The following is a 72,089-nucleotide window of genomic DNA, read 5'->3' as shown; positions in this document are numbered from 1 at the left end:
AATAGGTTTTCAGCAACCCATGCTTGCTGTAAAAGATTCGGTTTGTTTGTTTGTTTGTTGTTAATTGATCCACGCAATTGGGATTGATGACATGCATCAACCAAGTCAGCGAGCCTGACCACCCGATCCCGGTTGTCGTAAGAGGCGAATAACGTGATCAGGTGGTCAGGCTCGCTGACTTGGTAATTCATGTCATCGTATCCCATTTGCGTGAACCATAGCTAATGATGTCAATCACTGAATTGTCTGTTCCAGACTCGATTATTTACAGATCGCCGTCATATAGCTGAAATATTGCTTAGTGCAGCGTTAAACAACAAACAAACAAAGAAACAATGACTTGTTTTAAAGCGTGTCATCTCGTACTACGAAGGCGTGGTAGTTGCTCATAATATCAATCACCGGTTTGTCTGGTTAGGACCTGATTATTTACCGTCCACCGTCATACAGCTGGGATATTTCTGGGTTATTTGTTTATACGATTAACTCGAGTTTCGCGGAAACTGTTTTCGTAGCCTTATCTCGCATTCGACGTTATAATTGTAATAATAATTGAAAAACCGTACGGAGAAATACTAACATTAATTGTTAATTGACGCAGATTCGGCGTTGATATTGTAAATAGTTATATCTAAATACCTGACAATCAGAATATCGTGTTATCTGAATACGATCTTCAGAAATGTACACGATTGCATGATTCAGCACCTCCCCAGTTATCGTAAACAAACACTGTATAGCCAGACTACGATTTTCTGAATATGTTTGCTCACTTTATCCAACTAATTGCGTAACAATCTTTCATCAAATATGACACTTGCAGGTGGGGTATTTGAACAGCCAAATTACCTTCAAAACATGCCACGTTTAATAGCAAAGCGTGAGCAGACCGCACGGCCAGTGACGTCGCCATGATGAAACGAACAACACCGGTGTCAATTTCACCTGTGACATTTACAGTTCACTTGCAAATCGTTCAACAATCATTCTGCAGATAATCAGTGTCATGGGTCTGTACCTCAACGTGAACGCCCCTTTAAAACGAGGCCCATTTCGTTTGAAAGCGCCGACGCGGTATAACGAGGTATGTCACGCTGTCATTTCCCCATAAACGTGTATTGAAACATACATATTACATGTCAACGTGACCTTTCGCACGCATTTGCAGCATGTGTCTCATTTCCTGGAACAGTGCTTCGAGAAACAGGTGATATATAAGGGTGGCATCGCGTTATAACAGGGTGGGAAGGGCCACGCTTCATCAATATATGTTGCAATCGACAAGGACTGGCGTGACAGCTTTCATCCCGCGGAAAGCAGGTGATCGATTTGCACGGCTATTGACATATTTCATTCTTCAACTGTTACAGGTAGACTAAGGACACACAGACACACCGAGGCAGACAGGTAAATACTATATGTGATAAAATTTACATAATTTTAGATACCTATATTGATCTCATGTATTGCATGACTGTTCGGCCTCTCTGTTACCCTTGTTTCACATAGCATGCAAACTGACAGCGGTGTGAAAATGGTTCACGTGGTTGAATGGCATGGCTGTGCTTCCTCTGATTTCGACACGTGTTCTATTGTTATTGATTGCCATGGAAACAACAACTCGATTCACGTAGCTATTGTCTTGCAGGTTTTAATATAAAAGAATTGTTGTACCATCGTTATTTTAGAATTTCAAATAGGATTGTTTCCGAATCATACCAAAATATTACAACAGGTGTGGGAATATTTTTTATCTGGATTTTTTTTCTCATCAAACGAAAGGTATTTTTGTTGAACAATCATACTGACTCATCTGTTGGTCGTGAATGAGATAAGCACCCGGTATTGACTCCTGTCCTGGTATTCAACGGAGCACATCGGACAGTGTGTATTTATGGGAATGTGTTCTCTACACCTTGATGTCTTAACATTCTATTCATAGAATATTTCAAGGAATGTTTTTGTCATAATCCTTCTTCATTATTATACACCATGAGCCGCTTAGTTGAATTCCCATGTTTTCAGTAGAACGTGGTTTTATCTAACGTAGAATCGTTCCACCATTGCGAGCTGTGGGTTAATTAAATGCTATCGGAATACAGATCAGATGTTATTTGCATGTACATGTAGCTATTCCATGTGAACGTTCTCTAACCCCACGTAGATGCTTGAGATAGTCGCCCAGCTGACCTGCACGACACGACTCAGTCAGGTGTTAAGTATTCACCCAACAATGAGGAAACGAGATATCGTTGGTGGAGCTGGTCGCTGTCTTCATGAATTATTTTCACGTTTCCTGTTTACATAACATGTGATTCGTTTCATGAACAGGAAATTTGTGACTGCTTTGTAATGACGTTAGATGGTGTTGTCAGTTATGCAATGACGTTAGATGGTGTTGTTTAACTGTCGCAACTGTTGTTGCCATACGGTTGGTGCAGAGAGAGAGAGAGAGAGAGAGTCGATAATGGGCAAGTCTGCTGAAACAGAATACAAATAGGCACGTTTGTACAATGTTTGTACTGAAGCAGAAACTGGAGAGAGAGAGAGAGAGTTGATAATGGGCATGTCTGCTGGAACAGAGAATACAAATAGGCACGTTTGTACAATGTTTGTACTGAAGAAGAAACTGGAGAGAGAGAGAGAGTTGATAATGGGCATGTCTGCTGGAACAGAGAATACAAATAGGCACGTCTGTACAATGTTTGTACTCAAGCAGAAACTGGAGAGAGAGAGTTGATAATGGGCATGTCTGCTGGAACAGAGAATACAAATAGGCACGTTTGTACCATGTTTGTACTCAAGCAGAAACTGGAGAGAGAGGGGGGGGGGGGGGGGGAGGTTACACGCACTGCATGAATGTTGTGGGATGAACCCGGAAATGTGTATTCGACCGCATGGTCCCAGGACTTATCAGTCGTACATTCTCGACATTCATCGATTCCAGAATACATGTACATTACTTATTCATCCCACGACACGACTGCCTTGAAACAGCCAGACGGGGTTTCAGGTCAGAGTACTTTGAACCTGGGTGTGGTCTAACCGGGTCACCTTCAGGTCGTTGGACATCTAATAATGCTGACGAGACACAAATGTCCTGGTATATATCGCCTACAGTCAGTACAGGACTGACGATATCGTGTGATTACACTTCCTGAAGTTTCAGTTTTTGTCATTTTCAAATTTTGATTTGTTTCTAATTTTCCAGAAATATCATATATGGATAAAATTTGATTTCTAATTAACCAATTAACATACAGAATGGGTTATCCTTTACTCCAAACATGGCGTTAGGGACCAGGGACTTAGAGAGAGAATGACGGGTGGGATCGAGAGGGGACGAGTAAGTGATTGAGAGATGGGGCGAGAGTCTTGGAAGGAAGGAAGAGGTTATAGCTGTGGGTACAGATAAGTGATGGAGAGATGAAGCGAGAGAGTCCTGGACGGAAAGAAGGAAGAAGGTTTAGCTGTGTGTAAGGATAAGTGGTCGAGGGATTTTAGAGAGAGGGAGAGCGTCCTGGAGAGTGTTTGAAATATGGATCGAGAGTCCAGGAAGGAAAGAAGGAAGGAGTTTTAGCTGCGGGAACAGATACGTGATACGAAGATTAAAAGTGAGAGTGAGAGAGAGTCCTTAAGGAATGAAAACGTTATGGATATGGGTACGGACAAGTGTTTGAAATATCGGCCGAGAGAGTCATGGAAGGAAAGAAGAAGATAAAACTGTGTACGGATAAGTGATTGAGAGATGCAGCGAGAGGGTCATGGAAGGAAGGAAGACGCTATAGATGTGGGTACGGAGAAGTGATTGAAAGATGCAGCGAGAGAGTCATGGAAGGAAGAAGTTACAGCTATTGATAAGTGATTGAGAGATGCAGCGAGAGAGTCATGGAAGGAAGGAAGACGCTATAGATGTGGGTACGGATAAGTGATTGAGTGATGCAGCGAGAGAGTCATGGAAGGAAGGAAGAAGCTATAGATGTGGGTATTGATAAGTGATTGAAAGATGCAGCGAGAGAGTCGTGGAAGGAAGAAGTTACAGCTATGGATAAGTGATTGAGAGATGCAGCGAGAGGGTCATGGAAGGAAGGAAGAAGCTATAGATGTGGGTACGGATAAGTGATTGAAAGATGCAGCGAGAGATTCGTGGAAGGAAGAAGAGGCTATAGATGTGGGTACGGATAAGTGATTGAGTGATGCAGCGAGAGATTCATGGAAGGAAGGAAGAAGCTATAGATGTGGGTACGGATAAGTGATTGAGTGATGCAGCGAGAGAGTCATGGAAGGAAGGAAGACGCTATAGATGTGGGTACGGATAAGTGATTGAGAGATGCAGCGAGAGAGTCATGGAAGGAAGGAAGAAGCTATAGATGTGGGTACGGATAAGTGATTGAGAGATGCAGCGAGAGAGTCGTGGAAGGAAGAAGTTACAGCTATGGATAAGTGATTGAGAGATGCAGCGAGAGGGTCATGGAAGGAAGGAAGAGGCTATAGATGTGGGTACGGAGAAGTGATTGAGAGATGCAGCGAGAGAGTCATGGAAGGAAGAGGCTATAGATGTGGGTACGGATAAGTGATTGAGAGATGCAGCGAGAGAGTCATGGAAGGAAGGAAGACGCTAAAGATGTGGGTACGGATAAGTGATTGAGTAATGCAGCGAGAGAGTCATGGAAGGAAGGAAGAAGCTATAGATGTGGGTACGGATAAGTGATTGAGAGATGCAGCGAGAGGGTCATGGAAGGAAGAGGCTATAGATGTGGGTACGGATAAGTGATTGAGGGATGCAGCGAGAGAGTCATGGAAGGAAGGAAGAAGCTATAGATGTGGGTACGGATAAGTGATTGAGAGATGCAGCGAGAGGGTCATGGAAGGAAGAGGCTATAGATGTGGGTACGGATAAGTGATTGAGGGATGCAGCGAGAGAGTCATGGAAGGAAGAAGCTATAGATGTGGGTACGGATAAGTGATTGAGAGATGCAGAGAGAGAGTCATGGAAGGAAGGAAGAAGCTACAGATGTGGGTACGGATAAGTGATTGAGAGATGCAGCGAGAGAGTCGTAGAAGGAAGAAGTTACAGCTATGGATAAGTGATTGAGAGATGCAGCGAGAGGGTCATGGAATGAAGGAAGAAGCTATAGATGTGGGTACGGATAAGTGATTGAGTGATGCAGCGAGAGGGTCATGGAAGGAAGGAAGAAGCTATAGATGTGGGTACGGATAAGTGATTGAGAGATGCAGCGAGAGGGTCATGGAAGGAAGGAAGAAGCTATAGATGTGGGTACGGATAAGTGATTGAGAGATGCAGCGAGAGAGTCATGGAAGGAAGGAAGACGCTATAGATGTGGGTACGGATAAGTGATTGAGAGATGCAGCGAGAGGGTCATGGAAGGAAGGAAGAAACTACAGATGTGGGTACGGATAAGTGATTGAGAGATGCAGCGAGAGGGTCATGGAAGGAAGAGGCTATAGATGTGGGTACGGATAAGTGATTGAGAGATGCAGCGAGAGGGTCATGGAAGGAAGGAAGACGCTATAGATGTGGGTACGGATAAGTGATTGAGAGATGCAGCGAGAGAGTCATGGAAGGAAGGAAGAAGCTATAGATGTGGGTACGGATAAGTGATTGAGAGATGCAGCGAGAGAGTCGTGGAAGGAAGAAGTTACAGCTATGGATAAGTGATTGAGAGATGCAGCGAGAGGGTCATGGAAGGAAGGAAGAGGCTATAGATGTGGGTACGGAGAAGTGATTGAGAGATGCAGCGAGAGAGTCATGGAAGGAAGAGGCTATAGATGTGGGTACGGATAAGTGATTGAGAGATGCAGCGAGAGAGTCATGGAAGGAAGGAAGAAGCTATAGATGTGGGTACGGATAAGTGATTGAGAGATGCAGCGAGAGAGTCATGGAAGGAAGAGGCTATAGATGTGGGTACGGATAAGTGATTGAGAGATGCAGCGAGAGAGTCATGGAAGGAAGGAAGAAGCTATAGATGTGGGTACGGATAAGTGATTGAGAGATGCAGCGAGAGAGTCGTAGAAGGAAGAAGTTACAGCTATGGATAAGTGATTGAGAGATGCAGCGAGAGGGTCATGGAATGAAGGAAGAAGCTATAGATGTGGGTACGGATAAGTGATTGAGTGATGCAGCGAGAGGGTCATGGAAGGAAGGAAGAAGCTATAGATGTGGGTACGGATAAGTGATTGAGAGATGCAGCGAGAGGGTCATGGAAGGAAGGAAGAAGCTATAGATGTGGGTACGGATAAGTGATTGAGAGATGCAGCGAGAGAGTCATGGAAGGAAGGAAGACGCTATAGATGTGGGTACGGATAAGTGATTGAGAGATGCAGCGAGAGGGTCATGGAAGGGAGGAAGAAACTATAGATGTGGGTACGGATAAGTGATTGAGAGATGCAGCGAGATGGTCATGGAAGGAAGAGGCTATAGATGTGGGTACGGATAAGTGATTGAGAGATGCAGAGAGAGAGTCAAGGAAGGAAGAAGCTATAGATGTGGGTACGGATAAGTGATTGAGAGATGCAGCGAGAGGGTCATGGAAGGAAGGAAGAAGCTATAGATGTGGGTACGGATAAGTGATTGAGAGATGCAGCGAGAGGGTCATGGAAGGAAGAAGCTATAGATGTGGGTACGGATAAGTGATTGAGAGATGCAGCGAGAGAGTCATGGAAGGAAGGAAGAAGCTATAGATGTGGGTACGGATAAGTGATTGAGAGATGCAGCGAGAGGGTCATGGAAGGAAGGAAGAAGCTATAGATGTGGGTACGGATAAGTGATTGAGAGATGCAGCGAGAGAGTCATGGAAGGAAGAAGTTACAGCTATGGATAAGTGATTGAGAGATGCAGCGAGAGGGTCATGGAAGGAAGGAAGAAGCTATAGATGTGGGTACGGATAAGTGATTGAGAGATGCAGCGAGAGAGTCGTGGAAGGAAGGAAGAAGCTATAGATGTGGGTACGGATAAGTGATTGAGAGATGCAGCGAGAGAGTCATGGAAGGAAGGAAGAAGCTATAGATGTGGGTACGGATAAGTGATTGAGAGATGCAGCGAGAGAGTCATGGAAGGAAGAAGCTAAAGATGTGGGTACGGATAAGTGATTGAGAGATGCAGCGAGAGGGTCATGGAAGGAAGGAAGAAGCTATAGATGTGGGTACGGATAAGTGATTGAGTGATGCAGCGAGAGAGAGATAGGTCGACAGTGAATGTGACAGTATGTTGTAGAAAAGGTATGTTATATTACAATATGTCTTGGGAAAAAGATAAATACCACGTCCAGGTAGCGCTGTGATGCAGCATGATTTTACACCAACAGACTTTTGTCCGTTACATCAGTGATAAATAAACCCGTCACGAGCGACAATGTCGTGTTACCATGGTTACAGGAATACTTTGCAGATCCCGCGTTGCATGCAACTGTTATATACATATTTGATGATCGTATTCTCTGCAGCCGAATCGTGCTCTATGTCATAGTGACAACGTGGCTTCTGTGTGAACAGTAACCTAATATAGGTCAATGTCAGGTTTGCTTCCACTCCACAAGCTCCACAAGGGTTTAAATTACAAGTTCATATTGCCTAGCTCATGGAGAAATCTCGAACATGCGTGAACAATCTTCTTGTTGGCAGATTATAATTTATCTAAACATTTCTGTCCCTGATATGCCAGATTAGTCAATCCAGTATTGTCTCATATGTCAGTGGAAGACCAGTAACTGCATGGGGTACAATATTTATGTTGATAATTTCCGTCTGTCGGTGAAGAGACACCCCGACATGTGTTAGATGTCCTTATAATTAATGCGGGAGTGCAATTAATGCGAAAAATGCGAGTAATCTGTGTTCGCATTCATTAAACTATACATACATGGCTCAATATTGATAAAACATTACTAGACGTGATGATTTACCATTTAAATTGTGTTTCCTGTTCTGCTAGGCAGATATTAAGATTGCCGCGTGTATTTGACTGAGCAAGTTTGGTTTTACGCCGCTTTTAGCAATATTCCAGCAATATCACGCCGGGGGACACTAGAAATGGGCTTCACACATTGTACACATGTCGGGATTCGAACCCGGGTCTTCGGCGTGACGAGCGAACGCTTTAACCACTAGGCTACCCGACCGTCCCTAAACTAAACTGGAAACAGCAATCAGCTGGGCACATTTTCTCCCAAATTCACCGGTGAATCAGTCTATAATCATATCAGGTGTAGGAATAAGGTCATCTGTTGGTATGCCTGAGCTATTATGTTGGTAAAAACGCCCAATACGCTGTGTTATATGTTATAATAAACAACAATAAGCATCATTTAGAATCTGTAGTATCAATGAAAACAGGATTAACTTCTGGATTTCATATTTTTTATTCTTTCAATGCGATGGTTGGTGGACTTGCTTTGTGCAACCGTAATACTTACCGTAAAAAAACGACAATGCTTCTCGTAAGAGGCGACTAACGAAAGAAAGAGTTCGATCCCCAGCAGTGTCATACCAAAAGACGTTAAAAGATGTAAATTTTTGTTACCCTGTCTGACGCTCGGAATCAAGGGGCTACAAGGACTGGTCGGCTCGGAGTTAGTATACTGTGTCTGAGTGGGGTATTCATGTTAAACTGCAGCATGGTATCTCTTTGGGATAGCACTATAAATCGGCATCAGCCTAAACTAGCACACACACACACACACACACACACACACACACACACACACCTGCATGCACGTCGCTATATAAGTGCAATAATCTTGGACGCGACGTTAAACCCCATTTCACCTCACCTCACCCACAAAATATCTTGTCTTTGTTGTTACTTACCAACTTCTAATTAATATGCAAGTATGGCAATGATTCCCTGGATCTTAGATATGTGGCTTTGAATATGGTCAGTAATGTGTTTGAGAGATTATTCAAATCCCTATTGTAACGGAATCACATTTATATCAGAGCGTGTCGGTGAAATGTATGGGGAAAGCATGTTGTGGACCGTAACTCAAATGCAAGAGTTACCTCCCTTTACATATGAACTTCGAAGTTTTTTTTATAATGGAAATTATAGTCGCGTGAAAAATAAACTGAATCCTTAACTCTTTTTTATTCCAAATTTGGAAACGTTTGAATCGGTGGGTCTGTTTACCATTAACACATTGGCTATTTTCGAAAAAAGTATTGAGATTGGGTAAACATTAAGACTTTAAAGCCGTAGCAGCTAAATTATTATTATGTTTGGCAGAAATACCTCGTTGTGTATTCTGTTATCCAGTGTGTGTACAAATGAATTAGCATCTAACATATTTAATAGTCTTATAAATGACTGTATTTCAGGCCTAAGGCCCTCTCTGAAACAAAACATATATAAGAAGCATCGGTGATGCAGATTGCTAATCCAGATAGTCATGAACCTGTCATGACACTCTTCGTGCATAATAGGCCCTGTTACCCCGTCCTTGTCTCCCGAGACATCTAATAGTGACCAGGTGGTTAAGATAGGGACCAGGGTGCCGTTATACAAAACAACCTTGGCGCTACGACTATCGCAAGTCTTTGTTAAGGTATGGGAGTTACGATCACCGTAGACCTAGGATAGCTTTGTAGAACGGCACCCAGGCTGGTCATTTGTCATTGGACCCGAGGGCGTGGTCGGTGCTCATGCTATCGCCCACCAGTTGCCTGGTCCGACTCTGTGATTTATCGGTAGCATGATGAAGCTTTAATGTTGACTGTGTCGTAAAACAACATTCACTCACCCCTATAACAGTTATTGGCCGCAGAAATGTCACCAAAGACGGTAATTTTGCTGTTATAGCGAAGTGCTTCTGTAAATAGTTTCACATGTGTATTGTTAAAATGTCACACCACTCCGCGTTATGCATGCATGCTGTGTTGATTGCAGTACTACTGTTAGGTATGCTAATTGCATGTGGGAACTTGTTTGAGTACATGTCAGTGCGTTGTAGAACAAGTACTAGTATTATCAGAATGTGCATTTGTGGTGTCTTGCTGTCAACTGATTACAGAGCTCCAGATAACGTTTTGAGCAATTGAGTTTTTACTCCAGGGTTTCTATTTTAATTGGGTTATCACATTTTTCATTGGGTAACCAATATTTTTTCACTCTATTGGATTTTCCCCAAAATTAGTGAACATTTTAAGATTTAAAAAAAATGAAATAAGGTGTTAGATGTATATAACTGTTCTAAATATATAGGCTTGACTCGGACAGTAAATATAGCAAATTGTGTTGCGGAAATTAACTCCTTTGTACGCATGCTGGAAAGGCTTTTAATGGGTATTTACGCGTGCTGTTTTTCTACATTTGAGTTTTTCATTTAATGAATGCGTTTCTGTACGCAAGTTAATTGAAAGTTTTGAACATTTTGGGGGGGTATTTTATGCAAATACGCTGCTTATCTGTAGCTCTGTGAGTATTTACCGATACCACCACTCAAAATGTAAATGTACCCGTGCAGATCCGGGGTAGAATAGGTCTTCACCAACCCATGCTGATCGTAAGAGGCGACTATGCGTGTCGTAAGAGGTGACTAACGGGATCGGGTGGTCAGGCTCGCTGATTTGGTTGGTGCATGTCATCGTATCCCAATTGAGTGGATCAATGCTCATGATATCAATCAGTGGATTGTCTGATCCAGATTGATTATTTACAGACCGCCTTCATATACTTGGGATATTGCCGAGTGCGGTGTTAAACAATAATATACAAACAAACAAAATGCAAATGTTGTCACAATAGTAAGTTTGTTTGAGGGTTCTAATTGTCAAAATTGAAAAGCTGGTGACGACCTTTTCCTCTAAGAGGATTATCTTCATCATACAAATAAAACTGCAATGTCAAGATGTCTCCCGAATTATTAGCTCACCTGGCTGAAAGTCAAGTGAGCTTATGTCGTGGCGCCCGTCGTGCTTCGTCAACACCTTCCACTCAGGATCCACAACACAATGCAAGTGAAAGTTTGCAGGCTTCACAAGGGATTCGAACCTGATCTACCACATCTGCCATCTTGAAAAATCGATTTATGACCATTACGGGGTTTTATTTGATCAAAATATGGTGGTAATTAATATCAGCACACGTTTTCCATAATTGCAATATCTTAAATTTTGATTTTGTTTCGGCCATGCATGCTCTTTATTCTCTCAATCGCCTCCGTGGTCTAGTGGTAGAGCATCCGCCTGGATAGCAAAAGGTCCGGGGTTCGATCCCTGTCCTCGTCATACCAGAAGACGTTAAAAGATGGTACTTGTTGTTACCCTGTCTGGCGCTCGGCATTAAGGGTCTGAAACAAGGACTGGTCGGCTCGGAGTCAGTATACTGTGTCTGAGTGGGGTAATCATGTTAAACTGCGGTATGGTATCTCAGTCGACTAGCACAGTAAATCGGCATCAGTCCGGGCTAGTACAAGCAGCCACACACACACACGTACATGCACGTCGCTATGTAAGTTCAATAATCTTCGACGCTACGTTAAACCCCATTTCACCTCACGTACCTTTGTCAACATTTGAAACTGATGTATACATATCCAGGTGAGCTACAGCTAGTTGGTATTACGTATATCATTATTGCGTCAGGTTGTATGTGCCCATTACCCATGTCTTGACACTTAAAATTCCTAAACTAGTGTAAGTTTGATTTTTTAGCTCACCTGGCTCAAAGTCAAGTGAGCTCATGTCGTGGCGCGTTGTCTGTCGTCACGGTTGTCCTTCCGTCCTTAACGTTTACATTTTCGTCATCTGCTCTGAAACTATCCCTATAGAGCTGAAAGTTGGTATGAAGGATACTAGATGTGATGTCTCAACTGTGATCACATAATTATGATCCAACTTTAAACATCGGGGCCACGGTAGTCCTGCACCATGACTGTGGAATATATTAATTTTATGAAAAAATAATAATCTAGAAACGCATACAAAAGCAAGTCATAGCCAGCTCTAGCTAAATCAGCATAGGGATTTTTTTATTTTATTTTTAGGGTCAAGAAGGATATTGTTGTAATATAAGATTTCAGAGATTAAATGTTAGTCTAGGGCCACGGCGGCCATCTTGAAAAGGTCATTTTTGCCCATTACTCGACCAATTCCGCATGTATCATTTATAAAATCTGATATGCAGCAGTAACACGGTATGGAATCGTTGAACGGCAGATTTGTTTTACGCCCCTATTTTGTACGGGTAACATACAAAATGGTGACAGTTTGCGACATGCATACATGTTAAATGAGCACAATTAGGCCAACAGGTATGTAATGTTTTTATCTTACACATGGCCTAACATATATACTTTAATGTATATCCATCGAGTCTGTGTCATTTAAAGGTCGAGTTGGGGGAAAAGACACTGAAATTCGACATCGTTATCTTTACAACAGAAATTGAGAATGATTTTGCTCATAATAACATATATTATCTAAATAAAATCAATCCTCATTGAAAACTGAAAGACTTATAGAAGTAAGAAAACTCAATTCGTCCTCACGAACTAGTCATGGGGACAGAAAAGGGTATACCCTTAAAAATGTTTTGAACGAATTACATCATTTACTTTTTAAGCGGTTGAACGAAATGTGGTCCGTTGGGTGCCCTTGGCGTTATCCCACTGTCATGGTGCCTTCTGCCAACAATCAAAATAAAGAGTGAGTTGGGTTTAACGCCGCTTTTAACAATATTCCAGTTATATCACGGTGCGCCAGCTTATTGTGGGAGGAAAGCCCGAAGTGATGCAGGTGAAACCCACAAGCACGGGTATGGTGCTGACAAACCTAGAAACATAATCGGGGCGAACCGGGATTCGAACCCACACTCATAGGTTTCTGGCGTGCCCAAGGGACGCAACTCTGCACAGCGAATCGCGGCGTCTTAGGCGACTGGGCCACCCGTGCCCCCACAAGATAAAGAAAGTTAGTTAAATCAGTCCAATGAACATCACAGAAACCATCTAAATGAAAAATGTAAATTGACTGTCATAGTGTGGTATTATCAACAGCATTGTTGAATTTATCTCATAATACAACACAGATAATTATCGGTATACCAATCGTATATGTACTGATTTTGGCGTGGCGGTACATTACTCATATATGCATCTAATGTGTTCAATTTAGTTGGTATATTCTGCTTTTTTTTCTACTACAACTATGACACGTTCTCTTGCGTGTTTGCTTCTTTTCTGTTGTAATTCTTCCAAAACTGTTTTCTGGTGTAATCTGTTCAGCGATTCCATACAGTGAGTGAAGGGTATTTTTGGCACATTTGATAAGACCGTTGAGGTCCTTTTTTTCTAGTGATACTGCATTTTAACATCTACTCCGAGTATGGATCTGAAACGTTATGAATAATCCCAGATCTGGTGTTACACACACACAATTCCAATCCGACTTTTGACCCGTAAAGGTCCGGGTTGGAATAGATCTTCAGCAACACATGCTTGCCGTACCAGGCGACTACGCCTGTAAGAGGCGACTAACCTGATCGGGTGGTCAGGCTCGCTGACTTGGTTGAACCATGTCATCGATCCCAATTGCGTTGATCGATGCTCATGATGTCAATCACTGGATTGTCTGGTCCAGACTCGATCAATTACAGACCGCCGTCAAATAGCTGGAATATTGTTGAGTGGGGCGTTAAACAACAAACAAAAAATCCGACTTTTAACATGTTCGTCATTATTTCGTCACAATTCAAAGAGCTACAGAGCCTTGTGGCTCTATTTCGTCACCTCGGAAGGGACGATTGTTACAATAATAATATAATAAAATCAATTCCAAAAAAATAATATCAAAGGATGCATAAATGTATTACATAATGTGTTCACGGCATGATGTCAAATAACGTGAAAATAAACAGAAATATGACAGTGGATATTCAGTGCTGAAATAATATATGAAACAATGGTTATATCAAACGTTAGGAGACCATTAAGGACAATTTTGAAATTAGCATATACCACGAACCGATTCTGTATGAAATTAACATACAAACCCGTTATAAGTTACATATAGTTTTCACGCATATAACCATCATGTATGTATTTGGATGTATAATAATAATATTTAGTGTTAAATATTCGAACCATTTTGTTTACTCGTGTTTGTGTGTCCTGCGACACGTTTTCATTGCTTATCGTCCCACGTTTTGCCATGAATATTTGCCTGGAGTCAGTTAGTTTGAAACTGACTATACATATTTGATTACACCTTCTTATCATTCATGACGAGGGTTTTGATCTCGGGCGAGTACCCTAGGGCATGTCATGTTCGTATTAATCACAGCACGTGTCCAGTATTGCCCGGGTCAGCATAATTAATTTCATTATTTAGAAATTAATAACCTTGTCAGTATGTGTTTTCTTGGACAACAAACGTCCTGCTTGAATAATATTATACCCGTATAATGTCAGTTCTCAACTGGGGATGTCACAATCACCATAGAAACGAAACACACATGCGCAATTGAGATTTTGGAGTTACAGAGAAGAAATATAGATCGCAACCGGGAACACATATCCTTGAGTGAAATCGATTTCAAACAACAATAGCAAGTACCCCGTCGATCCCCGATATAACGAGACACGCTCAAGCGGTTGTCGTTAACCAAGTCTGTGTGAGCGGTAGTCGGTGAAGGAGGTAACGGACAATGGAGGGATTAGCTGGTCAATTGTCCGATCTGCCGGACGCCGCGGGATGAACTCACCTCAAAACAACAGAAGAAATTAAATGAGAGCGAGACGCGGACAGAACTATGTTCTACACACGGTATCCTGTTAATGGCCTGTCACGCCCTGGGTGACCACGTGACACAGAGGAGGCGATTTCATTGGATGTTGACATTGTTAGGGAATGTGCTGTTCTATTTTCATTCACACCTGTATCGGGAAATAATACGTGGAATTCGCCATCAAAATGCTTCGTGGTGGCGATGTGAGTTGTGACATGGAGTTGTACCCTTTCTAAACCTACCCTGACATGGATAGCCGACTAGCTCTTGCTCGTTAACACCTGGATTATACACAACGAGACTCAGGTGTGCATGAAGCCACAGCGATCATGGACGAGTTATTTGCGACCAACACCGGGCCACCGGCGACTGCTGGCGATGGAGCGTTTGAGAGATTTCTTACGGCAGCTATCGCTGCTATTATTACCATAATGTTCTCATGGAGGCTGCTTGCAACGGAGGAGAATTTGGGGGGTGGGGAAGGTGCTGTGGGTGGGGCCCCTGTGCCGGTGGGGAGGGAAGTCCCAAAAGTTGTTATGAAGAAAGCGATTAAGATGGCAAAGGCAGCTGGATACACTGAAGAAAGTAAACAACTAGAGAAGGCAAGGGGACTGTGTGATGAAGGTAAGAAGGACGACATAGGCGGTAGCGACACAGGTATAAATACTGTGACGTCACCTGACCTACATAGCGAGTCGCTTATTACGTGCTGGGAGGAGAGGCCTAGATTAAATGACGACGAGGAGAGACTGTTAGAGTCGACCGAATTAAAGGGGCTTTCAACTGAGGCAGATATGAATCTGGGGGTTAACGGGTTCTCAAGGGGCAATCCAGAATATAGGGATATTCTTGACGACGACCGGTACCGTCCGTTCGACGGAGGGGTTGAGTTCGGTGACGACATCGAACCACGTGAATTGGATTCTGACGAGGAGATGTATTGTGGCACAATGTTGGAAACTATTATGGAGGAAGATTCGGATGACATGTGTAGTACCAGTACAGGAAGCGATGCTGACTCGTTAGGGAGGACGGGGGAGTTTGGGTACTTTGAGCTTAACGCCGAGGGGGACCACGAGGGGGATTATACTGAGGAGGGGGGTTGCACGGTGCACGTGGTTGACGATGGGTCCGAACTCAGTACTAATGTGATAACTATTTCCAGTGGTGCTTCATGGCCCGATAACGATGAATTCGATGACACTGTTTCGTATGAGGAGACAGCTGTTGATAGCTTCAGTGAGGGAGCAGACGACAGTTATGATGCGCAGAGGAAGACTGCGCAGCTTCCGGGTGATACAGCAGACGATAGCAATTCTGATGGCAGCGATGAGTCTGTGATAACTGTTGTTACAAGGCAACTATCTGAGGAGAAAGAAAGCCCTATAAATTCACAAGAATTCACTTTTACAAACACAGGCCAAATCGAAATTGTCCCCGTGAGGACACGCGCAACAAGTCAAGTTCTGAATGTCGCTCCCGTATCCGTTCAGTCAACTTTCCAGGCCTTACAACCCGATGAACCGTATCCGACAGACGATCAACACTCACCCGATATGGGGTCAGGCATTGACGAGGGCTTACAAAGTGAAAAACATGCAGAAACAACCGATATACCGTCCCCTTCACTAGACTCCGGGGTTTATTCGATTGAAACTCGGACAGACGACGACAAAGTGCGAGGGTCGCTCGAGGGTATTGATGAACTTGAGGAAAAGTTTGATATCAACAGTAATGTTGATACACGTGATAAAAGTGCCAAAGAATCAGAGAATGATAGTGCTTCCAGGAATGCAAGTCGTGTGTTGAACATTGAGACAGTGAACAGGGAGTCCGCGGGGTCAGACAGTTCCGTGGATGAAAGTGGGAGGAGATTGGACATTGTGTATGGTGATGCGAGCGGAGGTGATGATGTGCCTGATTATAAGGATGCTTATGTTTCGTCTGCTGTTGAGAAAACCCCAAAAGGATTTATTTTCTCTCGTTTTGAGCTGGAAACCACGGACTACGAGGAGAAGGCGTATACTACTGACAGAGCAACACACACGGTTGTGGCTAAACTTGTTGCAGAGGAGAGGTTTGTTCCCACGGAGCAGACTGATGCCAAGATTCGTAAACAGTTTTCGAATCTGGAAGACGGGGAGAAGATTGAGACATCACCTCAAACATTCGCAAAAGCTGGAACGTCAAAGGAAACAAATGTTGATGAAAGTTTTGGATCAGTTTCGGAGAGTCGACCTCTTATACTGAGACCTGGTTCACCCGAGAAGAAACGGACACATCTAGCTACCGAGCATAGGCAAGCAAACATTGATGCCCCTGTGGGCGTTGCCGAACGTCTACAGCGTCACCAACGTGAAACAGATATTGATGACCATGACGTTAGATATCAAGAAACAGCGAGTCATGATACCAACGGAGTCACAAAACATATGTTATCCATGACGGGGGCTGCTGTTCCACCCGAGAAGCTTCTGAGGATGGATAAGACGGATGGTTCTCGCTCCCATCGCATTGTGCCTGTGACGAAAGAATTGTCTGTTGCTGATCGGCTGATGAAGGTTGATGGAGGCATACTACGTGAGACTAACATTGGCGACACACCCAGCTTGACAAAACGTGTTTCATCCGTCAGCCAAGGGGAATCTCCCCCTGAGAAAGTACTGAAAATTGGCATCAGTAAATCTCTGGAGACTCTTATTGATGACAAGGAACCATCAACCACTCCTTCAGGCACAGACGGAGGCCAAGGTCAACTCGGAACAGAGAAAACGTTGACGTTTATCACCGAATCTCGGGATACAATAACAGATTGTAGGCATTCTTCAGAGTCGACAGTGCCTTCGAAGCAGAGCCAAGTAACATCTAATGTAGAAGACAGACCACAGACGCAGTCACGGGAAACTTTGATTGATGACCCCATCTCCTACACTGGACAAGGCATTGGTAACAGAAACAGTACTGTGAATGTGCAGCAAGTACACACTATTCATCGTTCCCGTGAAACACTTATTGATGACGTAGTCAGCCCAGTGTCTGAAGAACTGAACACAGACCAGTTACCCAAACGTTTTGTAAATACGTCTAAAGAGACACTTATTGATGATGCTCCGGTGGTAAAAGTCTCGACTTGGTCACAGGATCGAACAGAGCGGACAGACACACCCAGAAGAAGTTGGGAAACAATGGTCGATGACGTAGGAATTACGTCATCTGCACATGCTATCAAATCAGCCCAGATGGAGGTTAACTCTCCTGTATATAGATCGCGGGAAACGTTGATCGAAGGCGTACTTCCACCGCAAATCGAGGAGAGACTCGCTAAAGCTGAGTCTCGTGAATCATTAATTGATGAGATAGACATGGTTTTGTCTGGACGCACCGACTACCGAATGAAGACCGTCGCCGGAGTACAACACGACATGCCTTTAGATGATATCCCATCTACTCAGGAAGCCTGGAAACCATCCCAGGACAATGTGGGCATGGGTCTGTATACCCTTGATGGACGTCGCGAAACCCTCATTGATGATCCAGCTGTTCCAAGTGAAGGACTTAGAAAGGGTTCGTCTTTGAAAACGGGATCGTTTATACACATTTCTGGAGCACGTGAAACCTTGATCGATAATAAAAGTTTCTCATCAACTGAGCACATGTTAGGCCGTGCAGGGATAACAGACGAGACTGATGGGACATTAAATATTGGGACACCGGGAATATATGAAACTAACATTGATGATGTGTCTGAAATAGTGCTGCCTGAAAGAATTTTGAACATTGATCAGGAAAATGTGAAGCTCTTCAGGAATAGAGCTTCCTTAAATAGGGACGGTAGCAGTGAAGGATTGGATGAAAGTAATGGGAATGAACTTGATAAGAGCTTTGGTGATGTTACAAACAGAAGTGAGGACATGCTTGGTGAGGTGTCTCCTGAGAAGAAGAACGATGTCCCAGGACCAGACATCAATGCGGTTGAAGATGAAGATGAGGATGAATGGGTAGTGGATGAAGTTGTGCAAGACTTTACTATCATGACAGGACCGGAAGGTCAGAGGAGTTTCATTCCTGGAAAGATGGAACACAGGATTATTCACGTGTCTCCAGAACACAAACCAAGCATGCCTGAAACTTCACAATCATCTTCGGGCCAGTCAGCCGAAACCTCACCTCAACTTGTACAGACGCAGGAGTCTCAAAGGAGCAAGGAAACAGAAATATCAATGGAGCCCATACCAGCAGATAGGCCAACCCCAAAGCCGAGAAGGAGCCTCAGATCAGAAGATGGATTGACAGAACCACAAGCTGGCGCTGGTCATCCAACTCCAACAATTACAACCCAGGTTGGTCCTGATGGTAAACTACACTTAGATGCGATAGATGAAGTGTCCTGGAAGCCATTAAGTGATTCCATAAAGGCAGAGAAATCGCCTGCAGCTGTGAGAAAGTTGGTCACGGAAGATGTAATCATATCTGGCTCTCACCTCATTCCGCGCCCGAGACGACAGGTTTACAGCGAGGCTGACAAAAGTAACCCACTTGCTGCTATGAACTCTGGTGACATGGGTTCCTATGGCACCAGGTCGAATCTTGCCCATCTTAGCACAGACATTGAATCAGAGGTTGACATCGACTTTGAAATGTTTGCCGGTGGTGTTGATGATGCGGATGGCGTCGACGGTGCGATTAGGCCAGCGTCTGAATCTTCACCTAAGCACGAAGGGGAACAAGCAGATGCTGATGGCAACGAAAGCCCAGATGACTCAGGATTTCCAAGTCCGGATGTTTCAAGGAAGATATTAGAGCAGTTCAAAAGATCCAAGAGTGTTGAACATCTTAGACGGAAATCTTGGGGCATGGTTGAGGACGAGACAGTCTTCATGCCCACACAGCCTGTTAAGCCTGACTCTCCTGTCATGTCTTCACCCGTCCTCAGTCCGCCAATAATCCCAGATTCCCCTGTTGTCTCTCCGCCCTCAATGTCATTTCTTGTGTCCAAAAAAGGATCAAAGAGTGTACCTAACCTTGCTGGAATTGACGACTCCCCAACCATCAATGCACCCATGTCACACACGAGAGGATCAGCAGCGATCGTTGCATCTCCAACGGTTCAAATGACGCCCAAAGCTGGTGCTTCGCCACTTACAAAGAAACCATCTCGCTATACCAAGAAGTATTCAACAACTGCTTCATCGCCTGTGATCAAAGCAGCCGCCAAGGCCAAGGCAGAGTCCCAACAAACAACAAGACAGGTCACACACACTGACATAGATGATGTAGTGGATGGGGCAGCAGTATCAGAAACATCACAGCTTTCAACTGTAGGACCAAAGTCGGTTTCTGTTGAAAAGAAATATCCCGATGAGACAACATTTTCGGCTGGAGTCGAGTCATCGCCTGTGATATCCCCATCTCCTATGATTTCCCCATCTCCTGTTTCCTTGTTACCTGCATCACCTGTGATAAAGCAGGCACCAGCTATTGTTCAGTCTCCTACAGTTCAGCTACAAAAGACTGAAACTAGATCGCCGCTATTTCATCAGATCGACCGGTCTTCTCTTGTGACACTCTCAAAACCAGTCGAAGCAGCTCCTGTCATATCGGCGTCACCAAAGATAGAAAGCCCCGTGATTATCAGTTCTCCTTCAGTGAAGATGACCACAGACGTCAGATCATCTCCAGCTGTCCAAGCATCTCCTCTGATAGAGCAATCTCCCTCCATTCCAATGGCGCCAACAATTAAGGCATCGGAACGCTTAGATGCATCTCCGTTTATTGAAGAATCTCCTTCCATTCCAATGTCCCCAACTATCAAGGCTTCAGAATTTATAGATGCATCACCCAGTATTTCCTTCCCAACACATTCCTCAGCAATTCCACAATCTCCTACTCTAGCATCTCCTTTGATTCCCGATTCACCAGTAATTCCCACTTCACCAACCATTCTACAATCACCTTCCTTATCAGCACCGCCAACAATTCTTGCCTCGCCAACTGTCTCCATTCCAATCTCACCAACCGTTTCTATGACCGGTCCGCCATGTCTAGAAGACACGTCTTTCGAAGACCAATCGTCTTTTGGAAGCCAAAAGAGGTATAGATCTCTTAAAGAGATTAAGAGAAAATTCTCGAGCAAGAACTTCAAATCTATGCAAATGCCACCCACACCAAATATCGGACAGTTCGTAGTACCTCCCAGATCGGTGCTCACCGCAAGGAACAAGATCAATGCTTACAGAAAAAGGTTCCTCAGTGAAGGCAACCTCCTGGACGATTCTGAGAGCCAACTCAATGACCAGTTTAACGAGCACAAAGAATCTCTTACAACAAAATACAAGTCCCCCCGCCGCCCAGGACAGAAAACCCCAAGCAGTTACCGCAGTCAGGATAACTTGGAGAGGTTCACTCTAGCCTACCCGAACTTCTTCTGGGATGATTCAAGTGACGGCAGACCTAGCATCGATGAGCTTCACAAAAATTGCATTTTTACCCCAGAAGGCAGGAAAGATATTATGAACAAAACACTCTCAATCGAAAATTTGTCGTTAGACCTTGGCGCTCATTTGAGACGCTATGGCTCCGTGACATCCTTATATGAGACTGACATTGATACGGGCGAAACATCCGAAACAATACCCTTTCCCGAAACTGATCTAGACCTTTGGTTCTCTTTGCAGCATCCAATAGAACGCGCTGTCAGTATGACGGACCTACGCAGTGAGCGTTCCTATCGGACAGGGACGGGGACAGGGAAGGGGAGATTTGCACATCGTAATGTACCTAAGTCGAAGAGTCTCCAGACTCTTGAAACTAACCTTGATGACGAGGAAGATGAACTTAAGCGAGTACCGTCAGTGCATGAACTCCGTGTAACCAAATCCCTGTCTAAGTTAAATATACCCGACTGGTTTAAGAACTCTAGCTTATCTAAGAGTGGTAGTTGTATGTTAAGGCATGGCTCCACATCCACAATGTCGTCATGGGGATACAACCCCAGTCTGACATCATCTCCCTGTCCCTCTGTAACACCGACTGGGAATGTTGTTATCAAAACCCGTGTGTCCCCTTCCAGTAGTATGAGACTCTTTAAATCCCCCAAGTTTGCCTCAGTACCAACCTTACCCAAAACCCCGGAAGAGAGACAGCCTAAGGCACCTGTTAAACTTCCAAGTGAAAGATTAAGAAAAAGTGACAAACCGAAAGGTTTGGAGAAAATCCCAATAGTGCCTTTTGCTCAAATTAGGGCAATGTTTGAAGCTAAAGCAGCTAATGAACGAGCTAGAAAGAAGGACAGTGCAGTGCGCCAAGACTCAGTGTCGTCAAAACTTTCAGCAAAAGCTGCTAGTCCCGTGCCCGTAGTGACTGTGTCCCCTAGTGAAATTGTTATACTTGAAAGTAGCCCCAAGAGACCCAGGAGTCCCCCCGTTATTCCCCCAGAACAAGCTAGAATTTCATATGCACCAATGCCACAACAGGGACCTTCTACAAATGCAGGGGACACTTCTCAGCCATGGAGAAGGCCACTCAGCCCCAGTACTATAAGTCCTCAACGGCCGCTGAGTCCCACTGAAACTACTATTCCTCAGAGAACTACAAGCCCCTTAGGATCAGCTGGTTCTCATAGATCCACAAGTCCCGCAGTGTCCACAAGTCCTCAGAGACCCCTGAGTCCTGCAGAAAGCTCAAGTCCTAGATCAATTAGCCCTCTTGGGTCATTGAGCGGTCCAGAAGATGCGAACAGATCGTTCAGTCCTTCCGACAGGATGCGACCAATAAATCCAGATGGTCCTCATAATCGGTCGATGAGTTCCACAGGGTCTATGAGTCCTCCGAGGTCAATTAGTCCTGGGGGAATTCTCAGCCCGAGAGGATATAGTGCATATACCGGCCAAGAGCAGCCAGCCAGCCCAGAAAGCCCCCCGCAAAGTCCAGTCGAGAAGAGTGCGCCAAGGGGCATCATGGGACCCACAGTGAGATTCGTAGAGACAGAGAAAATAGAAGTTAAGGACAACAGGCCCGCAAAGCCCTCTGGTAAAAAGACAGACTTTTTCAAACGTTTGCAAGTGTTCCAACGGCCCGACAAAGATAAGAAAAACAACAAAGCAGAAGACCCACAGAAACAGGTACCAGCCTCCAAGCTCAAATCTGCGTTCGAACCCTTCTCACGGAACTCCAAATCTATAGAATCTGCCCCATCAATTCAAGCCCCTAACTCTCAAGCACCCCCCAAATCTCCCACACGCACCGAAGCCGAAACCAAGCTAGTGGAGGAAGCTCCCGTGTTACAAGCACCCAATTCAAAATCCATAGAGTCCGCCCCCACCCTAAAAGCACCTTCGCGTACGGCACCAGAACCCACAGGGAAATCAAGTGAAATTTTCTCAAACGATCGCAATTCTCATAGTCGGCAAGAGCCTCGCAATGGGGCTACTTCCCATGATCCCCCGGCTGGTCCAGTCAGGGTAGGTAATTCGGGGCAGAGCCTGACCACGCCTGTGCTAACGCCCACACCATTCTCTAGAACTTCTTCAACGTCTGAGGCACAGAAACGAAGCATGAAAGGTGAGGTCTTGTTTTCTATACATTTTCGTAGAACAGGTAAAGTCGTGGTCAGATGGTAAATCCTTCGTAAATTATACAATGGATCTTTATTTTATTTCATCATCTGTGCTATTATCTTTATGCTATTTATGCTTCTTACTGCTTACTCTTGCCTGACATTGGGAAACAGAATTGTAAGATATTGGTTAGGTTTTTGTCATAATATTATAACATGTACTGCAGGATTTGTGTTAATTCTGGTGTGAGTGGCAGATGCTATATACTGAGACACTTTGAGAATGCATTCTTCAGGGTTTTCTGTCCATTTGCGCTGTTGTTCTTGTTTATGGTTGAGAAAGCAAACGTTTAGTTGAAAGAACAAACCTATGTTATGGTTCGAATCCCGGCCGGTCCCGGTTAGCACCATACCCGTGTTCGAGGGTTTCACCAAAAGAGGTAAACGTCTGAGACCTGCATCACTTCGGGCATTCCTCCCACATTAAGCTTACACACCGTGATAAAACTGGAATATTGTTCAAAGCGACGTTAAACCGAACTCACTTACTCACTCACTCACTGGTCAATTGAAACATTTACAGTATGGGCGTCTTCCAACAATGCAGGCTCTAAGAATTGCTCACATAATTCAATCTGATTTTATATATACTGAAAATCTCATTTTTGCTGATTACTAAGACATGTCTGTATAGCATTGTAAAATTTGATATGTGCTCAAAGACATGTCCCTGCTATGACCTTTGACCTTCCCAGCCAAATGTAAACCTACTTTATCTGCAGTTTGTACATCTCTGAGACCGAAGTGCCGATTTATTGTAATGTTCCCTTTAAGCTGACTTGTAAATGTCAATTTAAATCTCACCTCAGACCAATAGTAATGTTTCAATGTCCAGATAACGATATTTGTTGCGAAGCACCTGCGCTGTTACCTTTCCTACCGTCCCCCCCATGTACTGTGAGTTAAATGTGAGTTGGATTTAACCCCGCTTCGGACAAGAGTCCAGTTATATCGCTGCGTGTCAGCTTAATGTGGGAGGAAAGCCCGAAGTGATGCAGGTCTCACACGTTTACCACTTCGGTGAAACCCACGAGCACGGGTATGGTGTTGACAAACCTAGAAACATCATCGGGGCCGACCGGGATTTGAACCCACGATTATTATATACTCACGGCTCTTTCAGAACAGATCAAGAAAGCTATAGACCCTATTTCTTTCTCAATTTCTTTTTATTTACTTTACGTTTTCAAAGTGTTTCAGTATATTGACTTTATATTCTCAGGCCACGGTCCACTCATATACACGATACCAGTCATAGTGAATTCAGGATATGATCTTCCAATTTGACCAAAATATGTTCCTCCGTTTCTAAAGAGTGGAAATAGATTGGTAGAAATACGAATCGCTTATTTTGCATTATGGCAGAACAATCATTCAAAGATACGTCTCCGTTATTGTAATTGCCTAAACACTTTCTGTGTAGAAATATCCATGACCAGAAATGCTTATTGTCCATGTTTGTTCAGCTGTTTTTGTTGTTGTCAATTATTGTGACTCGGTGTGAAAACATTCCTATTAATCAATACAGTTGTATAGTCAGTGAATGTCACGGACTGCTAATTATGCTAATTGCTTTATTTAGGGAGCGCATGATCGTTGTGCTGGTAACGGTTGAATGACTTGTGTCGCCAACAATCAGAATCAAACATTGCTCATGTTCCACACGATATTTGTTCCAACAACTAACAAAATGAATTCCTTTTTCGATGTGCACTCATTATTAGGTCCTAAGTGTTATCTATCTGTTGTTATAACCTTGGTGGGGCGGTCGGGTAGCCTAGTGGTTAAAGCGTTCGCTCGTCACGCCGAAGACCCGGGTTCGATTCCCGACATGGGTACAGAGTGTGAAGCCCAATTCTGGTGTCCCCCGCCGTGATATTGCTGGAATATTGCTAAAAGCGGCGTAAAACCATACTCACTCACTCACTATAACCTTGGTTTTGTTTTGGGCCCTTTGGACTTAATTATTTGCATGACGCAATGCTGGACATGTTATAATTTTCTGATTACGGTGTATGCTATCTTCCCTGTAGGATAAACTATTTTTAACACATTAATAGTCACAAAATTCACTTTGATGTGTGGAAGATGAAAAGAATGCAAGAGACTACTAACAGTGAATTCCATTTAATATCACAACTGTAATTCCAATAATGGTGGCCGGATTCGACACTCCCTATGACAGCACGTGTTACTACTGCAAAAACCATCTCCCCTGCCTCGTCTTCTATCCGTATCCATGCCTTGTTTTTGAAGCAATTGGCGTTCCCGCTAGTTATATTAAAGACGTTTGAACTCAATTCTTTCGTAGATGAATCGGTTAAAGACAACAGAATGTCAGTTTTACAATTACACCGTCTAGACTGTGAATGGGCACAGAACCATAGTACCCTTTTAACATTTTTTTGCGTGTCTCAGCAATGTCCCTGCATATTCTTTAAGTGCTTCTCTATGCTACATCCTTCATGGCACCGTCTCATTCCTCTGTCCAATAACGACATTGCACACGGCACGCTATTGCGAAACAAACTACTGGAACATCACGTCCTGACATTTGCATAATCGAGGCTGAATAATCCGTGCAGTTGATATCAACAGCAGGGGTGGAGGGTTTGCTTGTGGGCCAGTCGACGTGGCGCAGTTGACGAATGCCAATAGAGCATGTACTCCACGTGCAAGGAGGGACGGTAGGGTAACATGGTGCTTAAAGCGTTCGCTCGTCACGCCGAAAGCCCGGGTTCGATTCCCACATGGGTACATTGTTTGAAGCTAATTTCTGGTGTCCCCCGCCGTGATATTGCTGGAATATTGCTAAAAGCGGCGTAAAACCATACTCACTCACTACGTGTAAGGAGTCACGTCTCGCAGTAAACTGTTTTCAAAATGGACTGTTCCATTACACCGGGTACCCCTTCAATACAAAATGCAATGTCCACGCCGATATATATTTAGTTTGTTTTGCAATAGCGTCTAGCATCTAGCATCTAGTATCTAGTCGGTCGCACCAGCCCCTGGCCCTGAACCTGCATGTGCAAGGTAGGTATGTATAACTGCAGTGACTGGACGTAGGATGCCTTGTAAGTATCTAACTAATCCACTTTCCCGGAACATCAAGTAATTTCATGCCGAGCCACCACAGGTCGCGATCCATAATGCATACGCGTCATTGTGGGGTGAAATGGGGTTTTCATAGCGATGTGCCAGTGGTTTAGCTAATGACGTCATCGTTTCACCCAAGGCAAGAGGCCCGATTATGTAGAGGCTCTCTTGGCTTTGCTGTTCTAACTTAATCATAATAAATACACTTTCGTCCTGAAAACGATAATAAATAATCCAGATTAATACCACTGATTTACTATGTATGGAATTAGATACATTATAATAAATATAGAATGCATAAGAATGAACATTGGCTAAATGTTAATCACATAAACATGTGTCAAAATGTCTATTCCAATACTTTAATATTCAATCTTCATAACAGCAAATTTCACAGTATTAAAGAAGTTGTTATCCATAAAAATTGTGTCTATCTTCATAACAACATCTTAAAGTTTTCCATAATTTTAGAACGTACCTCGTCCTCAGTTAGCATGGCTAGTGGTAATCTAATCTCTATCCCTGTGAAAATATCACCAGCGACGGCTAACGGACTAGCGTTAATATGAAATACGGGAATACACATAATGCGAAATTAGTAATAATTAATAAGTATTCAAAACGTATGGAAGTAAGCATCTACGAAGACATGGCCTAGTTATGACGGCCATGTTCGTTATTATTTATCTAAAACGCCTAGATATAAATACTATATAATTTATGCGTAAACATGCACCGCGACTGTTGTGTAATCGATAATGTAAGTATACTTATTTTCAATGTGCACTCATTGGAACTATGTTGATGTGCAAACATTGGAACTCGGCCACACAATGCTATACGAAAATTTGTTTATGTTCGTAATCAATGGCAATTACCTCAGAAGTCATTATACGATGTCCCCTGAGCATTTTAAAATCCATATAACAGTTCGACACGCACATCGTCCGTCCATATATGTGTCTGGGCGCATCGCATCGTGTTTAAACTGTACATAAATCACAGCGAATATCAATGGAAAAATGGCTGGAAATGCAAGCCATGCCGCATCACTCGAAGACATATGTTGCAGATAAACTACCCCGTTATAACGTCAAATGTATTGTCATACAGATTATTTGGATAGATTCATTGCTGTAGGGTTAGGTTACCTTCATAGCTTTTATCAATGAATGTAATTAAATTGACAAATTATATATCATTCACTTGGTTTAATCGGTGAAGGCATTATAATGAGGCCTTTTCGTGGCGTTTTTCGCATGGTCAACCGAGTTGTGTACTTGGAAACAGCTCGTGAAGATCCGGGTTTTGATTGGTCTTCACCAACCAATGCTTAACGATAAGCTAGGGGCGACTAGCCTTATCGTTGGTTGGTTGGTTGGTTTGTTGTTTAACGCCGCACTCAGCAATATTCCAGCCACATGACGGCGGTCTGTAAATAATCGAGTCTGGACCAGACACACCAGTGATTAATACCATGAGCATCGATCCACGCAATTGGGATCGATGACATGTATCAACCAAGGCAGCGAGCCTGAAACCCCGATCCCGTTAGTCGCTTTTTACGACAAGCATAGTCGTCTTTTACGGCAAGCATGAGTTGCTGAAGACCTATTCTACCCCGGATCTTCACGGGTATATGCTTATCGTAAGAGGCGACTAACGGGATCGGAGTTTCAGGCTCGCTGACTTGGTTGATACATGTCATCATATCCCAATTGCGTAGATCGATGCTCATGATGCCGATCACTGGATTGTCTGGTCCAGACTCGATTATTTACAGACCGCCGTCATATAACTGGAATATTGTTGTGTGCGTCCTTAAACATAAACCAAAAAAAGAAAGAAAGTTTGAAAACACTTTAGTGTTTGTTGTATTAACTTTAACACATTAACGTCCGGGGGTTAGTTCCACAAAGCGACCGTAGCGCGACGACAGTCGTAAGTCTATGTTTAAGTATGGGAGTTTCGGTCGTCTCAGCGCTACAACCGCTTTGTGAAACGGGGACCTGGTACACTTTCACAAAGAGATCTTAGGGTTACGACGATCGTAACTCCCATACTCTAACGATTTACGATAATCGTAGCGTAAACTAACATCTAGTCTCTGAAATGAACATTTCTTACAGAAAAAAAACCAGTTGTTAATATTATATAAAGGAGCCCAGAGACTCTTTTCATTTTCGGATTCTGCAGTAATCTAGACTTGCCAAACATAATAGACTTGCATGGGCTGTATTGGATATATTCGTTTCAGGGTCTGTATGACAGACTAGTCGTAGCGCAAAGAATATTTTATGCAAGTGTTCCCAGTTCACCCTGGTTTTCCTCCCAAATTAGCTGACCCGGTTCAACAGTCTCTAATCCTCAGTTACTTTATTGGAGTGTTCTGCCCGGTTCTTATCGTATTTCCAAATTGCCAAAAAATGACATTGCTCCTGTTCCCAGTTCTTATGCTGAGAAAAGAGTTCTTCCCATGTTTACAACTTGAGGTTTGCGTCCCCTGGACATGCCAGAAACCTATGATTGTGGGTTCGAATCCCGGTTCACCCCGATTATGTTTTTAGGTTCGTCAGCACCATACCCATGCTCGTGGGTTTCACCGAAGTGGTAAACGTCTAAGACCTGCATCACTTCGGGCTTTCCTCCCACATTAAGCTGACACGCTGTGATATGACTGGAATAATGTTAAAAGCGGCGTTAAACCCAACACACACACACACACACACACACACACACACACACACACACACACACACACATACACACACACACACACACACACACACACACACACATCTTGAGGTATAATTTGTTTGACAGTCACCGAAACAGAATGTCAGGTATGCAAGTGTAGCTTTGTGCGTACAAGACAGAAGCACGCCCCATCGACAAGACTAATTTTAAGAGGCTTCAGAACATGGGCATTAACTTTGTATGGGAATAATGAAACTAAAGTCGCTGGCCTTTGTTACCGACCTACAATAGACACACGTTTTGTGCAGGGTATCGGTAGGCGTGTCGGATATATGATTCATGGTCGGGATATGTCAGTTCAGTGCTGTAGTTCACGCACGACCTACTGACCCTTACTAAAGCAGTGATTTAGAAAACATATTTTGACGCAGCTTTACATAACTGAATTGAGAAGACTGTCTAACACTCCCAGAACCATATTATGTCCCCTTTTGCCGAGTGTGTCATATAGGCCCTGAAACAAATATATCCAATACAGCCCATGCAAGTCTATAATATTTGGCAAGTCTAGCTGCAGTAGCAGGCAGTGAAAATGAAGGAAGTCTCTGGGCTGCTTTTTATTATTTTTTATAAATATAATTTAACAACTGTGACTTCATAGACTAGATGTTAGTCTACCCTCCGCTCATCCCTACTGTAATGTTACAGCCATAAACGAATCTAGTCCAGATTTTCCGCATGATCAGATCAGGCTAGAATTGTGTGTTTCAGCAACCCATGCTTGTCGAAAGAGGACGACTATGCCCGTAAGAGGCGACTAACGGTATCGGGTGGTCAGGCTCGCTGACTTGGTTGATGCATGTCATCCTATCCCAATTGCATAGATTATGCTCATGATGTCAGTCACTTGATTGTCTGGTCCAGACTCGATTATTTTCAAAACGCCGTCATACAGCTGGAATATTGCTGAGTGCGACGTTAAGCATCACACAAAGAAACAAATTACGAGGCGACTTAATGGATCAGGTAGTCCTGCGCGGTGACCTGGTTGATTGCATGTCAGCGTACCCCGACGGCGAGACGTTGCTCATGATATCAATCACTGGTTTATCTAGCCTGGACTCGGTAATTGTCAGGCTGTCGTTATAATCTTCATTATAGCGGCGTTACGCTACAAACGGAGGGACTATCTAGGGCATAGACTTGCAATAGTCTCTAAGGCAAAAAATATTAGTCATAATTTCTAGATTACATAGATAATAATAGCAAGTTACCCCTATTAGAGATTGTCGTCCTTAAAGTCCGCGTATCTAGACTTGCCTAGTATAAGGATAGAATTACTTAACACCCGTGGACTTTTCATTCAGTACAGCCTAGGAGCAAGGCTACCTAGGGCATAACATTTCTACCAGCTCAACATACAAACCTGTTATCGTTACGGCGCCATTGCAGTAGGCAAAACGTAAACCTATATATTTTTTTTATAATCACATGTTGTAAATATAGTTTTTATTACCCAGACAGGTGTGTACATGTCACGTATTCGTAGCTTGTGGCTGACACTATCACATGACATTCCAGCACACTTGTCCCGTAGCTGCTTCGAGCACAACAATATGTCGCCACATTCACTATTGACCCACCTCGTTAACGTACCGTTAACTACAGCGTGTGTCGTGTTATTGGAGTGTATGCGTGTGTTTCAATAACTGGCACAGTACAGCTGCACACACCGTTATAAACTAAATGCATGACTGTCTAAAAAAGAATGTATTGACTTGTTGAAAATGGAACAATATTTTCTCTTCAACCAGTGATATGAAGAGAGTTAAATTGAAATTTTTCAATGCCTATTTCAGTAAATTACGGTTATAACGAACTCAAATGGACCACTAATTTTAGTTCGTAATAACCGTAGTTCGTTATAAGATATATACAGCGTATAAACAAATGACCGAGACTAAAAAATAGGTTCGTTACATCGGTCAGTTCGTTACAAGCGTGTTCGTTATAAACGTAGTTTACTGTAGTTATAAAATAGAAAAGCATTCTGTGGAAAACATACAGTGCTTTTGATTTTTTTAAAACTCCGCCTGTTATTAAGGACATTTCATGAAATTCCTCAACCATGAATTTTGTGCAGGGCAGATGTTGCCGTATGATAATGTCGGAACAGCCTTTCACTCGAGGATTAACCGTCACGCTGCATCTAACTAACGGTGTCATAACATTGCGAGTAATACACGGTGATGCTATTCATACTGGTATAAGCCGATCGCTTCTCTCGCTTAAGCTGTAAGCATTCGCGGCTGGTCATGCGAATCGTTTATTGAATACGTACACACTGACTGACGTTGGGCCCGGGGGCGAAATGGCTCCGCCAAGTGATGTGTCAGCAAGTTTGTTCAATCGTTAAGACGATTATGCAGGCGTCATAAATACCGCGGTATATCGGGGTGATTGAATGAATTGATGAGACGGTAAATGTTTGACTTCCTGCAGTATTCAGCGTCGCTGATTCAACGCGTCAAATATTCCGTTGATATTAATATGTAAGCGCGAATAAAATTAACTTGTAAACGATTGGCTCAAATGAACACGACACAGTAAATCAATTGATTAACGCACGAAGAGTCGACATCGTGTGGCTTTGTATCGAGGTTATTAAATATTGCCTCATAACCATATAAGTTATGTAACGTCATAACACTTTGATATTCAGTGTTGCCATTGACGGTATAATTCAAGTTGGTTAATGTTGTTCGACAATAGTGTTAATGTTGCGAATAACATAACTGAAATATATTCACCATGATGTGTCATCATCAGTGAATATGGAATGAACAAGGATCCAATTAAATACAGATGCTGGAAACAATTCCGCTGTGACGAACAATATAATATTTATATGGCTAAACAATTTCATCGAGGCAATGTGTTATAACAAACATTATCAAAACGGAAAACAAACAAATTAAATCCTGTTATTTGCAATGTTTCGGTGCATAACATGGTAATAAGGTAATACAATTTGTCCTTTGCAGGAAATTTATCGTTAAGGTTGCTGTTAACGTGTGATAGTGTTGGAGGAAACATTATCAAAACAAAAACAAGCCGATTGATTGCGATGTGTTTATACACAACATGATAATAAATTAGCGAGTGAGTTGGGTTTAACGCCGCTTTTAACAGTTTTCCAGTTAAATCGCGGCGTGTCAGCTTAATGTGTGTGGAAAACCCGAAGTGATGCAGGTCTCAGACGTTTACCACTTCGGTGAAACCCACGAGCACGGGTATGGTGCTGACAAACCTAGAAACATAATCGGGGCGAACCGGGATTCGAACCCACAATCATAGGTTTCTGGCGTGCCAAAGGGAGGCAACTCTGCACAGCGAATCGCGGCGCCTCAGACGACTGGGCCACCCTTGCCCCTGATAATAAATCCAGAACACTTTGTCGTTAGCAGGTAATTTATCGTTAAGGCAGTGATATATATATATGGCAATATTACCCAACAGCACGCCAAATCTTAGTGATTGATATTTAGCCGTCAGGACTTTGGAGTTTCAGCGTTTTAATGTAGGCTAATTTATTTATCGCCAAGCAAGTTGAATAGGTCGCAATGTACGCTCCAGGCGGAGATTTATGTCTCTGGAATAGATTTCGACATGATGACGACAACAATGCTGTCAAGTCGACTTCCGTGGTCTGTCCGTCATGTCCACTGCGGTCCTTGTAATCGCCGGCCGTGACGTCGTCACCACTGTTTCTGCTGCGGCTCGTGTTGTTAACAAACCAAGTGGTGTTATGCACATATTTCCTTATATTAAGGGCCCTTGAAGATCCGGGGTAGAATAGGTCTTCATCAACCCATGCTTGACGTAAGAGGTGACTATGCTTGTCGTAAGAGGTGACTCTGCTTGTCGTAAGAGGTGACTCTGCTTGACGTAAGAGGTGACGCTGCTTGACGTAAGAGGTGACTCTGCTTGTCGTAAGAGGTGTCTCTGCTTGTCGTAAGAGGCGACTAACTGGATCGGGTGGTCAGGCTCGCTGACTTGGTTGATTATTTACAGACAGCCGTCATATTGCTGGGATACTGCTAAGTGCGGTGTTAAACAACAAACAAACAAACAAACCTTATATTACAGAAATTGTTGTGAGCATAAACGTATATTGTGGAGATTTAGAAGATAATACACCTCGGAATACGTTAAGCACCGGTCCTTTTTTCATATACAGTAAACTACGTTTATAACGAACACGCTTATAACGAACTGACGGTTATTACGAACTATGTCTTTGTCCTGGACATTTGCTTATAACAAACTACGGTTATGACGAATTAAAATTGGTGGTCCTTTGAGTTCGTTATAACCGTAGTTTACTGTATCTCGAACTTTCATATATCGGTTGAAAATAGTTGCCATTGATCTCATTTCGATTGATGTCTAAGATAACTTGGATACCTCCTGACAGTTTGGTACAAGGTCACTGAATGTCTCTCCGATGTGCTGAGTCACGTGAAGCAGAGAAACAGAGGATGCATCGGAAAGAGTAGTCGCATAACTGCTGCCATGGTTACAAAACACATTGACAACAGTTACGAAACATGTCATTACAGAATCGAATTCTGTTTCTGTATTTTATCATGATTATGTAACTTGTAAACAAAAACAAATGTCTTTCTTCTGACATTGCAGGATTCGATTTTAGAACATATATAGTAAGCGGATTTTTAACTGTTTTTAAGGTGTATTATATGTAAAACGTTTAACGATCGATGTACACGCGCAATAATAATAATGATGATGATAATGATAATAATAATGAAAATATGTAAAGTGAAATATAAAGAATTTATTTTGAAGTCTTACGCAAAGAAGGTCGATTTTCAAAAGCACTGTTGCTGCCTGTCAAAGCTTCTTTTAAAAAGCTCACGTTCAAAACCGGTTTCGATTTCTCGGCCTCGTAAATGACATGAAGCTCCTTGTTAGTGTTCCGCGTCGTGATGTCGCTAAGACGACGTTAAGCTTAACTCACTAACTATGATGAATCTGGCCGTTGGAGTTTGAAGTTATTAGTAGGATATTTATTTTTGTCTGCCCTGACAAATGTTATCTGTAACGGTAAATGTGCTTGTTATCGTTTGATGACTTGAGGAATATAATTACTACAGCAGTTTTCCGGAGCATGTGACTACACCCTTTTTCATCGTTGATAATATCCCTAATCAACGAAATATTTCACTACAGTGCATTATAATGCATTATATGCATGGGTAAAGGGAGCATGGTCATGTGAGATAGACCTTTTTCTGCACCAAGTTAATAATCTGTTTTTCCAAGCTGCATCAGTGATAGCATAACACTAGTATCCACCATACCCACTAACACCCCACACGAAACTATGCTAAGCATCTTCCATTGACACTTATGCGAACCACCTGTTTGTGTTTTCAGAAACCACGGTATAGCGAGGAGGTGTGTGTAGGTACTCGTCACAATCAACTCGAAGATTCCCGTTTGCTTCTGACCTTGGGTAAACATTCCGATCAACAGTCGCCGAAACAAGTCTCGTTCGATGATCGTGATGACGTCGCAACTGATGACGTCATGGACAGATCTGGAATTCTGGGAAATGCCAGCGTCGAAGAAGTGTTAGAGGGACTCCTTTCTTTCGGCAAACGCCCAGTTCGTGAAAAACTTGTATCGGATCCTACAGTTTTCGAAGGAAATGGCCAAGCTTTATTTCCAAGGACTGGATCGGAGGCAGGGTATAACTTTTATTCCAAGAATGGAGAGAAGAATGTGTGTGATTTTTCGATGAAGGATTCCGTGTCAGTGGACTGTGACAATCAAGCATGTGTGAATTCTCTTCCCTTGAGCGAAGCTAAGAAATCATTCAAACTGTGCCCGTTTTGTTATACCTACTACTGCAGCAGACTTTGTAGGAAGCATGATTTCGAGGCTCATAAACAAAAATGTCACCATAGCAACGTAAACAGCGTGTGCAAACACATCATGGTTAAAATTAACAAAGACCCAGATATACAGTATCAATATTCCCGCCTAGCCAGACAAGGTTTTAAGTCACGTGGTCGGGGGTGTTTGGTTCTGTATATCCCGGACCTGTTTAATGCTGAACGATATCTACACGATCCTAACAGTGGTAAATTTTCTCCAGTTTTCGTGCCTCTCAAAGCCCTCACCAGCTCACAGGAGTTCGGTAAAATGTTACCGTATGTGATTGACATGTGTATTCAGTGTAACCCTGCTGTAAAGTACGTGATGCATGTCTCGGTGGGGGTGGGGTCTGCCTTAGAACAAATCCCCCCTCCCAGGAGCACTGATCCCTTCATCCAAAAGTGCGCTAAGCTGAGTCTCAGCCCAGCTCACGATCTCACGAATATAGGGGATCATAATTTGGATCATAACAATATTATGCTCCTAGCTGCCCCCACAGAACAAGCCAATGACAGACACGATACCAGAGAGGCAAGGGAAGCAAGCTTCATGGACATTCAACGGAAGTTACGTCACATTGGAGTTAGCCTACGTCACGAGTTCCCAGACAGTTATGACAAATTGATAGACTTCGTTGCAGACGGAAGAATATTTCCACCTCAGATTATCTCCCCTGTTGACTCCAAATCGGGCGAACGATTTACCTGTGTTATTGTACCCGAAACGGAAACGGAAATAGAATGGGTGCAGGCTCAAGAGTTCCCGCCAGATATTGACCTATCAACGGACGACCGGTGTCCGACTTCACCGACCTCCCCCTAAAATTTTAACACCGGACAGAGTCTCATTTCCATCCCTAATGTGTGACATGTTGACATATTGTATGGATATATTATAAGGACGTTCATTACGATGTACAAAGAGCTGTGTGCATCTGATCGACGCTTTTACTGCGAAGCATTATACACTGTGGCTTATATTTGGTCCTTGCATTCATTCAGTTGGTTGTGTTGGTGCTAATAGAGCAAAATAACTGTAAATATTGTTGTGAAAGGTGTTTTAGTAGCATTTATTATTATTAACTAAGCACATCATTCATCCATCCATTCGATTTATTCTTTGTAGGACGACATTATCAATGTCACACAAAACTGAATTTTGGGGTAGCCCAGTGGTTAAAGCGTTCGCTCATCATGCCAAACACCCTGTTTCAGTGGGTACAATGAGTGAAGCCTTTTTCTGGTGCTCCCCGCCGTGATATTGCTGGAACATTGTTAAAAGCGGCGTAAAACCATACTCACTCACTGATGAATTTGAGATTGGTCATTCATAGCGAATAAGGGTTGTAGAGGATAGTCTAATGTATCGCCCATAATGTTTGATGATACTATTTAATAAGTACCTAATGAAAAAATATTATTTTCTACTCCAGCATGGAAGACGAGATCAGAAGAACTTGTTCTCATACTCATTTTACGTCACGTATTCAAATCAGACTTGCAGCCATTTCAACATTCACATTCGGGACTGGCGTTCACCCAATTTCAAACTTGTCATGAAAATCTGTCGCTTTGAATCTGCTAGAATGTTGTGTTTCATATTAGGTCGAGGCAGCACCATAGAATAAAAGATCGTTTTCCTTCAATGGAAATTCTCATGGATATGATGGCTACTACTATTTAGAATACATCCGCAGACATCTGCGTCCTCTGTGATCATGTTATTATTAACGTTAAAAGTTCAAAACAAATCACCTTCCAGAACTATTCCAGGAATCAATGTTTTTTTGTGTTAAATCTTTTAAACACAGGGGAAAACTGAAAGAAAGCCTTTTGTAAGCTGCAGATGTGTCCATCTGAATTATACCTCCCCCCACGTCCTTTTGAAAGTTTTTATCACGAGTCTTTCAGCAACACGGCTCAACTGCCCAGATCGACATCCATCTGTGGCTCTGGTTAATTGTTGCTGTAGCTGTTGCTGTGTTGGTTGCTGAGTGCGTGTCTGTATTTATACCGCTTTGCCTGCCGTTTGAAGAAATTTAAGAATGAATGTCAGTGTTGATTTAATGATAAAATCGTGTTTTTTTTATAATTCTGTGTTTTATGGCGGAAGACTGTATTGCCTGATATATATGTATTATATTAAAGAGATTGGTTATCAGTAAAAATGTTTCGTCCTAGAGATCCTGTCGAAACTAGGTATGTATTGTTGGTTAGCGGGCTAAATTATTACAAATAGGCCATGGTGGGTTCATTGGTGCTAGGAGAAATAGCGAGGACGTGGCTGTTTACAAAACATGTATACTGACTGATCAGAAATAAGGGAACAGATTGCTTGACATACAATACCTGGGTAACCGACTGGTACCCCTAAATTGTTTGGTGATGACGTCAGCACATTCGGTTTTGTTGATATAAGCATTTATTGAACACATTTACTGTCGTGATGATGTACAAGGCGTTCCGATACTTGTTGTCGTCAGTATATTTGAATGGTTTTTTTAAACAAAGCTATTTGGCGAAGGCGTTTGTTCTTTTACTGTTAAAGGAAAGTTTTATGACGTTCTCATTGGTACATTTTATACCTTCAAAATAGGGATTGTCAGAATAAGTTGAATGAAGTAGCGAAATATGCATTTACCAAGTAAATACCACCAGTTGCTGTGATACACTAATCAGTAAGACAGAGTACACGTCTTTATTAGTTGGTATTTTGAGAAAATACGTAAATACGTGCATTTATGTGGTTTTAATCCATGATTAAGTCAATTAAAACCGTTATGGCACAGCTATCTTAGACGAATAACATTTTTTGGACTCACTGCTATTTGTCACTGGATTAACTCCCCTTGTTAAGCGTTACTGTTGTCACAAATGGCGGATCGTTCCTAACAAAATTGGGAAAGCCAACGTTTGACGCTATTGCTATTGTAGGGCAGTCAGAAAGGGGACGAAAACACAACAGAATGTTAATGGTAATATATTGAATACGTCTCACAATACAGACCAAGGTATCGCAACATATTGCAATACAAAATTCCAGGCAAAAGGAGGCGGTCGGGTAGCCCAGTGGTTAAAGCGTTCGCTCGTCACGCTGAAGACCCGGGTTCGATTCCCGACATGGGTACAATGTGTGAATCCCATTTCTGGTGTCCCCCGCCGTGATATTGCTGGAATTTTGCTAAAAGCGGCGTTAAACCATACTCACTCACTCACTCCAGGCAATAGGCACCCCTACTGATCAGCTGAAGAACTGGGCGTGCAAGAAAATGTTTCTCATCAGAAGGTTATTTTCAAATTGACCAGATCATCTTGTTTATTTTTCAGTAGGCCAAAAAAGACTTAATTCAAACTCGTCAGCATCCTGAACGACATGGGGGAGGGGGGTCTCTCCCGTGAAAATCCCGACATTCTTGGCATTCGCAATATTCACGGACAGAACCAAACATTAATGACCTCCCTTTTAAACAATGGCATACACGACTTCTGTTCTATGATGCGGAAGATGATGAGAAACCTATTTCGTGCCACGGCCAATGCGCTTGGAGTGCTAATTCGACACCTGTTCGTGATTAACAGTTGCCTGTCAGATTTCGAAATGATGATAAATTTAGTGTATAAGTCTTCGGTTTTTGTATATTGATCGGTTATGTTTACCCGATGTCCATTTGGAGATTTCCATTAACGTTTTATGTTTCATGTACCGAATGATACACACGTATACTAGCGAATAAGGTGACATATGTTTAAACAGTTTTATAGCGTGTATAATGCTGAGATGTAGCCGTATTCATAATCCGATCCCATCTAAAATGGCAATAGATTTTATTTCACACCCGATGCTTTGATGGTGTTAATAATGTTTTAGCCCTGCTGTCCTTGACCTTCATATGCTGAACTTTGACCCGAAATGCCAATAATTTATTGTGCCTTAATGGTAGTTTTAGAAACCATGTTTTTAGCATAACAATTTACAACTTTAGAAGCAAGTAGAAGAGATGTATTTACATAGTATGCCAACATTCACTGTATATATGTGATAAATGGATAAAAAGTATATTTCGTTAATCCTCGGCTATATTTTATACAATGTTTCAGAAAATATTCTGATTCGTTGTTTTAATGCAAATAATCTATTGTTTTGTACATTTCTTATGAAAACTACACAGTGCAATACATGTACAGATCAATTGGGGATGCAGTAGGATCAACAAGCAGATTTTTTAGCTAACACGAAATTTGTAAAGGGGTTAAAATGATTTAGTCCATACCCGATCATTTGCTTTTGTAGGATTTGAATAGTTAAAGAGCTATGTTATAATTAAGGATTAACCCTTCATATGCTGAGCGATGTAAAAACGTAGGGAGTGATAGATTGTTTTTGGAAAAAATATACGTACGTTTTAGAAATGAATATGTCTTGTCCGATATTATATCTTTTAGGAATATCTGACAAAAAATGAATGTGGATTTGTATTGGATTACTAAACCGATAATTCTGCTATTGTAAATTTATAATGTAGACTGATTTGTGATGTTTATGCTGACTTATAAGCAAAGTACCACATGAAGGGTTAATCCACGATTATGACTCGTGCCTGTGAAATATTTTACAATTGATGCCTGACGCATGTTGTAATTTATTTGGAGCAATGCTATAATTATTGATAATTAATTAAAGAGATTATTGTTTCTTGTCTGTATATTGTTGCAAATTTATTCAACACAATGCGTTGGTACCCGTGAAGATCCATGTTAGAATTAGTATCCAGCAAACCAGTCGTCAGAGACGACTAACGGGATCGGGTGGTCAGACACGCTGACATGGTCTTTGCATGACATCAATCCTTGGCTGGTCTGTTCAAGATTCGAATATTTACACGCGACCGCCATGTAGCTGAAATATTGCTGAGTACGACGTTAAACAACAAACAAACTTGGCGTCTTGGATACACATGACGTTGGCGTATCACAGATACAGAACCGGATCAGTGGTCATGCATCTTCATCCTTGAACTCTTTCTTGATTAATATGCATGAAGAGGTAGGGGGCAAGTTATTCACACACGCACGCACACACTTTATAGTGAGTGAGTTTGGTGTAACGCCGCTTTCAACAGTATTCCAGTTATATCAATGCGTGTCAGCTTAATGTGGGAGGAAATCCCGAAGTGATGCAGACGTTAACCACTTCGGTGAAACCCACGAGCACGGGCATGGTGCTGACAAACCTAGAAACAAAAACGGGGCGAACCGGGATTCGAACCCACAATCATAGGTTTCTGGCGTGCACAAGGGACGCAACTCTGCGGCGCCTTAGACCACTGGGCCCCCCGTGCCCCCCCCACACACACACACACACACACACACACACACTTAGCAAAAAGGAAATGCAAAAATAGTAAAGTCGTAAATATCGGACGAGTTTTGTCGTCATCCATACAAAATATCAAACATGAACTGGTCATTTGTGCATGAATTGGGTTTGATTTGCGTTGCAAGAAGTTGGTGACGGTGGGAAAATCGCAAAACACAAGCAAGTGAGAGCCTGGCGCCTAAACACACCAACATGACATGCACCTGCAACAAAACCATTGGGTTTTAATTTGCATGCCATCACAATCTAACTGCAAGTGAACAGCGAAAACATGCCACGACTGACGGAAGCCCCACGCAACAACGCCATGTGCCGACTGCAAACAGGAGAATCATCTTTAACTGTAGCCAGGTTTTTCCTAGTAACATCAAACACCATTACAAGACTGTGGACCGTTAGCAGACACACGGTCGACCCCGTATCACTACCAGAGCACAGGACAGATATGGCTATCTATCTAACGTGAAAGAACCACGACGACCACCAACTACGACAAAACCAGGATTGCGACGGAGACAAGTTTGATTAACTGACGAGTCACGTTTTAAGCTTCGCCGTGCGGATGGGAGACGTCGTGTTTACAGGCATCGCGGGGAACGTTATGCATACAGGACGTGGACAGATTTGGTGGTGGTAGTGTGATGATGTGGGCAGCCATCTCCTACACTCGTCTGGTTTAACAAACTTGGTGCATGTTCTGGGGAATTCAACGATTTAACGGCCCAACGTTACACGAGTGATATTCTTCGGCTACACGCCCTTCCCATTATGCAACAAGCAAACGTCACGTTTCAACCAGGCAACGCCCGACCTCACACGACAAGACTGACGACAGCCTGTTTCGGGAATCACAAATACCAGTTCCTGCCATGGCCCTCCAGGTCTCCAGATTTAAACCAAATCAAGCATTTATCGGATGCACTGGATCAACGTCAGCAACAACCACAGAACCTCCGACAGTTGGCACAAGCACTGCAGGCAGAAGGGTAAACATTCCTAAGGCCACAATTCGGGATCTGTTGTTTCCGTTGGACGACTATTCCACCGTCAGTTTTGGACTCTTGTCGGCCATACAAGACTTTAAGAACAGATGACCTTGACCTTAACAATCTAGTTTCATATGAGCCATATGGAACTATGTCAATGACAATGTGTGCCAATTTGGAACAATCAATTACGATGTGTTGATATTTATATGATAAATGAAATATGCATAAAAAAAAAAATCACTTTTGCGTTTCTTTGTTTGCAGAGTATACTTCGAGTCTTGGCCAGACAGATCCGAAGTTGAACAACTCGAATACTGCTAAATTAAGCGTCAAACCTTGCTCACTCACTCACTCACTCACTCACTCGTGTTGTGTCAGGGCTGCCCAGAACAACAACACAATCGTTCCTACGACCATTGCTTATTTGCTGATAACAATAATCTTACTGTTGACTCTGGAATGGTGAATTTGGACAGAAATTCATATCAGGGCCCGTCCAATCAATGTGAGAGGAAAGCCCGAAGTGATGCAGGTCTCAGACGATTAGACCGTCTCCATGGTCTGGTGATAGAGCGTTCGCGGAAGAGCGGAAGGTTCGGGGTTCAATCCCGCGTCACACCAAAGGACGTTAAATGATGGCACTCCTTGTTACCCTGCCTGGCGCTCGGCATTAAGGGATAAACAAGGATATGTAGATTCGGAGTCAGAACACTGTGTCTGAGCAGGGTATTCATATTAAACTGCGGCATGGTATCTCAGTGGGCTAGAACTATAAAACCAGCTTAAGTTACACAAGCATTACTCCGATCTAAGCGGCGTTGGAGAACAAACAAAACTCCGGGCTGTTCCAAGCAACGCGCGCACGCACGCACCGACATACACACGCATCCCACCAATTGCGCTATCTTCCACACGTACATATTTGTGTTGTATTGTCATGAATAAAAAACACTGCATGTCCTTGGACTGTTCGCAGTTAGCTGAATATTGATTGTTGGAAGATATCAATATGGCGTGGTGTCGGGCAGGCGTTGTGATGATCGCTATAACGCGGTGAGGACTCACGCCTTGAGGTCACACCTCGAGGTCACACCTTGAGGTCACAGCTTGTCGGTCACATGGTGTGTATTGAGCACGGTCAGAACAGCTGGACTCTGCTCGATTCCGGGTTCGAGTCCTGGTGGACACAGTTGGTAATATCAGACACTGATCTCAAAACTGTAAATATTTCTGCACTGTAAATGATTTGAATAATTGAACTAAAATATGTAGGTGAAGTTTTTTCAGACAAACACCTAAATTTCTGTTTAATAATGTAAATTGAATGCAAGTGAAACTGCATTTGCCAGTCATAAACATTTATACTTGATTATTAGGAACGTATTATTTAGGAAAATATTTTTTTAGGAGAAATTATTTTTAACTTAATTTCTCTTTATTATTTCTGTTTTATTACAACGACCTTAATACCATTTGTGTTTTCAAGCTTCCTTCTTTTTGTTTGTTTGTTGTTTAACGCCGCACTCAGCAATATTCCAGCAATATGACGGCGGTCTGTAAATAATCGAGTCTGGACCAGACAATCCAGTGATTGACACAACCCCAATACACTGAACGAACTCCTGTAGGTTTATTTCATGTTTATTTCAACACCAAAGAAATTAGGCGATGTGTGTTTCAATAAACAGTCGGTCGGATCGCTCTTGCTGCATAACCCAGTCATGTCGATATCTCGTGTGATGAAATTGAAGGCTGTGGTTTGCAGTCGCCCCGACCAGCTGTGCAACACGTGGAATACTGTGTCTGTGACTCATTGTCAGTGCGTTGCTAGATTCATATATACATGACAGTCGACTCCGTGATGCTTGTATAATTAGGGGGTCACCATGTGTTACCAGCCACGAGATTATGGGTGAAAATTCACATTTTGACTTTTCATTATGTTTTAAATCTTCAGCATCTCCAGAACACAAAAATACAATTCACAAACTTTAATTCATATTTATAACAGAGATACATGACATCACACATGGCGATCTTCACTGAAGTACGTTGATGTCAAACGTCTTTATGACGTCAAAGCACAACTGTAGCCTAGCACCCATGAGTTCCCTTTTCTCCTGGGTCACATTTGTTATTCTGTGGCTGAGTGGGTGAGTGAGTTAGTTGGGTTTAACGCCGCTTTTACCAGTATTCCAGGTATAATACGACGTGTCAGCTTAATGTGTGAGGAAAGCCTGAAGTGATGCAGGTCTCAAACGTTTACCACTTCAGTGAAACCCACGAACACGGGTATGGTACTGACAAACCAAGAAACATAACCGGGGCGAACCGGGATTCGAACCCAAAATCATGCTTCTGTGGCTGAGGAAGAGGGCCTGGGATAATTTGTTTCAGAAAAAAACGTCGTGTGGAACCTTCAGAAATTGTTTGCTTGTACACAACGTCAACATTAATTTTATGAATTGAAGCTGATCTCAACCCAAAATTGGCAAATTAAAGGGAAAGGGTTAGATGCAACTCCTAAATAAGTTGGCGATCCCTTTTGTCGTCCGAATTTGATTTGTTTTTTTGTTTTTTTGTTTAACGCAAACACAATATTCCAGCTATATGACGGCGGTCTGCAAATAATCAAGTCTGGACCAGACAATTCAGTGATTGATATCATGAGCATCGTTCCACGCAATTGGAATACGATGGTATGCATCAACCAAGTCATTGAGCCTGACCACCCGATCCCGTTAGTCGCCTGTTGCTGAAGACCAATTCTTATCCAAGCCAGCTGCGGGTTCGGAGGATCGTGAAAACAGTAATGCGTCATCATCATTGGATAAACCATTATTGATCATGTACCTGTTTATGTTGTAAATTGAAATCCTAAACATTTAAGATAAATTCCGATCTCAAACCAACCTCCCCACCCGTCCCCAACAAGTACAAATCTTGTTATTTGGGAGCAAATAACAGTAAGTAAGTATGGTTTTACGCCGCTTTTAGAAATATTCCAACATCACGGCGGGGGACACCAGAAATGAGCTTCACACATTGTACCCCTGTCGGGAATCGAACCCGGATCTTCAGCGTGACGAGCGAACGCTTGAACCACTAGGCTACCCGACCGCCCCCAAATGACAGATTTTTATCAAAACATTATAATATGCGTAACGAAACAACAAGTATAGTCTAGTCTGCAAACGTTAACTCAGAAACTATCAAGTTGAATGTGAAACAATTAATGTGAAAGTTGAGAATTTTCGACTTTGAAAACCCCGTGATCTGACACCAACCATAACACACACACAAAGAGACATTGTTTGAAGGTAGAGACACACTCCATCGAGTAGTCTCAATGGTGTTACAACGACCACGGAATGCACGTGCAAATCATGCATAACCTCCACGTGGCAGGTGGTGTATATAACAGTTAAATACACCAAAACCTTGCGCGTGAGATCGGCATGTGCACAAGTGTCAAAGTCCGTGCATTCCGAGCGATAAAGATGAGAAACACTCTTACCACTGGTGTCATTGTCATGCAATAAAATTGCGAGGCTCGCTGTTCACATTGTAACATACCAATTTCAAGTATTCAAGCTCGTGAGGCAAAATATCCTTGACTTACATTTCAAGGCAAGCCGATAAGCTTGGAAACTTGACAACATAAAAATGGGCCATAGTCAATTTGGTTACTTATTTAGGCCTCACAAAGTACACAATGACGGGCAGTTTACAAGGAACAACGGATATCGGTGTCAAACACTCCAAGCTGACAGTAGCTAATGTAGGATCTTGATACAAGCTGTGATGTCGAATGTCACGGAGGTCAGTTGTCACGAATTTCGTAAGCGATTTTCTTATTCTAAACAGGTTGCTACACTTAAGTATATTCGCCCCTTGGGGATTTCGGGTTTGAATAGGCCCTCGGTAACCGGTAAGGGGCGACTTCATGGATAGGGTCGTCAGGCTAAGTGACTTGGTTGATAGCGTATCATCGTACCCCAACGGCGAGGATCGTCGCTGATGATATCAATCACTGGATTTTCTCCAGATTTAATTATGTACATACCACCGTCATAGAGCCGGAATGTCGCGGCGTTACACAACAAACCTGAGTATTGTTTTACATGTCAAAATGACACGAACGGTCACGGTAAACCCAACGAAGGAAATTATCAATCAATGAATCACTACTTTCATTTGTTAAATCGTTTGATTCTGGGTTAAAATAGCATCCCTTGTCTGTCGTATCAACCATCTGAAGCATGGATCGTTAGGTCACATTGACCTGAATGAATGTGTGTTTGGGAGCAACCGTTTGATTGTTAGTGTGTCTGTGTGTGTTAGTGTTAGTGTTAGTGTTAGTGTGTGTGTGTGTGTGTGTTCTACAAAGATAATTAATCCCCTGTTTTACTTTATCGTTTTAAAAATGCAGACAAATTTTCAAAGAATGCAGTTCGTTTTTTTAGATAAAAATCTAATCACTATTAAAATATCAAATGATTGCTCCCTCGTACTCTTCAGCTGCTTCAAGCCTTGAATCGTTGGTCATGTTATCAATCACCAGTCTGCCGGCCTAGTCTCGATTACCAGCCAACATGCCACCTTCTGGCTATTCGCAGACTTTTAGCAACATCCATTTACTCAAACACAAATAAATATTGTCATGTTTACAACATCCACACATTTATCCTCACCGTGTTAAAACGAAGACAAAGGAAAAAAATAATACTAAAGTTGATTATTGGTGTAGTTAGCAGTTCATTAACCTTTTTTCTTCTTCAGTAAGGCAGTTAAAAGTTTAGTCACTGCGGCAGTACTTCAGTTACAGCGGCATTCCTCGAAGGAGACGTATTGTACATGTGACCTTGAGGAGCGCAATGAAGACGGTCGACTTGTTTACAAACTTATCATCTCCCGCCGTCCCAGCACAGATGAGTGTCATGCTATTGTAATCCGTGTCTATATCAGCTGCGTCTTCAGCTGTGACCCGGACAGGTAATGCATCTCCATGATGAAGAGGGTTGCGTTCCTTCGTGTATTTACCTGTGCTGTCACGTGGAACAACGCGTCATGAGCTCTGCCTGTGACAGGTAAGGGAAAGTCGTGTAGCCTTGTGGTCAAAACGTGGCCACGTCAGGCCGAGCACCGGTTCGATTCACCACCTGTCCAATGTGTTGAGTCTGAGGTTGGTGGTAATATAACTAAAACGGCGTAAAACAGTAGCCACTCAGTCATGTTAACAGGTGGTGAGGTGAAATGCGGTTTAACGTCGCGTCCAAGATTATTGCGCTTATGTAGCGACATGCATGCACGTGTGTGTCTGTGTGTGCGTATCTGTGTATGTGTGTGTGTGTGTGTGTGTGTGTGTGAGAGAGAGAGAGAGAGATAGAGATAGAGATAGAGAGAGATTGTACTCGTCCGTATTTACGGATTTAATGTGCTAGCCCACTGAGATGCCATGCCGCAGTTCCACATGAATAACCCACGCAGACACAGTATACTGACTCCGAGCCGACCAGTCCTTGTTTTATCCCCTTAATGCCAGGCAGGGTAACAAGTAGGGCTGGAAAGAGATCAAATTTACTACCCGGGTACCCACCCCGCTATTACCCGACCGCTACAGGTCTCAAGAGTTTGGAACAAAATGTCCGATTGGAAATAGTTTGAGCGTAGCCCTAGTTAAATGTATTTGAATATATGTATAAAACGATCTGGTCATGCATACACTGAAGTTGACTGAAGTGTTATTTTTATTCAAACCTATAAAGGTCAGAAGCAATGGTGCTTCGTCAGAAAGGAATGCGAACATCATTGACTTGTAGTGTAACCACAGAGTTCTAGATATTTTTTTATCATTAAACAATTGCAATATATCACACAACTAACCACGGGTCTGTGCCCACCCGACCCGAGTACCCGAGTTACCCGTCCCAGCCCTAGTAACAAGTACTATCTTTTAGAGTCTTTTGCTATGACGCTCAGGGGATCGAACCCACGACCTTCCACTCTCCTGGAAAGCGCTTTCCCACTAGACCACGGATGCGGTGACTCATAGTCAATCTACAAAAAAGCTACGAGCTCGTATAAAGCAAGATCCCATATACCACCACAAAAACGAAAACAAATAGCATTCTATAGATGATGACTATTCGATTATTGTGGCATGAAATATGCGTGTTCAGTCCATAAAACTGACAGATTTACCGTAAGAAACTGCAAACAGGTCTTTTGTTGCTGAAGTGTGTGTACAACCGATCTTTTTATTACTCTGTCAATATGTGTCCAGTTTACTCACCAGATTGTCAATATATCCATGTGTTGACAGACCCGTGAAGATCCGGGGTAGAATAGAACTTCATCAACCCGTGCTGGCGGTAAAGGGCGACTCTGCTTGTCGTAAGAGGCGACTAACGGGATCTGGTGATCAGGCTCGCTGACTTGGTTGATGCATGTCATCGTATCCTAGTTGCGTGGATCGATGCTCATGATGTCAATCACTGGATTGTCTGGTCCAACTCGATTATTTACAGACCGTTGTCATATAGCTGGAATATTGCTGAGTGCGACGTTAAACAACAAACAAACAAAACAGGTGATAAATAAACAGCGTTGCCAAGCTGATTGTGTATATACCCCCTTCGTATGCGTGAAGAGATGCTCATGATATCAACCACTCGTCCTTCTGGCCATGTGTATGTGTAGGCAATCCTGATATATAGGAATTAGAAAAAAATCATACTCAATGCAGGCAACATAGCACAATACTGAATAATGTTCACCTCTTTAAGGGGGCACGGGTGGCCCAGTCGTCTATTCGATTCGCTGTTGCGTTTCCTGGCGACGCTAGAAACGTATGATTGTGGGTTCGAATCCCGGTTCGCCCCGATTATGTTTTTAGGTTTGTCAGCACCATACCCGTGCTCGTGGGTTTCACCGAAGTGGTAAACGTCTGAGACCTGTATCACTTCGGGCTTTCCTCCCACATTCAGCTGACACGCCGTGATATAACTGGAATACTGTTAAAAGCGGCGTGAAACCCAACTCACTCACTCACCTCTTTAAGTTCTGCTCCTGAGGTGGTTTTCCTTGTGGCACATTAGGCCCTGTCTTCTGACCCGCAGTCCATTGTGCAGCTGTGCAAGAAACCTAACATTGTGGGTTCAAATCTAAGATGTGCCCTGGCTATGTTTCTCGGTTTGTCAGCACCTGACCGATGGTCGTGGGTTTCACTAAAGTGGTAAACATCTGAGACCTTTCCTACCACAGTAAGCCGACACGCCGTGATATCACTGGTATAGTCAAAGCGGCGCCCACTCACTCACTCACTCACAGGAATCTAGCGTTATTGACGCACTTGGATGCACATGAGCCTAGCTGTGCTACCTTTCGCCGAGCCATAATTGCTGAGGATATGAGTTCCTGTTTTAGGAGTGTCTGGTTAATTATTTATAAGCAATCATGGACAGATGGTTCCTGGCACAATGGCATAAAATATAACACAGTTGCTATAAGGACAGTAACCGCCTTCATCGTCTAGTGGGGCGGTCGGGTAGCCTAGTGGTTAAAGCGTTCGCTCGTCATGCCGATGACCCGGGTTCGATTCCCGACATGGGTACAATGTGTGAAGCCTATTTCTGGTGTCCCCCGCCGTGATATTGCTGGAATATTGCTAAAAACGGCGTAAAAACCATACGCACTCACTCACTCACTCGTCGTCTAGTGGATAGAGCGTCAAATCGGAGAGCGGAAGAAGACGGTTGTTTGATCCCGACACTAAAAAAGGTTAAACTATGGTACTTGTTGTCGCCTTGCCTGCCAGGCAATAAGGGGAAATAACAAGAGCTGGTCGCTTTGGACTCAGTGTAGTGTGTAGAGATCCATGTTCAACGGCGGCATGGTATCTGATTTGGCTAGCAATAAAAATACCCTCGAAGATCCTGGTTAGAATAGGCGTTCAGCAACCCATGCTTGCCGTGAGAGATTGTCTGGTGTGGACTCGATTATTTACAGACTGGAATAATGCCGAGTGCGGCGTAAAACAACACACATACATAAAAACAACAAGTGCATAGTCGACGAAATCATCTATATCCCCCGACCATTTTAACACACTTCCATTGGAAAATATTAAACGGTTTATGAGTCAAGCTCTATAAATAATGCCCAGTAATATAAATTTCTAAAATTCATAAATAGCAAAAGGCAAAAGTTCAGCATGTGTCTGATAGATGTGGAAAATTTCATCCGGAATCGAACTCTACCCATGGAAAGGTAAAAAATAAACATTTCTAAAAGTGCTAAATATCAACAGGAACCAGTTCAGTATGTGCCTGGTAGACATGCAAAGTTTTGTTAGAAAGAATTGAATGGGTTTTGAGTTATGCTCCGGAAACGAACTCTACCCTATAGAACCTAAGTCCAACTTGTTGCCATGGAAACATAAAAAAATAAAAAATTATAAATTTCCTAAATAGCCAAAGGCACCAGTTCAACTTCGTTGGGGCGGGAGATAAAAACAGCAATATAAAAACGGCATCAGACCGGACTAGTACAAGCAGCCACACACATGCAGATGCACGTCGCTATAGTGCCTTAATCTTTAGCGTGACGTTAAACCCCCTTTCACCTCCCCCCTCCGCGCAACATAACAATAAAGCATGAATTATTGCAAAGATATATTTTATGGCCTCACAGAGTGTGACTTGGCTCACGATAAATTTCTTCGAAGTCTTTGCGACCCCGAGACTGCAGGTCATGGATGAGGCTGTGCTTGGATTTGGTTCAAAACACCGCACCCTTTCCTGAGACCTTCTCTTCCTGTTTTGTGGAGGTGACCCGTGAAGACCCGGGGTAGAATAGGTCTTCAGCAACCCATGCTCTCCGTAAAAGGCGACTATGCTTGTCGTAAGAGGGGACTAACGGGATCTGATGGTCAGGGTGATTTAGTTGATGCATGTCATCGTATCCCAATTGCGTGAAACGATGCTCATGATGTCAATCACTTAATTGTCTGATCCAGACTTGATTATTTACAGAATATTGCTGACTGAAGCGTTCAACAACAAACAAACAAACAAATGTGGTGAATGTGAGAGGTCGCGCCTGTTGGTTGTGTCAGCAGCCGCTGGTCTTGAATACGGATCCAAGATTTTCCCGATTATGATCCTTCGTATGTCAGCGGCAGACCCATGTTCATGGTGAACAACTTGTATCCCTTCCAAAGTTTATTTCAGGCCCGACCGCCTCCGTGGTCTAGTGGTAGAGCGTCCACCCGGAGAGCGAAGGTCCGGGGTTCGATCCCCGGCCGCGTGATACGAAAAGACGTTAAAAGATGGTACTTGTTGTTACCCTGTCTTGCTCTCAGCATTTAGGGGCTAAAACAAAGACTGGTCGGCTCAGTATACTGTGTCTCAGTGGGGTATTCATGGTATCTCAGGGACTCAGTCCAGACTAGTTGGTTGGTTGGTTGGTTGGTTTAACGCCGCACTCAGCAATAATCCAGCTATATGACGGCGGTCTGTAAATAATCAAGTCTGGACCAGACAATCCAGTGATTAATATCATGAGCATCTATCCATGCAATTGGGATCGATGCCATGCATCAACCAAGTCAGCGAGCCTGACCTCCCGATCCCGTTAGTCGCCTTTTACGACAAGCATAGTCATCTTTTACGGCAAGCATGGGTTGCTGAAGACCTATTCTACCCCGCATCTTCACGGGTCCCGGACTAGTACAAGCAGCCACACAAACACACACACGTACATGCACGTCGCTATATAAGTGCAATAATCTTGGACGCGACGTTAAACCCAATTTCGGGGGCACGGGTGGCCCAGTCGTCTAAGGCGCCGCGATTCGCTGTGCAGAGTTGCGTCCCTTCGGCACACCAGAAACCTATGATTGTGGGTTCGAATCCCGGTTCGCCCCGATTATGTTTCTAGGTTTGTCAGCACCATAGCCGTGGTCGTGGGTTTCACCGAAGTGGTAAACGTCTGAGACCTGCATCACTTCGGGCTTTCCTCCCACATTAAGCTGACACGCCGCGATATAACTGGAATACTGTTAAAAGCGGTGTTGAACCCAACTCACTAAACCCAATTTCACCTCACCTCACCTTAAGCTTATTCCAGGCCCATGGTACACAATGTGAGGAATACGAATTGGAAGTTATTGTAGAGTTCACAATGACATTGCATGGTATGTATATTTTGGCAAGTAAATTGATCGTTATTTTGATGTACAAAATATTGTCCTTCCATACATATTTTTCTTATTGCATTATAAACTGAGGGGCAAAAGAAAACAAACCGACAAAACAAATCTGTTTTAAATTAGAATAAAGCTATTTAACCATCTTTCATCCCTTCAAGCGTTTGTAATATGTAAGCTGTGGCTGAGTAATTGCGTGTAAAAATAAATTGGTTCAATGAAGACTGGGGTAAGAAATGAATTTGCAACCACGAGACCCCAATCATGTTTGAAATATTGTAAATTTGTGCCGAAATTGATTTATTGATTTTTAAAGTCCTTAGATCAGATGTCTAAGATACCTCTCAGCAGTCGTGTATTATGCGAATTTGTATTTTAAATCAAAATATTTTTTTTAAAAACTACATGTAGAAGTATTCTTTGAGTGCTTAGAACGCAGTTGAGTTCCATTGCATAATTGCGTCATTTCAGCTTTGGGAGCTCGTTATTTCTTCTCATGTACCATAGATCGTGTTCATTCTCAGTCTGCGTGGAAACGGACAGCTGGCAATTCGTGACAACGGGACTGATTTGAACAAATTGAACCCTTTTTCCAGAAAACTACAGAATTCTTCCTTTTCTATCGTTTTTTACAAATGGGTCGAATTAAACTCCATCATCGTCCCGAAATAGCTAAGCAGATAATTAAAGAACTATCACTTTACAATTTTGTTTTAACGACGAAAGTTGATCTGGTTATATTTTAGAGAAAGTTCTTTTAAACGAGGCCTTAACAGCCAGGAGGACTGCGCGTCTCACAGCTCTACATTCCCCATTTAGATCAAATACTAGAAAAAAACGAACCCTTTACTGTCACAGCGTTGTGTAATATAAAAAAAAGGCTTGATGGTGTAGTGTGTAATTCTGGTGTATTTGTGTTGCAAGTTTGTCCACAACTGCTGTGACGCTGCGCGGAGTTTCCATACAGTGGCTGTGTTTGTACACCTCTTGTACACGATTGTGCTCTAAACGGCAGAACAAACAATGCGCGGAGTTCGGATCTCTGACAACCCACGTCAGATGTTTGTGTCACGCTAGTGTGACCCCCGTGTGTCACAGGAGAGAGTTAGGACAGTGGCTGAATAAATATAAATGTTTTTTAAAAGGACGCAGTTGGCTGCCTCGTAATTAAAAAAGACACGGATATATTCACAACGAAAAGGGAGGTTTATGATTACAAGGCAAGCCTAAACCATATTTTGAAATGAAACATTAATGCACATATTTGTTTTTGTTTTGTTTTTATATGCCTAGTCTGCAATATTTCACATATATCATGGGACCTATAAATACTCGAGTCTGAACAAGTTAATCTAAATGTCAGGGTTCGATTATACGCAATCAATGCGTGAATCGTACCTCGACGGCTTTGTTTAGATGAATCACTGGTTTGTCTGGTCCAGGATGATTATTATTATGCCGCCGTCACATAGTTAGAATATTGTGGCGTAAATAACAAACAAAACAAACATGGAACGTGGTCACCCTATCCAGTTTCACCACCTCTAGCCACGAACAGTAGAGTGATGGGGCCTATTTAACCTGGGTCCCCTCTAGGATTGGTTGGCTTGTTGTTTAACGCCGCACTCAGCAATATTCCAGCTATATGACGGCGGTCTGTAAATAATCGAGTCTGGACCAGACAATCCAGTGATTGACATCATGAGCATCGATCCACGCCATTGGGATCGATGACATGCATCAACCAAGTCAGCGAGCCTGACCACCCGATCCCGTTAGTCGCCTTTTACGACAAGCATAGTCACCTTTTACGGCAAGCATGGGTTGCTGAAGACCTATTCTACCCCGGAATCTTCACGGGTTCCCCTCTAGGAAAAAGCACATAGACATATATATGCACGCACGCAACAATTGTCATGATTTAACTGGGCATCGGTGTGCCGGTAGACGAAGGCATACAATTTGTTGTGCAGAGTTGCCTCCCTTCGCCGTCCTCTGATTTGTGGTCGACGGTTCGAATTCTAGATTTGTCCTGATTACAATCATTGGTGTGTGAGCGATATGCCCACATCCATGTGTTTGACCAAAGTGCTAACGCCTTCGACATGCGTCCCTTTTAGGCTTACCCGTAACCAGCTGAAACGCAGCAATGTTTCTGATGTGAGGGTGAGGTGAGGTTGAGGTGAGGTGAATGGGGTTTAACGTCTCGTTCACGATTATTGCACTTACATAGCGACGTGCATGTCCGGGGCTGCTTGCCCGGGCGTTATGCCGGGGGTGAAGTGTTAGCCAACTCACACACCATGCAGCAGTTTGGTTGAGATACCCCACTCACACACAGTGTACTGACTCCGAGCCGGACAGTCCTTGCTTCATCCCTTAATGGCGAGCATAAGGCAGGGCAACAACAAGTACCATATGTTAACGTATTTCGGGATCGAACCCCGACATTCCGCTCTCCAACTTTGAGGTGTAAAAGTAAGGTCTAGTGGTAGAGCGTCCGCCCGGAGAGCGGAAGGTCCGGGGTTCGATCCCCGGCCGCATCATACCAAAAATACGTTAGAAGATGGTATTTGTTGTTACCCCGTCTGGCGCTCGGCATTAAGAGGCCAATCCAAGGACTGGTCTGCTCGGAGTCATTATACTGTGTCTGAGTGGGGTATTCATGTTAAACTGCGGCATGGTATCCCAGTGAGCCAGCACGATAAATCGGCATCAGTCCGGACTAGTACAAGCAGCCACACACACACGTACATGCATGTCGCTATATAAGTGCAATAATGTTAGACGCGACGTTAAATCCAATTTCACCTCACCTGACCTTCTTAACAACGGCTTTGTGCAATTCACCCAGGTGCATAGACGTGTCCTTATTAAGAAAAAAACATCAAACGAAACCCAACATTTGACGGAGCTTACAAGAAACAAAGAACGTTTGTTCTAATCTGTTTGTTATTTGATGAGTACATTGCCTTGTGTTGTATTATATGACATAGCAACACACGGGGGATTGCTTGCTCGCAATTAGGAGAGACATTAATGGCATGTTGCTTTAACGCCACTGAGACGAAACTAAGAAATTTCAAGGTTCTCGTCCGTGTTATTGAGTGAGGTAGTTTTTACGCCGCTTTTAGCAATATTCCAGCGTGGCGGGGAACACCAGAAAGAGGCTTCACACATTGTGGTGAATCGAACTCAGATCTTCGGCGTGACGAGCGAACGCTTTAATCACCAGGCTACTCCTCCGCCTCCCTCGTCCGTGATATTTGCAAACTCATTCAGTTGTGTTTGTTCATTGTTCTTTGCTTGCCAACATCCTCGCGTGGAGCATCCGCGCAGTGTGGAAACCAAATATCCAAAACTTGTCAAAAGAGCAAAACGAAGTTCGGATGGTTATATGACCTGGATGAGTGTTTGTTATTGGGTATACCTGACATTGGTCATCTGGTCCGTGGTTTGTCTGGTCAAGATTCGATTATTTACAGACTTCAAACCTGCTAAAGTATAGAGCGAACTTATTTTCACGACAAAATCTAACAACCCACTTCAGTTTGATCGTGAAAAGGTCATATAGTATATAGTATTTGGAGAGAGAGAGAGAGGGGGGCGAGAGGGAATGAAGGAGAGGGAGTGAGAGAGAGAGAGAGAGAGCGAGAGAGAGAGAGAGAGAGAGAGAGAGAGAGAGAGAGAGAGAGAGAGAGAGGAACTACACGCAACTGTATCACTGACATTCATTAAGTGAAGTAATTCATTAATTCATTTTTCCAGGTTTAACTATGTACAACCCGCCGTCATATTGCCGGAATGTCGCTCAGTGCGGCGTTACACAATAAACCTGAGTATTGTTTTACATGTCAAAATGACCCGAACGGTCACGGTCACGGTAAACCCATCGAAGGAAATCATCAATCAATGAATCACTACTTTCATTTGTTCAATCGTTTGATTCTGGGTTAGAATAGCATCCCTTGTCTGTCGTATCAACCATCTGAAGCATGGAGCGTTAGGTCACATTGACCTGAATGAATGTGTGTTTGGGAGCAACCGTTAGTGTGTGTGTGTGTGTGTGTGTGTGTGTGTGTCTGTGAGAGAGAGAGAGAGAGAGGAACAGAGAGAGAGACAGAGAGAGACAGAGATTGCAATAATGCTTGCATGTCTGCACTTAGAGGAACTACACGCATCTGAATCAGTGACATTCATTAAGTGATGCTTGTGATCAGAATTTTCAAATTTATAACACTTCATGCTATGTGAAATCGCACATTCTCACCCGAGTGTTGTTTGAGAATTTTGATGTTGGTATTTCATGGTAATTATCGTGATCGGTGTTTATATCTTGTCAAGTCAAATTGATTTCAACATCACCTGGTGTTTTTTGGTGTATTCCCCATTTCGAAATACTGATCGGTTCACTTTCTTTTGATTATCAGTATATATACAGTGCTACTATATCCATACAATGCCGCTATTACCGTGACGCTATGGTATAGTAGTGTCTTATATCCAGTGTATTTATGGGTGGCCCTAAAGTGACAATGATCAAAGAGTGACCATTATAAAACTCAGTGCACTGCGGGGTCAAGTCGACACCTGTAGATAGCGATGTGCGTAACAAATTAAGATTTATTCCTCATCATGTCATGAGTAAATTATGGTTATTAAGACTTATTCCTCATCATGTCATGAGTAAATTATGGTTATATGAAATACGTACTTCGAAATGTCAAAACTACAGTTGGGCGCGTTATTACGAGGACTGTGGGAACCAAAGGTGCCATTAACTAAACTGGACTGTGCATCATTTTTATTTGTTTGAAGAAGCGCTGCTGCGGAGTTGATGCTGTTTCTGCACTTTTCTGCAAGTCACTGGAGCAATTGGCCTTCAGGGTGGAGTGGGTGAGTGGATGCTGTTTAAATGTTTAAGGGGGAACATCAAGTGTTCCCATCTGTTGCATCAAACCGAGGCTATAGGCATGATCACTCACTCACGTCCTCACGACGCTAGGTCTCCATACTTGCCGTAAAAGGCGACCATGCTTGTCGTAAGAGGCGACTAACGGGATCGGGTGGTCAGACTTGCTGACTTGGTTGATGCATATCATCGTATCCTAATTGAATTGATCGATGCGCATGATATCAATCACTGGACTGTGGTCCAGACTCGATTATTTACAGACCACCGTCATATAGCTTAAATATTGCTGACTGCGGCGTTAAACAACAAACAAACAAGCACACGACGCACGAACGCACTCATCTTGATTGTGATATAGTGCAGTATCAATTCAACGTACAGTCTGCACAATACAGAGCGAACAACTCGGCGCTGGTGTCGATATCACTCGTGAGTCATCTCAGCGGGTCGGCCGGGGCAGTTGTGGGAAATACATCCATACTGGATTGACTGGATCATTAACACCATGCAAGGAGAGACTGTATACGTGCACGATGGTGTAAGATATAGATCTGAGTAGGTTACGTTAAAAAAAGCTTCTGAGACAAAGGACGAACTCCGCGCAGCGCTGTCTCGGGCTGATAACATTGGGGTAAACACGACCAGTGACCTAAATTCGAGGTGATACAAATGACCGTGTAATCCAGAGCTTACTAGAGGTTGTCATGCCGGCATGACCTAATAAGGGCACTAGGCTTAAATCAGAAATGATGAAGACTGATGACGTAAATCTGAACTAGTAACGGTTTATGGCGTAAATCTGAACTAATAACGGTTGATGGCGTAAGTCTGAACAAGGAACGGATGGTGACGTAAATCTGAACTGATGAAGGATCATGGCGTAAATCTGAACTGATAAAGTAACTCTGAACTGATACAGTAAATCTGAACTGATAAAGTGCATTTGAACTGATAAAGTAACTCTGAACTGATACAGTAAATCTAAACTAATACAGTAAATCTGAACTGATATAGTAAATCTGAACTGATAAAATTACTCTGAACTGATATAGTAAATCTGAACTGATTAAGTTACTCTGAACTAATAAATCTGATGGCGTAATTCTGAACTTAAAACGGATGGTGACGTTAAACTGAAATTAAAACGGATTATGTCGTAAATCTGAACTGATGACGGATGAAGACGTAAGTCTGACCTAATGAAGGCCCATGGCGTTAATCTGAAATGAGTCAACCACGTACTATACGTTGTAATCCAACAACTATCTTCACACAGTAACTCCACAAGCAATATCCTGTGAATGTATTGGCCTGATACAACGCGTGGAGTGAGTGAGTGACTGAGTTGGGTTTAACGCCGCTTTAAACAGTTATATCACAGCGTGTCAGCTTAATGTGGGAGGAAAGCCCGAAGTGATGCAGGTCTCAGACGTTTACCACTTCGGTGAAACCCACGAGCACGGGTATGGTGCTGACAAACATAGAAACATAATCGGGGCGAACCGGGATTCGAACCCACAATCATAGGTTTCTGGCATGCCCAAGGGACACAACTCTGCACAGCGAATCGCGGCGCCTTAGACGACTGGGCCACCCGTGCCCCCACAACGCTTGGAGTGTAGGATAGCTTAAACATGACAAATTCATGAGACAATATTCCTAAATATTTTGTTCTACTTTGTGACAATATTTAGTTTCCGCCATAAAGGGTAATCACAGGTGTACCAGTGTTAACGCACACGTGGATATTTTACAAGCCATGTAAAAGAAAGCACATCACATGAAAACATCATATCTCTTCATCAACAAAACGCTTTCATTTGTCTTCGCAAGCCGTCATGTTTAAAAGAGACGATCGTCAGTTTTTGTTGTCGCGTCATGGAGAACACTAGTACGATAGTGTTTGTCATTATACATTGTCGGTTTACGTTCGTCAGATTTCCCTGTTGCTAGCCCCGTACAATCACTGAAGGCTAACCGTGCATTGCATGTAAGTGAGTGAGTGAGTGAGTGAGTGAGTATGGTTTTACGCCGCTTTTAGCAATATCCCAGCAATATCACGGCGGGGGACACCAGAAATGGGCTTCACGCATTGCATGTTTCAGTGTGAAACTTGAACATACATGACGCTGTACCTATTCATACACAGTACATCTACACAATACGTATTCGATGACGGCATTAGACAAGGTTGTAAACTATGTCCATATTTTTTTATACTATCCGCAGAACATATTTTAAATTGCTGTTATAATGCCAACTGCACCTATCCTAAATATATTCAATGGTGACATCAGACAGGGTTGTACACTACTTCCCTATTTTAAGATACCAGCCGTAGATAATCGAACATCGTTTACATTACTGTTATAATGGCAAAAGCATCTATATTATGTAGTCAATGACGACATCAGACTTGTATATCTTGTCCCTATTTTTTTCAAATACATCACCAGATAACCGCACATATTTTACATTGCTCTAAAAATAATTTAATCACAAAGCATACCTAAAATATATCAAGTCGATGAAGGCGTCAGACAGGGCTGTATATTATGTCCCTGTTTTTTTTTTTAGCACATCCGCAGATAATCGAACAGGCTTTGCATGGCTCTGTTAATATGACACATGGTGTTTATCATTATTGACGGTCGAGAGGATGACCTTTGTTAAAAAGCCATGTAAACAAGTGTCCAGGCTCTCAAATATTGGCCACCGATTTACAGAGGTCAGGAATCAGATGAGCCCTGTCTCGCCGCGTGACCCATTTTTTAATGGAAGGGGCATGTCGTTACATACGCAGGTTACGATAGTCAGACGTCTACACTGTTGTTAGTCATTGCCATTGTCGAAAAATGAGCTTACGTAATTGTTAGGAATTTACTGCTCAAACTGGATTGGTCAGTACAATCTGGGACTGATCGCAGCGTCTAAAGGAACTGCATTAAAATGACCATCGTGCAGTCTCCAGTGGGGATTGCGGGTAGAAATACCTATGAGTCTCAAGTGTCCCATGTCTGTAGTTAGAACCGGACCCGTGAAGATCCGGGGTAGAATAGGTCTTCAGCAACCCATACTTGCCGTAAAAGGCGACTATGCTTGTCGTAAAAGGCGCGACTAACGGGATCGGGTGGTCAGGCTCGCTGACTTGGTTGATACATGTCATCGATCCCAACTGCGTGGATCGATGTTCATGATATTAATCACTGGATTGTCTGGTCCAGACTCGATTATTTACAGACCGCCGTCATATAGCTGGAATATTGCTGAGTGCGGCGTTAAACAACAAACCAACCAACCAATCATGGATGGTCACATATAGCGAAACAACCTCAGTCCGGTACCTCCCCGTTCTGGACCACACTCTGGACCTCTACCCTCGCTCCTACTTCTACCCTCGCTCCTACTTCTACCCTCGCTCCTACTTCTACCAAGCACGGAGATACCGTGAGAAAATATCCGCAGTACACAGACAAACCTCACATACCAATACAGCCTTCAGTGTGAACAACGCGATCCGTTCCGCCCTGACGCTTCTCAATGCGATACGCTTTAACGCTTACTCAATATTCAACTAAATTTTTATATTGCCTTATTACGACCCTACAGTGTAATGAAAAGACACTTTGTCAAGAAAATAAAATAACATGTAATCTTCAAAGGACCACATCGAAATGTCACATCTGAAGAAAGAAAATACTTGGATGAATACCTTTACCAGTGTCTGTAAATCTAAAGGCATGTTTTGGATATAGATACGTTGTTGCCTATCGATGGGTGGAGAAGAATGTTTGACTTAAAGATAGGGGAAAACACCTGAGAAAACTGTCAGTTGATGCGGTTAAGTTATGTATGAGTGAGTGAGTTATGACACAATCAACACTCTTTCTTTAATCTAATACGTAAAAGTATACACCCATGTTTGACGGTGACTACAAATAAAACGAACAAGAAATGGTTATTCAAATGTGATACATATTTGATACGGTTATCATAGATGTATGTTGTACCTTTTCTTCGCAATGTTTTGGCGACTGTTAATCAATACTACGGTAATCCGGTGTTTTTATAGCAATTACTCATTTTCGCCTTCGAAGGACAAATACCCCAACTTGGGTTTTCGCTTTACTGATACTAGAGAAAATTGGATTTTCGCTAACCCGGCACGACTGTATGGCACGCTCACGGGATGCAACTCAGCACAGCGAATTATAGAGCCTTAGACTTGGGGGCTGGTGTCTAATAGAGATAAATACTGCAACTAAGTAATTAGGGGCGGTCGGGTAGCCTTGTGGTTAAAGCGTTTGCTCGCCACGCCGAAGGCCCGGGTTCGATTCCCGACATGGGTACAATGTGTGAAGTCCATTTCTGGTGTCCCCCGCCGTGATATTGCTGGAATATTGCTAAAAGCGGCGTAAAACCATACTCACTCACTCACTAAGTAACTGTTGCTCCACACGCTTGTCTTGTTTATCTGGGGCGGTGGGGTAGTCTAGTGGTTAAAGCCTTCGCTCGTCAGGCCGAAGACCGGGTTCGATTTTATAGGTACAGACATGTAGGTGAAGACATTTGCTTGTGTCCCCAGCCGTGATGTTACTGGAATATAGGTAAAAGCGGCGTACAATCCGACTCACTCACGCACGTGTTTATCTTTGTTGTTTAATGATTTCCATCACATTGACGTTAAAGAAACGTTTCATTAACCATCTTAACGACCCGGAACTTGTAAACGTTCCAATTAGCGGGTTTCCTTATTGGGGCGTTCATAAATTCCCAGTTATGTACGTTTTCACAGCAGACACACATACGGCATAAGTAACGCCCACGCCCACGCCCACGCCCACGCCCACGAAATGTTTTTTGTCACTGCGGCAACCTAATCGGAGTCAACGCGTTCAAACCGTGTAACTGTGTCAAGCAGACAATGTTGAAATGGACCATACGTATATAAGTATCTTCGCTCAACTAGCAACGAGCAGGTATGACAACTCCCGTTGCTTGTATCCAACTTACACAGTCACGTCAAGTCATTACCATTTTGTTTACTCGACATGACCTCACGTGACCTTTCGTGACACACGTGACCTCGGGTGGTAGCGAAAATGGAATACACTATCGCACTCAAGTGGTAAACGTGTTTTGACTGTGCATCCTTTCTGGGTGTCAAGTTATTGTAGGTTAATCCGGCTTCTGTGCATATTATCTGGGTCAACTGACTGAATGTTGTTTAGCGCCGTAGTAAATACTGTATCATGGGAGCCTATAAATATTCGTGTCTCAGCAAAACAAATTCAAGAATTTCAAACAAGATTTTACCGTTCAAAAAGACATTTGCTCTCGAGATCACACTATATATCACATAGGTACAACATGTACAGTTCGATAGTAGTCTCAGGAAATAAACAGACACGTATTGATGATAGACAGTTATCAACAACCTAACTATACACCTAACTATACATATTTTTGTATCGTTTATTCATATTAATTTTCAACTGAAACTTGGGGTCTGTAAACAGGACAGAGCTTATTTTAATACAGTAACCACGTTTATAACGAACACGCTTATAACGAACTGATCGATATAACGAACTTAGGTTTTAGTCCCGACTATTTGTTGTATGTATGATGTATATGTGCTTATAACGAACTACGGTTATTACGAACTAAAATGAGTGGTCCATTTGAGTTCGTTATAACCGTAGTTTACCCTACCTCTCCTACACAGAAATCAAGTAACACAAGATGGTCAAGGTTTGTACATAATATTAACACAAAAGATATCTCGGTGGTCAGTGGTCAAGCATGATCAGCAGTGTCCAGTTTTGACAGTCAGAATGATGGGATTATACGTAATGTTATGTACTATATAATGTACACAAGATATATATGTGAGGGTTTAGTGTATTATTTAAGTTTAAATATTTTTCAAGGATTTTCTCATCTCTAACCCCAACCAGCAAGAGAACGGGCGGGCGAAATAATATATTTTAAAAAAATAATAAAACTGTTCTTCACTAACTGTGTGACTTATTTTGTGGCATTTTAAAGTAAAAAACACTTGGTACCAGTCTATAAATTAATTTATGACGTACAGTAAACTACGGTTATAAGGAGCTCAAAGGGACCACTAATTTTAATTCGTTATAACCGTAGTTCGTTATAAGCATATTTACAGCCTCTATACAGAAAATGGACGGCAGCAAGAAACAGTTCGTTATATCCGACAGTTCGTTATAAGTGCTCGTTATAAACGTAGTTTACTGTACTTCGAATCGCATTGCTTCGGAAACGAATATCTTAATAAACGTAACTGAAGAAAGGTCAAGCTGACCTGGATTTTTTGCAATGGCAGCAGTATTTTATTTTTTATCTTTTATTACATCGGGGCATTAATTTCCACAGCGGCGGAGGGAATTGAAGTAAGAAAACTTTTTATCATTTCACGTCGAAATGAAAATTCGGTGCGGTCGGGATACGGGAAACTCGGAAAAAATACAGACAGGCTATTACTCGTGGGTAAATAAAGTTTTCACTGCCAGCCTCGGTTGGATATGTGTCAACAACAACTGTCCACCGTATTGACCCCCCGTGTTTGGACAGTATAAAGCCCAGCGGTATGTCCAGTGGTGTAGCACAGCGTGTTATGCATTCCATAGGTGTCAGTTGGTTCGTAGCTTGACACTAGGATTATCATAATTTGTTATCTTCATAGGATTATTATGTTGGATTCTTGGCATCCTAATGATTGTTGGTTTGAATACCGGTTCGCCCTGAATATGTTTCTAGTTATTTCAGGCTCAAACCCGAGCTCGTGGGTTTCACCAAAGTTGTAAACGTCAAAGACCTGCATCACTTCCTGGTTTTCCTCCCACAGTTAACCGATCCGCACTGCTTCCGCTGATCCAGGTGGCGTTAAACTAAACTTACACAAGTCTTGTATCACTCACTTCTTTTTAAAAGTCAGTTGTATTCAACGGAGTAAACTTTTCATATCAGTGTGTTTGAATTTTCTATGTATATACAATATTACATTTTGATAGATCGTTGAAGTATCAAACGCTGTAACCTCGAATGTGCATCAAGCCCGACTCACTCACTCACCCACTCGACGGTAACTGACCTTAGGCTGTCCGTATATTTTTCTGTGCTTCCTATCTCCCGCCCGCCCTAAATTTTCGCTCCGACGTGAAATGATAAAAACGTTTTCGTATCTCAGTTCTCCCAACGCTGTTGAAATTTATGTCCAAATATGATAAAATATACTCCTACATTTACACACTAAAAAAACAGGTCAGATCTTTCTTCAATATTTATATGAAACATTCGTTTCAAAAGCAAATGGACTCGATATACGTCATAAAAAATTTTTTTAAAGAATGTGTTCTAAACTTTAAAATGTCTTAAAATAAGTCACACAATTAGTGAAAACAGGTCTTTTATGATTTTAAAAATAATTTCTCCCACCGGCTCTCTTGCTGGCTGAGGTTGGAGATGAGACACATAAGATAATATAGATGGCCTAACTGACAGATACCACATTGATCTGCAGACGGTGGGTCAAGTGAAGCGCCACTAAAATCTAACCCCAATATCAACCAAGTCATGGATGTCCCATGTCATTGAGATTACGAAGGTGTGTCGCCCGAGTCCAGCAGCTCTCTGCCAACAACAGATCGTCCACAGAAGACACGTACACACAACATACAAAATCCGCTTTAAGACTATTAACAAATCAGATACCTCCAATCAAATGGAATAAAAACTATTATTTCAACTGATCACAAGAATACATGTGTGCACAAAGCATGAATATCAATATCTATAATTATCATATATATTCAAAACAAACAAAATAACAAATAACAAACGCATCCCCCGTGTGAGAGATAGTTGATTGCCCGCTGGCCCAGTGCTAGCTGTATCTCGGTGGGTCAAGTGATATCTGGATTCCAGTTGCGAGATCGTATGGACATTCTCGTCATGGGTCATATACCTGTATAATGTAACGTCTGATTTGTCTGTTTTTCGCTTCCAGTAGAATTTTCATCCCCGCGGGTTGAATGAACGTAACTGGCGATTATAGATTACCGCATACATACTCACCGCAATCCCGTATCATAGGTAACAGAATTAGCCGAGTGGACCCAAGTGATGCCGTGTTATAACTGATACCGATGTGTGAAATTTTAGTCTTTCACGAGTTGCCTCCCTTGTACCAGTCTTGCTCAAGCTCCTTCCCAGCGCGTGACACCTTCGTTACACTCTCGGTAACATCGCTGCCGTCAGTGTGGAAGCGGCCATTACAAGAGTCTTGCCCCCTAACCCAAAATATAGTAACGTTTATACATTTGTTTATGTATTGGGGAATGCATTCATAGTGAATAATGAAAAGGCTTACGACTGACCAGATTTCCCAGATGAATTTACCTCTGTCTTGAGAACACATTGGTTCGAGATTGCAGTCGAATGAAAACAAACCCCACTCACCCTTACATTCGTACTATACGAATTATATTTTAGTGTCATTATATAACAAACAAAGAAAATAAGTATGAGCATCCGGCGTCACGAGTATCATGACGTGTTTGTAAACATTACAGTCATTGCAGTTCAATTCCAAGCATGGTGGGGGCACGGGTGGCCCAGTCGTCTAAGGCGCCGCGATTCGCTGTGCAGAGTTGTCACCCTTGGACACGCAAGAAACCTATGATTGTGGGTTCGAATCCCGGTTCGCCCCGATTATGTTTCTAGGTTTGTCAGCACCATACCCGTGCTCGTGGGTTTCAGCGAAGTGGTAAACGTCTGAGACCTGCATCACTTCGGGCTTTCCTCCCACATTAAGCTGACACGCCGTGATATAACTGGAATATTGTTAAAATCAGCGTTAAACCCAACTCACTCACTCCAAGCATGGTTGTATCACTGTGGGGAGCTTTGACTGGTTACAGGGATAGTTTAGAGAGTTCCGCGGAAACGGGCTATCACTGAGCTTGAGTTTTAAGATGGGCGTACATTCAGCGTGAGATACCGCCGTGTCCAGTACGTGTTGGTGCATGGACACAGAATGTCATTAATCAAGAGACGTAACTATGCATTCACCTCGGCTATATCTAACTAGACTAGCATATAGTCTCTTAAATGGAAATATTTGGCGATGATTGCTTTCAACTAGTCACCACAGCTACAGTTCGAATATCCTTACGATAAACACGCTGATTCTTTTAAGATACAGAAATATCGTGATTTATTTCTATGGCGGAAGAAAGGGTGCATATATAAAAGGATTGCTCAAATGTGAGACGTTTGTTTGGGATCGGAGAGAGACGGCAGCCACACAGATCACACAGACAGCACAATCAGATGAACGTGCACAAAATATACAGACATAAGTCGAGCGGAGATTTCAAGATGGCGACTCACGGTTTTGCACACGGGTGCAGTGGACATCTGCAGGCTGCGTTGCGCTATATCTGTCATGTACAAATGTAAAAGGAATATTGCTGAGTGCGGAGTTAAACAACAAACACACAAACAAAGATATGGTTAAAAACGTACAGAGAGCAGGGGGCAACCAAGGACAGAAAGTTGGCTTGTTTGTTGTCAGCAATATTCCAGCTTTTTGACGGCAGTCTGTAAAATATCGAGTCTGGACCAGACAATCCAGTGATTAATATCATGAGAATCGATCCACACAACTGGGATCGATGACATGCATCAACAAAGTCAGAGAGCCTAACCACCCGAGGAGACTGATAAAAGGTAAGATGTTTAATGACATCACTCTAACTCAGTCATTTATACCGACGACCCCTGAAGATCCGGGGTAGACCCATGCTTGCCGTAAAAGGCGACTAACGGGATTGGGTGGTCAGGCTCGCTGACTTGGTTGATGCATGTCATCGTATCCCAATTGCATGGATCAATGCTCATGATGTCAATAACTGGATTGTCTGGTCCAGACTCGATTATTTACACAGGCCACCGTCATATGGTTGGAATACTGCTGAGTGCGGCGTTGAACAACAAACAAAGCATTTATACCGACGCCCTCAAAGTAAACAATGAAGAATATCATGATTCTTTTTATACTCTGAAGTTCCAGTCTTTCAATTACATCACCCTATTTGATTTATCAGACCCGTGATACTTGCCGTAAAAGGCGACTATGCTTGTCGTAAAAGGCGACTAACGGGATCGGATGGTCAGGCTCGCTGACTTGGTTGATACATGTCATCGATCCCAATTGCGTGGATCGATGCTCATGATGTAAATCACTGGATTGTCTGGTCCAGACTCGATTATTTTACAGACCGGCGTCGTATAGCTGGAATATTGCTGAGCGTGGCGTTAAACGACAAAAAAAATTAAAAAATATTTGATTTATCGAGTCCAACGATATATCCACACTATAAAAACTGGGGGGCACGGTCGGCCCAGTCGTCTTAGGCGCCGCGATTCGCTGTGCAGAGTTGCGTCCCTTGGGCACGCCAGAAACCTATGATTGTGGGTTCGAATCCCGGTTCGCCCCGATTATGTTTCTAGGTTTGTCAGCACCATACCCGTGCTCGTGGGTTTCACCGAAGTGGTAAACGTCTGAGACCTGCATCACTTCGGGCTTTCCTCCCACATTAGGCTGACACGCCGCGATATAAACTGGAATATTGTTAAAAGCGGCGTTAAACCCAACTCAAAATAAAAACTGAATGTAAGATATGGGAACGAACAAGTTTAATGATTAAAAATACATAGAGTACAGAAATTAGCTTGATCAAAATGCGTTGTTGATTTTACACGGACAACAGTTATTGTAGAACCTGAAACATGACATGATATATTAAGATGACAGTCAGTTATTGAGTAATTAATAATTCAATATGTCAACAAACCAGGTACACCACTTCTAGCGAAGTAGATTGCATCTGGCATTTCAGTTCACAATCGAGGGATTGCACAAAAATGGAGGTAATTCAAGTCCCTTTCCCTTGTTAAAATGAACTTTCGTCCAAATTGATACATTAAAATGTACTTAGAGTGAACCATTCCTAACCCTCTATTCAAACGGTGGCCTTCTCCGTTTGACGCAGTGGATAACGCGATTGCAAATATTTGCCGTGCTTGCTTCACCCTCCTTGGTCCATGTATAGTGTCTGTACAATTTCACGGACAGCAGAGTTCCGCAGTCACGGTTCACACTAGATACAATATAAAGGAGACGGGAACGTCTACATGTCTACAATGTCATATATTTACATGTATTTGTTTAAACATATTTATTCACCAGAAGTGAACGAGATAAGAGGACACGTTCTTCCAGCTCAGAATGCCCTATCCCACATTTACACATTTCAAAGTTCAATATATATTATATATATGTACAGTGGTACATATCCAGTGTTGGACTGCCTTTATATATATATGTGTGTGTGTGTGTGTGTGTGTGTGTGCGTGTGCGTGTGCGTTGGTTGGTTTGTTGTTTAACGCTGCACTCAGCAATATTACAGCTATATGACGGCGGTCTGTGAATAACCGAGTCTGGAACAAACAATCCAGTGATTAATATCATGAGCATCGATCCACGCTATTGGGATCGATGACAAGCATCAACCAAGTCAGCGAGCCTGACCACCCGATCCCGTTACTCGCCTCTTACGACAAGCATTTTACGGCAAGCATGGGTTGCTGAAGGTGTGTGTGTGTGTGTGTGTGTGTGTGTCCGTGCGTGCGTGCATGCGTGTGTGTGTGTGTGTGTGTGTGTGTGTGTGTGTGTGTGTGTGTGTGTGTGTGTGTGTGTGTGTGTGTGTGTGTGTGTGTGTGCGTGTCCCACTGACATTCACAAGCCTTTCTTCGTTTTTACCTTAGAATCACATACCTACTGATTATTTAGTGAGAGAACATTCCCGGATTAGGCTACCACTTCCGTCACATACCGTGCACGATACTCAGGAAGCTCCTTGGACCACTCCCCTGTTTCCAGCTGTGTTGAGCTATGTGGTCCTTTGATACGTGTAAGATACATTCGACAACTGTTTGGACTGTTTTCCTTCCTAGACACTTCAGGATCATGCTATTGAGCTTTAATACCATTCAGGTTCTATACACGTGATTGTGTTACGAAGCACATGTATGGGAGTGCCTAAAGCGAACGTGTGTGCCCATGATACAGTCTACTGTACGTTCTCGTGGTTCAACCGCCTCCGTGGTCTAGTGGTAGAGCGTCCCCCCGGAGAGCGGAAGGTCCGGGGTTCGATCCCCGGCCGCGTGATACCAAAAAAAGTAAGAAGATGGCACTTCTTGTTACCCTGTCTGGCGCTCGGCATTAAGGGGCTAAAACAAGGACTGGTCGGCTTGGAGTCAGTATACTGTGTCTGAGTGGGGTATTCATGTTAAACTTCGGCATGGTATCTCAGTGAACTGGCACTATAAATAGGCATCAGTCTGGACAAGTACAAGCAGCCACACAAACACACACGCGATGGAGAAGTCCAACATTCTGTCAATCTGGAAAGGTTAGCGCCAGTAAATTATTGGAGAGGCTAACACCAGCCTCATCTGTTTCTCGCAGGTTTTGCGACACCCTGTTCATGAGACTACCAAAGATCGAAGCTACTTTTGCAGTTGTAATGTATGGGTGTCACTCGTAGATTTCGCTGTACGTTCTGGCTTGTAAAATGTTCAAGATTTACAGTATCAGGTGAAGCAGTGTTTCAATACGTCGAGTGTTCCCAGGACTCGTTTCCCCAGTGTCCATGACTTTGTCACTGTGCTGTTCACTGCCTTCACTGATCGTTCTTGAAGGATATAAGATATTTGGGGTATGTCTGCGAGTCCCTGAAGATCACATACACTGAAGGGTTACCAATAGTATCCACGGCACTGTCGTACTTTATCTGTGAACGCCTCTCGGGAAGAACCTTCATGTCTTCCTTACCTTTAGTACTATAACCAGCGAGGACGCACACCTGGAAGATGTTCTTGCAACCATTGCCATCGACGGGTGAGTAGAGGTCATGGGCGGAATACTTCGACTCCTTTGCGAAGTAGGTCCCCCATCCATATTTAGTTGCTGGAAGTAGAACCGGGTTCGGGGATATATAGTTCACTATAAAACTTTAAAGTGAGTGAGTGAGTTGGGTTTTACGCCGCTTTTAACAGTATTCCAGTTATATCATGGCGTGTCAGCTTAATGTGGGAGGAAAGCCCGAAGTGATGCAGATCTCAGACGTTTACCACTTCGGTCAAACCCACGAGCACGGGTATAGAAACCTAGAAACATAATTGGGGCGAACCGGGGTTTCTGGCGTGCCAGAGGGACGCAACTCTGCACAGCGAATCGCGGCGCCTTAGACGACTTGGCCGACCGTGCCCCCAAAACTTTAAAGCAATTTGTTATTCCATTGTTAGTACTTGTTTACTCACAGACCATTCGACATTCTAGAAGCACCGGGAAGTTATCATTCAACGATTCAAGATAAAGATTTTTTTTCCATTTCAGGAAGATCCTCATGTATTTATATTCATTTTTTCCACCTCAATAATTGTACTTATTAGGTTGTAAATGTTTAGGGGTACCGTTGGATAGCTTATGTTCAGCGCTTTAGTTTGGTACCCACTCCTTCCGTATTGTTGTTGTAGCTAGTTTGTTATGTGGGTTTTCCTATGTTAGAAAACACACTTTGATCACCTCGGCAGGCAATAGCATTTCCCCTGCTAACCAGGACAGGATGCCCTCTCCGAGTTATATGTATATAACCCTGTGTTTCCTACACACCTGTGGGCCGAGTGCGAAATCGGCACATCCGGAAGCGCTCGTTAATCTCCAACATCATCATCAACACCTGTGGTTGAGTAACCCATTAGAGATAACTGGCATCAAACATATGTGTGAGGTCGAATTCCAGCCCCGTGATTGGCTACGCCATGGTGATGATCTTAGGTCAGATTATGACGGACTACTTTCCTGATTGTAAGTCAAGTTGCACGTGATTTAGTCACCTACGTCTGTGTCGAACATCATCTTTTTTTAGCGTGTAAACCCCCAAGATGCCACGGCGACATATATGTCCATCCTCTTCAACCCTCACTTCGAAGTCGCATAAAATACAAAATACATCACGCACACTAATACACTTCACAATTCTGTGGAAATTCCCTCTTCTTTGATATCATCCACTGTCATTTTAGGCAAAGTAAAATTATTGAAGAATTGATTTTCAAAAATAGAAAATATTAGTGATCACGGATATCTGTTTTTAATCAAATCAATGATCATAATTCTGAAACGTCGCTGATAAGCCTATAATGTCTTGGAAAATACGCAAACACGAACGTTCCGCCATATTGGGCAGTGCTTACAAAATCACTTTCCACGTATGCCGGTTAAGAGACGACCATCAGATCACGTACATTTCAAACTCTGCTACGATACATACACTCTTCAAAAATGTTTTACAATGGGAGAAAACGGGGCATAATTGGCGACATTTGCGTCATCAGATTTGCTAAAATAAAGATGCTAACTGTATTTTAATAACGTGGTCGTTTAATTCCTTGTATTATGTATACGATTTCGTGACAACAGTGAGCTGACACGAAATATTAACGCACATATCACTGTTGAAAATGGGTTGTGTGTCATTGTTTACATTTCACCGATGTGACGACCACTTTCGAGTCTCGAAACAGCTAAAATAATGTTTGCCTTCACTAAAAGTAGCAATCGACATTATTCTCGTGACGCATACATTGCAAGAGCATTGATGAAAATCGTTTATAAACGATTGTTTTAAGCCGTATATGTAAACCTCATATGATGCAAAAGCAAGTTTATCTTGTGTTCCAATAGAATATGAGCAGAAAGGAATTTTACCGAAGACCAGAAATTGATGGATTAGAAAACATTGAAAAACTTTTTTTGTCATGTAACTGTCATGATATCAGCAGACCATATTAGGTGTCACATAGACACCCTAGGTAGTGCAGAGTCGATTGCAAGACAGAAACCTCAGTGCCCTACGCCTCATACTCATTACAAGTCGTTGAATGCTTCTCTGAGGCAAACGGATCCATTTTTCATGAAGTGCGGCTTCAAGTCCAGCGAGATTTTGAAATGGGGGCTCACAATGTCTGATTTTCCGGCCAAGAATGTCCCAGAGATGCTCAATGGGATTAAGATCCGGACTACAGGCCGGCCAAGGAAGAGTGGCTATAGCTTCTTGACGCAAATAAGCCCAAACTGCCCGAGATCTGTGTGGTCTGGCATTGTCGTCCATGTAAACAGGTCTTGTCTGAAGAGGATGGTTGTCAAAATGACTACCACTGGACGAAGAACGGCATCTTGGTATTATTGGCCATTCAGGTTTCCACGAATTGTCACCAGCAGAAGTTTGCAGCCGAAGGAAACACAACCCCATATCATGACAGACCTCCCGCCACATGCTAAGGTCTTCTGGATGTTCCTTGGTGCAAAACGAGTGTTACGTTGC

The 72,089-nt window shown here is 42.9% G+C and overlaps 2 protein-coding genes across 2 annotated transcripts in view; one reads left to right on the top strand and one right to left on the bottom strand.

Moving 5' to 3' along the window:
• The first annotated feature begins 14,856 nt into the window (after positions 1 to 14,856).
• LOC139459878 (uro-adherence factor A-like) lies at positions 14,857 to 37,619 on the top strand. Its single transcript, XM_071241592.1, has 2 exons — positions 14,857 to 23,299; positions 34,611 to 37,619. The coding sequence occupies exons 1-2, from the start codon at positions 15,070 to 15,072 to the stop codon at positions 34,622 to 34,624; spliced, it is 8,244 nt and encodes a 2,747-aa protein (XP_071097693.1). The 5' UTR covers positions 14,857 to 15,069; the 3' UTR covers positions 34,625 to 37,619.
• Positions 37,620 to 69,383: 31,764 nt separating this feature from the next.
• LOC139458635 (protein mono-ADP-ribosyltransferase PARP14-like) overlaps positions 69,384 to 72,089 on the bottom strand; it is a 20,169-nt gene continuing 17,463 nt past the window's right edge. The window contains exon 16 of the mRNA XM_071240058.1: positions 69,384 to 69,670. Within this exon, the coding sequence (XP_071096159.1) occupies positions 69,384 to 69,670 (287 nt within the window). The remainder of the gene's footprint in view (positions 69,671 to 72,089) is intronic.

This window comes from Haliotis cracherodii, unplaced genomic scaffold (assembly GCF_022045235.1).
Source record: "Haliotis cracherodii isolate W230 unplaced genomic scaffold, xgHalCrac1.p SCAF_13, whole genome shotgun sequence".
Lineage (NCBI taxonomy): Eukaryota > Metazoa > Mollusca > Gastropoda > Lepetellida > Haliotidae > Haliotis > Haliotis cracherodii.
The sequence above is the reverse complement of the archived record's forward strand: the minus strand, read 5'-3'. Positions and strand labels throughout refer to the sequence as shown.

Bases quoted from the DNA above. Each gene is read 5' to 3' on its own strand.
- LOC139459878 (XM_071241592.1), top strand. From the start codon at position 15,070: ATGGACGAGTTATTTGCGACCAACACCGGGCCACCGGCGACTGCTGGC.